Source organism: Platalea leucorodia, assembly GCF_965183815.1.
Source record: "Platalea leucorodia genome assembly, chromosome: 4".
In the NCBI taxonomy this organism is placed as follows: Eukaryota; Metazoa; Chordata; class Aves; order Pelecaniformes; family Threskiornithidae; genus Platalea; species Platalea leucorodia.
The window spans coordinates 28,968,986-29,041,074 of record NC_138826.1 but is presented as its reverse complement, the minus strand read 5'-3'; the positions used below and the strand labels follow the sequence as shown (position 1 = coordinate 29,041,074).

At 40.2% G+C, this 72,089-nt stretch overlaps 2 protein-coding genes across 3 annotated transcripts in view; one reads left to right on the top strand and one right to left on the bottom strand.

Annotated features, from left to right (window-relative positions):
• Positions 1 to 24,835, top strand: part of RASGEF1A (RasGEF domain family member 1A) — a 28,019-nt gene extending 3,184 nt beyond the window's left edge. The window contains exons 3-13 of the mRNA XM_082309714.1: positions 6,322 to 6,450; positions 11,730 to 11,867; positions 15,332 to 15,553; positions 15,839 to 15,913; positions 16,150 to 16,242; positions 18,028 to 18,130; positions 18,432 to 18,511; positions 19,164 to 19,355; positions 20,883 to 21,006; positions 21,256 to 21,328; positions 22,388 to 24,835. Coding sequence (XP_082165840.1) covers positions 6,322 to 6,450; positions 11,730 to 11,867; positions 15,332 to 15,553; positions 15,839 to 15,913; positions 16,150 to 16,242; positions 18,028 to 18,130; positions 18,432 to 18,511; positions 19,164 to 19,355; positions 20,883 to 21,006; positions 21,256 to 21,328; positions 22,388 to 22,412 — 1,254 coding nt within the window. The 3' untranslated portion in view covers positions 22,413 to 24,835. The remainder of the gene's footprint in view (positions 1 to 6,321; positions 6,451 to 11,729; positions 11,868 to 15,331; positions 15,554 to 15,838; positions 15,914 to 16,149; positions 16,243 to 18,027; positions 18,131 to 18,431; positions 18,512 to 19,163; positions 19,356 to 20,882; positions 21,007 to 21,255; positions 21,329 to 22,387) is intronic.
• An 11,496-nt stretch (positions 24,836 to 36,331) lies between these two features.
• Positions 36,332 to 71,543, bottom strand: CSGALNACT2 (chondroitin sulfate N-acetylgalactosaminyltransferase 2). 2 transcript variants are annotated; one of them, XM_082311060.1, is made up of 8 exons: positions 71,457 to 71,543; positions 53,000 to 54,239; positions 45,073 to 45,289; positions 44,432 to 44,533; positions 42,533 to 42,711; positions 40,854 to 40,948; positions 39,317 to 39,398; positions 36,332 to 38,208 (listed from the first exon to the last, which is right to left on the bottom strand). In XM_082311060.1, exons 2-8 carry the CDS (start codon positions 53,661 to 53,663, stop codon positions 37,916 to 37,918), a joined length of 1,632 nt encoding a protein of 543 aa, XP_082167186.1. In that variant the 5' UTR covers positions 53,664 to 54,239; positions 71,457 to 71,543; the 3' UTR covers positions 36,332 to 37,915. The 2 variants fall into 2 exon arrangements, with proteins under 2 accessions (XP_082167186.1, XP_082167187.1); XM_082311061.1 differs by lacking the exon at positions 71,457 to 71,543 and adding an exon at positions 62,688 to 62,715.
• Positions 71,544 to 72,089: the final 546 nt, after the last annotated feature.

Genomic DNA, 72,089 nt, shown 5'->3' with positions numbered 1-72,089 from the left:
TCTGTTTTTAAATGAGAACACTTGTTAGAATGATAAAGCCATGTTGAACCCAAATGGGTGCCTTAAGAACCAATTAAAAGCAGCATTAGCTACACAATTTTCAATCCCTCTAAGCTGCTTTAGCTCTAATACAGCCAAGATTAACTACTAACCAGCTCCTACCTAGGGAAGCAGACCTGAAATCAGCTCTAGTATTTTTTTTTTTTCTTTTTTTCCTAATTTTCTACGCATCTCCTAGTTAGGCCATTGGAATAAAAACAAAAATAGATTTTAATTAAAATGCTCTCTTTCTCAAGACATTTTAATGGGCCATCACTGTAATAACATATGTTCCAGAGCCTGAAAATGATTTTGCAACTGATTAAACACCCTCAGTGCAGTCCCCTGAAGTAAATACTACTTATAACTCCAGGGCACGCAATAAGATTCTGAACCTAGGATATTGTGAAGAGATCACTTTATCACTTAAAATGACCCCTTGTACTCATTAATGAAAGATATTATTTAAACAAGTTGCTAAAGATCAGAGAGGCGATGTAGCATATATTCCATCTGAGGTCTGAAAAAGTGGCAGCTATGGCAGAAGCATCACAGCTCTTTGTAAAAATTAACAAGGGGGCGGGAAATTGCAATCACTATTAACTTGTATGTTGAACTTAATGCTTGCGGTAATGGGCCGTGCTGTATCTTGTTGTATGCTTCTCAGTCTAATTTGTGTAGAACTTTTTACTGTGGTTTCACATTAGTCACAGTGAAGTCCCTCCAGGCTCCCACATACACACCACCCATCTTCACAATCACCATGCACAAAAACAGGACACCCCGTCTGAGACTTCAGTGGGTACAAGCAACAGAATTGCCAGCAATCACCATTAGAAGATTAAAAAAAGCAAAACCAGGATGTTTTAATATGCCCGTTCAAAAGTAATCCTAAACCTTGCATTTGAATATGGCTAACGTACAATTGGACTACCTTTGACAGATGCTGACTTAGTACCAAGTCCTTTATAAGACACAGAGGAACAACCATTGTTAGACATTAAATTTCTGCTCCCTGCCCCCAAATACATATTGTAGAACAGATGCAGAAGAAAGCAGCAGGTAGAGCTGGTATAGTATATCAGCTCTGTATAGCTTTAGGCTGCTGTAGTTAAGCCTTCCAAGGAGTCGATTCCTTGTCTTTTGTGTAATACTAGAATATAGTTACTTGCTGCTCGGATTTCTGGAATATAGCTAAGTTTTTTAAGTAGCTGCTAATGCACATCCTTTATTGTAACTTGTAACATAGGATCTATTTATAACACCGCTACTCTGAAAAGGGTTCCATAAAGCGAGCAGTACTGATGGGGTCTGCAGCTTATTTTGGAATGATGCTAGTTTCCATGGTGCTGTCCCATACCTTGTGCGAGGGAGCATTGCAAACCAAGCAGTCACGGACCCCTCCCTGGGAGGCTGCAGTTTAAATAGACAGCAAGCTGACAGCTGAGAGAGATACAACAGAAGCAATCAAGGGAACTCCAGGGAGAGAGAGATGGAAAGCAGCACTAAACCAAATTCATCTCCTCTACAGCAGGACACATTCTTTTAGTTAAATCAGATCACCCAATTTAGCTGAAAGGATTAATTATAAAATGAGTAGATAAATAAGCCTTGAACAACATAAAGAAGGAGCTGTATTTGAGTCATCTTCAAATCCAAGTTTTCTATTTCAGTTCAGTTGCATGTTTATATTTAATTTCATGCTCATTTCTATTTTTAGGGAAGTTGCCACAGAGGGTTAGAGTGATAGCCATTTACACTGATATCCTGTCAGAAGAATAGCCAGTACTGCATGTTCAAGAGAAAGGTATAAACACCTCTCAGTATCATGTCTCTGGCTACACATGCTAAGAAGGGCAGCAAGACATCACTAATTAATTCACACCAAGAGAAGCCATTGGTAACATTAGCAGAGATTACCTTAGTTTCAGAGTGACAAGTCTGCAAAAATTTGGGTGAGTACCTCTGAGCACAATGCTTAGAAGGCATCCCCGCCTCTGTGGACATTAAGCTAAAGATCACAGTAACCTTCCAGACAGAAAAAAAAAAAGAGGGGGTGGGGGAGAAAGCAAACAGTATCTTTCTGTGCTGGTTACAGAGGCAAAACAAAAATGTATTTGCCATGTTGGCAGAACACGAGACAGGCAAGGGAGGATGGGAAAGATAAGGGCCTACATTTGTGTACTGCTCTTTTGAGGCTTGTTTGTGTGCAGGGACTTGTTCAGCACATAGAAAAAAAAATTAAAAAAAATCTATGCTCATGAGGCAGAGGAGTTCGGGAGGTTAGGAATGGAATGTACCAGTCCGTAACCCTTGTGCCCAAGCAAGAAAATGTTTCAAGAAAATATTTCACAAACAAGAAGTTCCAGAATGAGCAGTGAGTGCACAAAGAAAATATTTTTCTTTTTTTCCCTCCTCGAGAAGACATCAGTGCGTTCTTCAGTCAGAGTGTAACAATTCCTTCTTTAGTCTTGTGCGCTTGCGCTCTTTTTTTTTTTTAATATAATTCAGCTCATCTCTTAGCAACAAGTTTAGGCACTAAAGGAATCTGGCTTCTTATTCTCTTGTAAAGCACAAGCCCCTTCTGTGTCAGCTTACGTTGTTCCAAGTGCAGAAAGGATTTTTTTTTTTTTTTTTTTCCCCCTCTCCTCCCAAATACCTGTCACTTTTGTAGGATAAATGGAGCTTAACTTTCAATCTCATAGCTTATGGAAGCATTTTTTAATCACTTTGTCAAACCAGCTAGCTTCATAGCTAAATTTCTTTCTCCAAACCATCTTCTTCATGATTAGGGGACTGCCTATGAAAGAGAGTAGGATTTTACACTGTTTAACATTTAGCCTATATGTGTATAGTAGTACAGGTGCAACAAATTACAGAAATCCTTGATCTAGATAAGGCACATGACATTAGTATGAAATATTTCCTATCCAAAACAACTGTGTTCCTAACCCCTGAGACCTAGTGCTAAGCTGAAATGTATGGCTTAGTTCAGCCTGAATTTTCTTTATTGGATAGGGAGTGGCTATTAGCAGAGAGGCAAGGAGATAGGAGTCAATACTGCTGTCAGACCTATCATTTTTAATTTGGGTCTTAATTACAGTTACTCCTTGTGTATGCCAGCAAAAGCAATAAAAGTATCAACCCCACGCAATTAGATACCAGCATATTGTAAACCAGTGTGTCTTGATTGACCATAATGGAACAATTTTATTTTCCAAAGTACTGAACCTAGTTTCAGTTAAGTGACTTAAAAAACAGAATAGAAATACAGCAGATGGGTTCCAGCAGTAGTAATAATTTGTTTCTAAAACCTAGTAGTCCAGTGTAGTCTGGGAAAGCATTGCATGGGTCCAGTACAGGTATTACTGATTACAGAGAGACATCAGCAAGCCTAAAATGGAAAGTATGCACTTTTATGGCCATGTATCTTCCTGCATCTTGCCAGTTCGGCACTTTTTGGAACATCATATAAAACATTATCAAAGAGACCAAATAAAAGCACAGGTCATCTGGGTCACACTTTTCTTGCAGTATAACAATAGGGAAATGATACTCTGAGTGGGCCTTTCTCAGAGTCACTCTGGATAAACACTGTCCCACATCACACAAAGTTCCACTAAGGAGACCAACGCTAGAATTAGTACGAGAAGCAAAATTATATCTTTCCTTAAAAGAATGTGTTCCAGCTTATCAGAGCGAAGGTCATTGGCAGGGCAGCATGGCTTAAGTTGTGGTTCCCTGCTACTTACATGTACAGGCATCTTTTCAGACAGGCTTCTAAACTGCCAAAACAAGAATGTGGGGAAGGGATGAAAGTATCAAAGTCCGTAATTTTTTTTTTTTTTTAATTCCCCATCTCTCTTAAATGCAAAATAGGGTAAAAGTGAGGGCTGCTTCATGTTTCCAGAACAAAAATTTTCACACAACTCAGTGACAGTTGACACACCCAACAGCTAAATTCCTTTCCCAGACAGTCCAGACTCACAGTTTTATGTTCAGGGACGACGCTGATAGAAATGAACACAGAAGTTGGCTACAAAAAATAACAGAGGATAACCAGGCATAGTTTAAAACACAAACAAACGAAAAAAAAAAAAACCCAACCCCAAACTCCCCAAAAAATCTCACAACCCAACACTATTCTTTCTCATGCTTTCATTCTGAATGGGGAGTGTATCAGTTTAGGGATCTTTCTCACATACACAAGAATAAAAGATCTGATATGTTGTCCCATAACATAACCAAGTCCCCTTTTGTGAATCAGGTTAGCTCTTCAGCCTAGTTTTAGGGCCCATAATACACCACGTACACTACTATAGATTTTTATAAAGCTTCTCCAAAGCTGACACAATATCATCAACTGTTCACAGATGCAGGTGTAAGACCTACACTGAATTTCTTTTACAAATTAATGAACTTCAATTTTTTGTCATGGCAAATGTAAAATTAAATTCTGAAATTCTGGAGAGAGACATAAACAAAATACCAAACAGAAGCCCAGTTTCTTAAATTTTCCCAATGTACACTCGTGTGGGATGTTTGCAACCACACCATCGAGAAGGGATGTCCTTGCTGTTAAGTGTCCTGTCACTGCCCTGGCTACCTGCTCAAAGTCACTGAGGGCCCAATTGTTAGGTGACCCCAGCTGTCCATCTTCTGTAGGCATCAGTGGAAGCACTAAACAAGCACCTGACCCAAGCTGTCCATCCAGTTAACCCTTCTCTTCCTCTCTTCCTCTATCCATAAACAATAGACAAGACAAAGACTACAGATTAACTCCATTTTGATTGTACAGAATTAATGCTATTTCTAATTTAATGCATGAACCCCAGTGCTAACAAGATCTTCAAATCAGAAAGAGCATTTTAAATGCCTCTGCCGTATCACAGTCCACTCTGTTCTTTCATTAGTTTCCTCCACTGGCTCAGGACAGAGTTGGATGTTTAATAGATGTGCTTAATCTATTATACTGTTCGTTCACTCCCAGAACACTGTGACATTTAGTTAATTTTGTTTTGTTAAAAAAAGCTTCCTTTTCCCCCTTCTGATATTTGGAGGGTTTTAGTGCTAAATTTATATTATAGGGCACACTGAGTACTAAAGAAGTGGAAACATCTTTCATTAACAGCACATTTTATTGTGATTAAAGAGATAAACCCCATAACCTTTTTGGAGTCCTAAAGATACCATTATGGTTTAACTACAAGCGTGTTTTAGAGACTGCAAGCAGCAGAATTTGGTAGCTAATAGTAGAAATACCATATTTTAGACAACTGATCTTAAATTTTTAGATGTCTCCGTTTACTTGCCCAGTCCAAGGTGGTATATGCACACATTGACTATTTATATGAACATCTGGCTGTGGCCTGCCAAATCACATTTCTAAAAACATGGTACAAAGTAACAGTACATATTGCAAACAAAGGTTACTTGAAATCCATTGTCAAGGAGATCCCCTACAATTTCCCAACTACAAATTTTGTCAAAAAGCCTAAAGGAAAAACAGAAGTGCTTATGGGATGCTACTGTCATTACTGAGGCAATTACATTCAAATACAGAAGCCAAGTTTCAAACACTGAAGCAAGACTAGGGCACGAAGGCATTCTCGCTTCAACTAAACTGTCCAGAGTATGATTCGGAATACAAATGTATCACAGCTTTTAAAATACAAATGGAGAGGCTATTTCTAATGAGAAATAATAATTGTTGGCTTTTATTAGCAGTGTTCATATTCAAAAGACACTGAAACAGGCCCCAAATAAGTCAAGTCAAGCTTAAAAGTAAATTATTGTCATATGGCCACAATCTAAGCTAAAGCTTGTGTCAGTGATTGTGGGGAAAAAAGAATAGAAAAAACCCATACATGAAGAAATTACAGCTGTGGTTTGGAATACACTTGAAGCAGTTTTCTGCAGCTCAGTGAAAAACAATCACTCTTAAAGAAACAAAGCAGCAGAAATAGTGGTGTTCAAGAGGCATAACACCCTACATTGGACATATTTCATTTGTCTTTTTGGTGAGCGATGACTAGTGAGGCATTTTAAAGGGAAATAATTGGGGAATCTGAAAAAAACACATTTAACAGCCATAAAGCCTACAGCATTTCCTTTTAACAGAGCTAGAAAAGACCACCATGTCTCTAGAGAAAGGAAAAATTATAAAAAGTTTAAATGAAGAAGAGTTACATTTGTGGTTTATGGAGTAGTTTTTCCAAGGAAGACAGATTCTTGTTGCTAAAGTTATTCAACTTTTTTTTTTTTTCCTCTCTGCTTCCACAGAGGACTTACATCTTCACTTTCCTATTGAGCTCACGAGTCTTCATTCACCCACATGAGCTCCTGGCTAAAGTGGGGCAGATCTGCATTAAACAGAAGCAGCAACTAGAAACGGGGACCGAGGCAGAAAAGGTAAATGAACCATTATGTCCTTCAGTTGGCTGTGCTACTGTCATTTAAATATTTCCCACTCTCTCCTTCTCATTATAAAACTAATTAGATTGATAAAGAATAAATTGAAATTGTAATTTCCACATGTTACAGGATGCACTTTTATTTCAGTCTTTTTCCTTGGAACACTGTTGCTTCTTTGCTAGCCACAAACATAGGTTACATACTACTTTACGAGTCAGATACAGTGGCTGGAAATATAACTTTGCTCATGAGCTACAGGTTGGTGCCGTGTGCTGAAGCAACATGTATTTGCCATGAAACCTGCCCAGCCAGTTGCTTTGTGCTTTTGGGCTTTCACCAAGTTAGGTCTTTCTTGAATCTGATTCCCCTTTCTCCAGTCACCCTCACCATCCTATTAGAGTTGAGTGCTCTGCTGTAGGTTATTGGTGTGGTGTTTTAAGTTGGTGTAACAGTAAATCAGAAAGGTAGCTCTTGCAAAAATTAAGGGATGCACTACTTAAAATGGTAGCCTGTGCTGACACAGGTGACTATGCAGTTTTACTACAACCAATTAAACCAAATTGGGTCAGTTTGCTGGCTGGGGTTAAACCATGGCAGGTATGCACTTAAATCCATGTAAGTCTCACCATTATGGAAAGTGGGTATTGAAGGGCTTTTAACTGGAACTGAAGTACCAGAATAGTCCAAGCTAGGATGCAAATAAGAGCGAAAGAAACAAGGATGAAATCAGCAAGTATTTAAAGACCTGAATTGTTCAAATCCTGGGCATGTTTTGGATCCGTTCGTCTACAGTGAGAAATTACATGCTCACATTCCTAATCTTCAGCATGTTGATAGTCCCATTTTGTTTTCTTCTTGTTGTGTCAGGACTCTGAACACAAAAGGCAACACAGTTTTTGACAGCAATGCTGACCTAAGAGCTTCTTTCTCCCTTACTGTTCCTGGGTGCAGTCTCACATTATGCCAAAAAATTACTCCACAGGAAAAACTAACCTCTTGGTGCAAAATGACTTTCATCCAGGTCAGTTCCCTGATCTACTCGCCAAATAGCTATGTAACTCATCACATAGGTGCTGGAGAATTCAAGGGGTTGGGGAAAGAAGGTCAAGAACCACTGCATCCAGCTTCGTACACAGGGGTGATAACCGTTCCCATTGCTGCTGCCAAACTAGGTCATGACTGAGCGCCCTCAAACCGATGCTCTGTAAATTGTAGTGGTTCCTCAGCAGCATGTAACTAAACAATAGAGGTAGGAACTTTTAAGAGGTGCTGGGACCGTCTGAAACATGAAACAGCTAGAGCTGATCTGTAGACACATGAAGACTGCTGTCAGTAGCTAGCATCAACATACCTATGTGAAATATCTGGATTTAAAAATAATGGGATATAAGATTAAACTATTTTGAATAATACAATTAAGAGATTTTTAAAATGAAAACAGTATTTGGAGACTAAGTCACCTGGCTGTTTGAAGATATTAGTTATAAAGTAGTATTATTGTGGCTTTTCAGCAGATGTGTTAGAAAATCATGGCTTTCACATTGAAATGAAATAGCATTACATACTAACAACAGGATGTAAAATAGAACAGCTCATATTCGAAACACCCACACTCTTACACCTTCTGCTGACAATTTGGAAATGGGCCTACAGGAAAACCACTAAACAACAGGGTGACAATAAAACATGAGTGTTTGGGAGACTGCTTTAATTTACATGCTTTGCTGGTTGCTTTTCCTACTATGCCCTTGATCCCTTCCTACCCCCTTCTTTATATAAAACTAATTTTTTCCTGCCCACGAAACAAAAAATTCTTGGAAAGCACGACAAATTTCTGACATCTCTCTCAAATGACTGCTTTACTGTCCTCTACTGCAAGCACCTATATGTTTTACAGATTAATTTGGCCACTAGCATTTGCAAACATTTGTTTTTCTGTCTGGCAACAAGTAAAGCTCATTTCACACGCAGCATAGAAATTCTCGACTCAAGCCAGTCTATGTGTTCACAGTCATAACCTGTCAAGGTATCACCAGCCACCAGCACCTTCTATTTAAGTGGCTCCTTAGCAGGAAATAGCTGGCAAAAGTAGTTAAAGCAGCTCTGATCATTTCTGGTAGGAGATTTGCATAAGCAAAGGAGAAGCTGGCTGACTTGTTGCCTGGATAGCGTGTAAGCTGAAAAAGTGGCAAAGAGCCGGGTTTTGAGGTTACGCACCACAATACTTATCATTCCTTTGTTTTTGACATCACTGGCTAGCCAAAGAATCCTATAGAAAACAATGCAGAGAAAAGTGGATTAAAAAGGAAAACACTCCGCAATGTCTTGGAGCATGCTTAGAGTCCTTTTAGTCATTCATAAAAAGGAAGGGTTTCACAGTTTAAGACATGAATTACAATATACAAGTCAGTAGCTAAGCTTGACCGTAAAGGATAAAATTTAACTCTCCCTAAGCGCATTAGAGATTGGAAAGACCCAAACAAGATTGTCACAGAAGAAAGCACTTCTATAGTATTATTCAGTGGAAAAACCTGTTGTTAAAACTGTGGTGCATTATTTCTGCAGCTTGAGGGTTTGGTTGTTTTTTTTTTTTTAAATAAAAAGAAAGTAGTAAGACATAAACAGAGAAAGTAGAAGTTAGTTTCCATTAAGCTTGTATTGCCTGTCTTGGAATACATAAGTCCCTTCAAAAATTATGATTTCCCTTGGGTTTTGTTGCCAGCAAGTTTTCATTTCTAAAACTAAAAATCAAAACAATACTCGTAAGCAGTTCATTGTCATTAAACCTCCCTTTCCAACAGGCACAGTACTGCTATTGCCCTCCTTTCTAATTGCTAGTTGTTTCTCAGTACTGTCTTGTCTCATGTAGAACAGGGCTGATGCACAGTACTTAAATTAATAGAAGTTTTTTTTTTCTTCTCAGAGAAATATTTATGGGAGACATATTCCCATAGACTCCAGAGAACTCTGTGTCAGGCCTCACTAGGGGAGGCTCACACCTGGAGTAGGACTACAGAAAAAGTAGGCTGGTAGGTTTATTGCAACCATGACAAAAAGGAAAACGCGTGCTGCTACCCACATATCTGTGTGATTTCTATCTAGGTTATCACACATTATGTGCATCAAGCCTGTCACGCTACTTTGGGTTTCATCAGAGTGCACATGAAACAGGAATCTCATGTTTTGCTATATTGATGGTTTTTAGCGTTGCTTTGAGAAAGCATACCTTATTTTCATAAGCATTAAAAGCATCTGATAATCATAAAGCTTTTTTACACCTGAAAAGTAAGTACATGAAGAGTAATAGGGTTTACAGTTTGTCTTGCAATAGATGCCTAGCCTTCCATCATGAAGGAAGCAAACCGTAGCAACTCATGAGTAGGTAGATGAGATGGGAAGTCAGTGTTCATATGGAGATCCTTGCCATGGCCTAAAGGAAGGATTTTAGAACCTTCCTGCCCCCATCCCTCCTTTTTCAGTTTCAAAAGTTAAAAAGAAAGGATAGTCAGGATAATTAATACCAAAAACAGTTCTGTAGCAGGTTTTGGTAAACAAAAGCGGAGTAGGCACGTACCTGTTAACTTTAATTGAATGGAAGCACACTGGCTGGCTAATTAATTCTCTTATCACCACCTACAAATTATTCTTTTAATAATTTCAGGCTCCATGCATTTCCTAGCAAAGAAGTATAAATTGTCTTTTCCCCAAGGCAGACGACAATGGGAGTTTGGAGGACAGACAACTATAATCTGGAACCCTGTCCCACACTGTTTAGAAATACCTTGAAGCTGGACTCCACAGGAGTGGCATTGGCAGAGACTGCTTTGCAGGATTGCTTACTACTGGCAAAGAGAATGGTTTTCTTTTTGCCCTCACTATCCAACTATTCTGCACTTCTCTTACTAGTAGGATCAATTAAATACCATCAATAAAAGACAGCTAGGAAAAGCATGCTAGCAGAATGCAATTTGCAGCTCTGGGAAAAAAAAAGCAGCAAGAAAATTCCCTTCAGACTTACAAAGAGCACTGGCTCATCTTTAGATTGAAGATTCAAGGGTGCATGGTTTAACTTCAAAGTTCTTCTTAAGCATCATTAATATTCCCACTGACTGTATACCAGGTAGGTATTAAAAAATGCAAAAAAATAGCTTAGTTTGGTTGACTTTTAGTTTTGATTAAATAAACTGGGACATACTATGATCAGATCATGTTTTAGCAGGACTTCCTACCAATTCTTGGAAGACATTCTCTATTTGTCTTAAAAGAAAATACACCGATTTCCTGTGGTGACAGTCACATGCTAAGTCACCTTCTGTAACCCCTAAGAGGCTGATGGAGAGTGCAATGAGGAAGTCGCACTGTGCATGGGGAGAAGGAACTGCTGCGTAGTGGGACTTCTGTAGCTTACACAAGTGGGGAGCTAACCACAAATGAAAACTTCCTTTTTCCTCAGTGCATCACAAGTTGAGTGGGAGGATAAACATAACCTGAATTAAGTTTTGATTCTTCTTGTTCGTTAAGTGTTCTTAGCACTCACACTCCCAGTTTTACAGGAGTGGTCCCTTGGATTTACTGATGCTGCTCTCTATTACTATGATAGTGGAGCAATTGGAATCCAATTCAGGTCTAACTGGTGAAAAGCCTTAGAAGATTCACGGGTAACAGAAGAACTCAGAAAACAGCTCTCCCTCCCCTTTCTGTGGTTGATAGCTTTTTGAATAAGAGCCAATACTTTTTATTTTCAAAGTCCATTTCGATTTAGATGTCATGGAGCGAACACACATATCTTTCCTGTCATTCATTTATTTTAATATACAGCTCAATCTGGAGTGTCTGATAAATGCTGTAGAACAAAAATGTCTTTGTGAACGTTTCTCATGAAATATGCTTGGTAGAGTGCTGCCGTTTGTATGCATTTGAATTCAAATGCTAAGGTACTGCTGCCTCAGATGGCATAAATCAGCTTAAGTCCCATTGACTTCAATCAAATAAGTCACAAACTATTCTGTCATCTTCCTGCCTTTATATAACTAACCTTGAAAATATCTTCAGAGTGTTTGGTAAGAGACATTACCAAGCCATCATGAAAGGAGGCTAAATCATACTATTTAGGAATCTGGCTCACAGTTAAATATGTTCTTTTTTATCCCCTTCACCTACTACTAGTGCAAAGTATTTTCAAGGGTGTCTCTAGTTTTATGTCAGCCTTCATCAACTAATGTACTCTGCAGTCAGAAAGGTCTACCGTCAGTAATCAACTCATTGTTTCTTTTTAGGCAAAGCTAAAATCCTTCGCTGCCAAAATCATTCAGCTCCTGAAGGAATGGACTGAAACTTTCCCCTATGATTTCCAAGATGAAAAATCCATGAAAGAGTTGAAGGAGATTGCTCACAGGATCACACAATGTGATGAGGTAAGGGTGGGGGGAGAAAAAACATTAGGTGGGGAAGCAATATTTGTCAACCTTTATATGTAGTTTATCATATTATACACAAACCCTTGCTCCTGCTTGCAGTACTTTCTAAATGGACTATAGCAGCAGTTGCTAAGCTGTCAGTGTAACTGCAGGACATGGGCTGAGCGATGAACTTAATGGTCCGTTAGCAGAAACTGTCTATGTATAATCACCAAGTATAAGAGGAAGAGAGAAAATAGTCGTGATGATATGAAAAATGGATGTGGTGCAGAAGGAGAAAGGAAAGAACAGTGACTATAATGGCACAATATAGTTAACTTTCATAATGAATTATGTACCATGCTTTGTACTTTATTACTACTCTATATGTCTAAATTCCACAAGACATATCAACCAGTTGTATCAAATATACTCTTGCTCAAGGTGAAGATGCTTATTATCGAATAGTTCATTCCTAGCTCCTAGCAATAATCAGCAACTGTTTTGTTGCTATGTTTCAAGTGAGATGCACAGTATTTCCACTAAGGAAGTTACAGTTGAGCTCTGCTAGCTAGTCAATCACCACTCTTAACAGCTGTGAGTTTCTAGCTTATGAAGAAAACTAGACCTCACAGAATACTTCTCTAAAGCGAACAGATAAAGCAAATTCAAATAAAACAAGGGCTGTTAGTTTGCTGTTTGGGTTTTTTTGTTGTTTTGGGTTCCCCCCCCCAACACCCACAAAGCCTACACTTTTTTCTCATTGAGAAAGTTACTGTAACTACCAATAGAAAGAGGGAAGGATATAATGAAGAACTGCAAGGGAATTCAGTGTGAAGTGTTTGTATGAATGTGAAGGCTTACTCACATAGACGCAGAAGCTTCTTGTTTTTAAACCTACAACTTCAAGATATTTTTGAGAGCAATTAGCAGGAAATGGGAAGACAATTGTATTATGTGGTTTTGTTGATTCCAGTACAGAGAAAATGAAGAACAACAGGTTTGACAGCACTGCATGAATCAGTGATAGGACACAATACAATTAGGTGTTACCAAGTTGTCAGAAGGAAGTATGTCAGTTTTGTTGCATCAGCAAAGCTGTTTACCTGGATGCTACTATGAAAGTGTCAGTGCCTTAGTAGGAAGGGAAAAGGAAACAGGATTCTAATATATCTTCACCCTTGTCTACAAAGGGAATAGAAGAGATGTATGTTGGCAGAGATACTACTGTGAAAGGGGACTTGGCAGAGGTTTTATTTAGCATCTGTGTCTTAGTATTTAATTTGTCTATTATTTTGAACTAGAAAGAAGTTGTGGCCTTTCTTTCTCTTTCCCTTCTCTCCCACTCTGTTATATATGAATAAATTGTCATTTGAGAAAAAAACATCTTCATGGAGTGGCTCAGTGCTCTGGTGTCCGAGGCATCTGATGACATCCATTAATTACAGCATTGTTGTATTTATCCCCTTAACAAGGCTACAAGTCAAGTTTGATCAGTGAAGAGCTATGCCACATGTGACCCCTAGGAAACATAATTTGGCACTGACAAAAAGCAGCTCTTGCTCTCAGTATTTGTTACCACAAGAAATTACTCATACTGTGCTTCAGCAAGGGATTATGGTAATGGTTTGAGGTTTTATTTTGTATTTTAAAGCTTTTCCAAATCCCATTGGGCACTATTCTTCATAGGTAGGATAGAAGGTAAACTGAGAACTCACACAAAGCAGTCAGGTGCTTGTCCTAGTGATATTAGACAGCATACCAAATAGCTACAGCTACAGCCAGGGTTGCACCCCAAAATGGAGTACAAATGTCTTGTTTGAACTCAAACAAGGACAAATTATTGTACACTCATTGACTGATTTTCCAAAGTTGTAAGAAAATTTAGGGTAAGAAAGACTAGTAATGAAAGGAAACTGCTAAAACTCTAAGGGCATTTGTCTAAATATTAAGATGCTAATAAATTCACAATAGCTTAAGTAAGCCATAGTTTTTCATGGCACTGCAGTTTCTGTGTTCACTTTCACGTAATATCTGTGATACTCTCACCTGCCTGCAAGTTTGATTCTCTATGAGCCATATCTAGAAATACTGCCTCCTCCCAGACACATGGGTAAGTCAGGCATAGCGGCTGAAGTCAAATGATTTACAACAGAAAGCTCAGCATACCAGAGAGCAGAATTAGCGCTTTATTTTAGTCCCCCCACCATGGTCCCTTGGCATTTCTGAACACTTGCAGCACAATATCTGAAATGGCTCCAGCCAGCTGCTGTTCAGCGGTAATCCAGTTGCCTCATCAAGATGAGCTACGCTGCCTTCAGCTTTTCATTTGATTTCACTTGGGAGTCAGATTATTGCCTTGTAAAGCAACATTCTGACACTATTATTGCTTAATTATAGCATGCAATATACAAGTATTTGGTAGTCATCGTCTCTCACATCTGCTACATAATTTCAGTCATCACTGCACATTAGTGGCTTCTTTGAACTATCACAGATTCATTGCAGTTCTTTCTAGTGTATCCAGTTGACTGGCAGAAACCAACACAGCAGGTTGTAAACTAGCGGTTAACCTTGTGGCTAACTTCAAGAGAAATAATTTGCGTGAAAGCAAGAGAACAACTGTGTAGGAAGGAGAAGGAGGACTGTCTTTGGTAGAATTAGTTTTTCCAGCAGCAGGAAGAAGAGGGTCGGAGAACCAGGGTCATTTAAAGCAGTAACAGGAGGGATGGAGGAGTAGGAAAGTGATCAAGTTCGCTCTTCAGGGTTGACCTCATAGAGAAATGTCTATAGGACACAGTCAACGGCAGAAAGAATTCAGCTTGCCTCAGTTGTTAGAATGCTGAGTGGATGGATTATATTTTTGTGGCTTTACCAATATATATCCTTATAGATCCTATGTTTAAAATCTGCACCTGATGAACAGAAAGGCATTTTAGTTGTCCAAGACCATGAGGTATATTGTGCTCTTACCTAAATCTTTGGATGCTATAATTGTTCAAAGCCAAGCTGGGGTATTTTAGAGGTGTATTCCTGGACATAATGTGAATTCCCTGGATTCTGCCTGGGCTAGATAGACTTGATCATCAGTGAGTCTGATCAGAAGAAGAAAGAGCTTTTTGGCACTTGGTACATAGAGGTTCCAAGAAGCCTTGTGCAAGCAACTCAGCCACCTTTCACTATACCCACTTTTTAGCCGTTTACCCTGATGCCTTTGAAACAGGGTACTAGCCAAAAACTGCCGCAAGGAGCGGACCAGCCAAGCAAGTGAAACAGAGCTGGGAAGGCAGGCAGGCATAACAATGTCATTATGACGTTGAGTGGGCAGTTAGGCCAAGTTCATTTGTCACAGGATGATCAGCTCAGATAAGATGAAAGAAAATGGTAATAAGCATTTATTTTTCCCAGTCAGAAATTCCTTGGCTATCTGTGTCTGCAAGAGCTAAACGTTTTTAACAGTCATTGTTTCTGCCTTTGCTTAGGAAAATGGAACAGTGAAAAAGATCATTAGCCAGATGACACAGAATCTCCTGATGGCTCTCTCCGCACGGAGCCAGTACCAGGAAATCAGAGAGAAATTCCGGCAGCCTGTTACCGACAAAGGCACCATCCTCAAAACGAAGCCACAGTCAACTCAAAAGGACATCCTGAGTGTGTGCTGTGACCCTCTGATCTTGGCACAGCAGCTGACCTATATTGAACTGGTGAGACACTAATTTGTGTGTTCATTTTCTATTTACTAAATATTAATATACTCATCAATATGAATTTTGCTATGGCTTCACTGAAAGACTCCAATGTTTTAATCAAAAAATACCAAGTAATGAACAAGACCGAGTGGGTACACTGATAAAAACACCTCACGCATCTACGCAGTAGGAAGGTAAAAGTTACAAAAATGTTCTCCTAACTTTGGGTTTATTGATGCATTTTTCACTGAACTCCCTGTTTTTCTGTACAGTGACAATCTCTTATCTCTCCAAACACAGGAAAGGGTGAGCAACATTTACCCGGAGGATTTGATGCAGATTGTCAGCCACATGGACTCCCTGGATAATCACAAGGTACAAGAAGGGGTACAGAGGGAAAAAGAAACAAAAGAATAACCAGGGTAAAGAACCTCCATGATTTGAGTATACCCTGTGCAAGAAAGGCTGACATTTTCTAACCTTCTTTAAGCTCATGCCTTAAAAAATATCCAACAAGATTTTATCAAGACATGAAAAGGAAGTTTATCCTTTGGTATGTTGACTTTATCATGATGCAGGATAGGATTAACATGTGGCCTGTTCTTTTACAGTGCCGAGGCGATGTGACCAAAACCTATAATTTGGAGGCCTATGACAATTGGTTCAATTGTCTCAGCATGCTGGTGGCTACAGAGATTTGTCGGGTAGGTATTCATAGAAAACAAGATAGCAAAGTGATCCCAGCCTTAAGGACAAAAGGCAGGCAGTGGTCTAATAGGGATTTAAACATTAGCAGTGCAATTAAAGATAATGGCATTACTCAAGCATTAAATTATTTGCATGCTTATATGATTAAGAATTCATGGCTATGTTGGACTTTGCATATATTCTCTAGTTTTGTGTAGCTTTCATAGTAGCATTAGTCACACGGTGAAATGGAACTTGTATGGAGTTTGAGTTAGGAGCCCTTTTGGATTTTTTTTTTTTTTAATACATCCATAAATTCTCAAAGATACTAATCTTTAAATGCAGGTTTACCACTAAACAGCTGTCCTTCGCCTGCATTTAGAGATCATTAGCACTATCATATATTTATTTTTGTTGTAGAAAAATCAGGAACAAACTATCTTCAGAAGTCTGGAAAGAAAATGGACTACTGGAGAGGTTTAAAAAAAAAAAAAAGAGGGAGAGCAGCCTTATTAGAGGTTAAAGTAACTTCTATCATATAATAAGCAAAGAAATAGAAGGTATACTGGCCCAGAAACCCTTTTTTTTTTTTTTTGCATGCTTATTCTCTGTCTTTTTAGATTCCTATTAATATGCGCCAATTCTAGCAAGTGAGAAGTTTTCTCTCTATTCCTGCTTTGTCAGTAGCCCTTCTGTGGAAATCCAGATGCCTCCTGCAATTTCATGAAGTCTGATAGATTGATCTTGATCTCTTAAGATTTCCTGCTCTCACAGAAACTTATTACAAAAACACACCAAGATATCTTCCAGAGCTGGCTGGTATGGCTAATACATTTAGTAAACCAGTCAAACAAAAGGTTTTAGCATACCAAGGGCTAAGCCAAGCCATTGACTACTGAACCATTTTCTTTTGATATGACACAGAAACTGAAGTATTTAGGTAAGAGATTTTTTTTTTTTTTTTTTTTTTTTTTTTTAAAGAAAAAGGGCATTCCCTAGTGAAGTTGTCTGCAGTCACCACTCAGGAGCCATTTTTGTATAAGCCAGACTGAACTTCTAGATGTAAATATGGGAAAGATTTTGATGAATGAATGTAATCTAGGCAATAAAACTAGGTTTTAAAAAAAAGGCGCAAAAGATTGATGGCTTTTGGAAACAAAGTTTGGAGACAGCGCTATATATTAATTTTGTTTTGCCATTTATAAAAGACTCTGCAAAGCAGATGTTCAGCATCACTTGCTAGATCCTTTGCATGTTTGCATGAGTGGGAATTTGTATATTTGATCATCATCACTACCTGCTCTCAAGAGGTCATTTAAGAGTACGCACAGTAAAATGAGAAGATCAGGACATGACAATTGTTCTCTCTCACATTCAGGTTACATGCCTCTGGTCTTAAGTCTTTTCACTGCTTTCCTTTCTTCTTCAGAGGTTTAAATTTTTTGCATATATTCTTTCTAATAGGAGCTTCATGTCATCTCCCTTTTCCAGTAACAGGAAATTGCTTAAAGTGTCCAGCTTGTTTATACAAGATTCCCTAAGACATTGAACTTTATGTATAAACAAAAATTTACACTCTCCCACAACTAGACAAATAATTGATAGTAGCCCCAAATACTTCTACTATTTTATTAAAAATTAATCTTAACAAAATACCCTCAGGCCTATATCATCGTAAGATTTAGCTGGATAAAGTCTTGAAATGTCTATTCAATCAACCCGTTACAATGCCTTTGACTGAACATCCCATCCAAAATTCAGGCCATCCCTTCCCTCTTAACAGATCTTGGTTTTTTTTTCAGGTTGTAAAGAAAAAGCAGCGTACAAGAATGGTGGAGTTTTTCATTGATGTGGCAAGAGAATGCTTCAATATTGGAAACTTCAACTCAATGATGGCTATTATCTGTGAGTATCCTTAACACAGATGATAAAAGGCACTTCATTTTACAGCCTGACTGGCAAGACTATGCTCATGCTTGCCCTAAATTGGCTGACCACTTCAGCGTGCACACTTCTACAGGGGCAGTATGTACCAGTGACAGATTAATGTGTGGGTGGGTGAGTGTCAGCTACAACTTTTGTTTGTCAGGCTGAACTGCCTTCCAAAATAAATGTGTTGTGCTGATACATAAACACAGAGTTATGTTAGCCCTATATTTTTTTCAACTCAGTTGTTTCTTTCTTTATCTCTTCTCTCTCTATTCAGCTGGCATGAATTTGAGTCCCGTGGCACGGCTAAAGAAAACTTGGTCCAAGGTCAAAACAGCCAAATTTGATGTTTTAGAGGTATGTATAAAGTTTAGACTTTATATAGAAATCCACCAAATAGTTTTATCCAAACCTCTGCTGTGGAATTACTAAGTCAGAGATCACAGAGGCATTTCTGTCAGTGGTCACCAGCATATAAACATTAGGGAGAACACTTCCTGAATTTCAAACTCCCTGCTTGCCTGCAAAGAAAAGTGGATGCAAGTTTTCTTTAGGTTATTTCTTCCTAGCATGTTTCTTCCAATTTAACATCAGGGTAGTTTTCACTCAAGTGAATGCCATTTTGCTACCCTTAAAACTAATTAGAGTACTCCATCTAGTGGAGATCTGAATGAAAACAAAACTTAATTGAAAGTGTCATCAGAAAGATTGGTGACAGCAAGTTAGATTTTTTCCTGATAGTCATTTATCATTTCCTTTCAGTCCTCTGTTAACCACTGAAGCAAAGCATAGATGTAAAGCCAGTACAGAACCCTCCTTTCAAACAAGATAGAAATTAGAAAAACACAAATGCAGACCTGATCAGTATAAGGTACTCTATCTTGAAAGTTTAAAAAGGGGCCCAACAAATTCAGAAAGAATGAACTTTCTGATGGTTAGATCAAAGCTTTTTATATTTAGGAAACAGGTATTACTTGACTGCCTTTTTTTCCTCCCCCCATAAAAACAGCATCACATGGATCCATCCAGCAACTTTTGTAATTACCGCACAGCCCTTCAAGGAGCAGCACAGCGATCTCAGACTGCCAACAGCAATCGAGAGAAAATAGTCATCCCAGTTTTCAACCTGTTTATTAAAGATATCTACTTTCTGCACAAAATACATACGAACCGCTTGCCCAATGGGCAGATAAACTTCAAGGTAGGACTTCGTTATTATAGAAACTGTAATGCTAGTTAAACATTGTACATTACAAACATTTGCTAGTTTTGAATTTCTATTACCAATTCCTTCAGCATTGCTGTGATCTAGACATAAAGCGGTATCATTATTTAGGGGCAATGATTTCACCAAGTTTCTGTGAAAGCTAGCACTTGAAGTTGCCATGTTTATATCACTTATCCAGCAGATCCACAACTGCATATACAGAAGAGAATCCATAAAACTGCTGGAATATAATTGCCTTCAGTCAAAAGATTAGTTTTAAAATGTACTGAAATAGAGATTCCTTTTTGTTAGTTTTACATTAAATGGGACAGATGCACTTGAAAACATAAAATTCACATAAGCAGAACTGATTGGAATAACATTAGTTTGTGACCAAAACTGATGCATGAAAAGATTTGAGAAGAAAATAGGAATTTCAGAAGCCAAACCCCCAGCATTAAAACTTACGCAAGTAATACAGATATAGTCTAATGTTAGCTAATTGGAAAAGGAAATCTCTTCAAGGAACATTGTACTCATGCAACATTTAAAATAAAGGAAAGATCTCAAGATCAAGAAGTGTAAGAATTTTAGTCTATGATGGCAGACAAAAATTTGCCACTCCTCAACCCTGCACCTACCTTATGTTCAAAAGGGATTGGGGGAAGCAGAAGGCAGTGAAGAATAGGAAGTAAGCTTTTCTGTGGCAGTAAGCCATCATATCTGATCAAATTGTAATAGGTAACTTTACACTAAATCACCAGCGTTAGCTGATTTAACCTCATCAGGTTAATAGCTATAAATGCTACACATAACCAGCAAATGGTATTTAGCAGGTCTTGAAGGGAGTTTCTATAGGTTCTGGATTCTCTTTCCCTGACTAATAAACATATATGTCCAAAAGACCACAGCCTGTCAAAAGTACTTTTGAAGGTTTTTGCCATTATTAAGGCTGGAGGGGGAGCACACAGAATATACAAGACAAACCCTAAGTAATTATGCATTTCTTAAAATCCTAGGAAGGAAAGGATATCTATAGTTTCTATGTGTTATTTTTATTATTTCTTAAATTTAAAAAGTACTTTATGAAAAAATCATATATGTCACATTTCATTTAAGTTGAAGGCTGGAAAAATAAAAAAGTAAATAAAAACCATTTACTGACCAGTTCCACTCACAGGCTAATTTAGAGATAAGACACAGAGAACAGGCCTATAGCACTTCCATATATGAAGAAAAGACTGCTGATGAAAAGAATTTAATGCAAAAGACCAGGCAGTTAGCAGGGATACGCTATTCTAAACTTGAGAGGCTAACAACAGATGAGGAACTCGCAGCAAGAGGGGGAGATGAAGGGAGCACTAAGAAGAAAGGATAACAAGGAAGAAGACCGAGTAAGGGATAATAAGAGAAGCATGAATAAGACCAAGACTGAGAGGCTCCGAAATTGAAACAACAGAACTAATATTTGAAAGAAAACAAATATGATTTTAATAATATTCCTTTAATTACCTCATGCAGAAATTCTGGGAAATTTCAAGACAGATTCATGATTTCCTGACATGGAAGCAGGTTGAGTGCCCTTTTGAAAAAGACAAGAAGATCCAGAGCTATCTACTCACAGCACCGATTTATAGTGAAGAAGGTAAAATCCTTTATTGAACATCATAGCGAGTCTTCCTACTTGTTGAAATGCAGACAGAATATGCAGATGAAAAAAATTAACACGCAAAAAATATTTGATAAGTATGTATTATCACTTCTGTATTGGCTTCTGATGAGAATAAACTTCATAATGAAGTCTGCTAAATGAAACCTGCTATATTGTAACTTTTGATTTTTTTTTTTTAGTTAAAGAACCCATGTATCTGATTGTTCTTATTTTATTTACCAGCTCTGTTCATTGCATCCTTTGAAAGTGAAGGTCCAGAAAACCACATGGAAAAAGACAGCTGGAAAACACTCAGGTATGAAGCTTCCTCAGAACATGAGTCTTTTTGCAGACATAAACAGGCAGGTGATCATCAGCTTCCTCCCTCCTATTTGCTTGCCCAGCTTAAGATGATTTTGGCCCAAATATAAATATTTTTTCTTCAAAATTCAAATCTGAAAAAATTCAATAGGGCTTGGATTTTGATAGAGTTTTTCCAGCCAGATCAGTTCAAGCTGCCAGATTGCTGCTGGGACTACAGAAGAGAATATGCTTTGTTTAGGCTGTCAAATACAGTAAGAGAATTTACATTTGTAGCAGTTTTCAGACATGCTTTTCTCAGGGGAGCAAATATATAAGGATATTAAGAAGGTGCTATCATTTATCATACCTATGCAGTTACAAGTCTTATAAAAGGATGAAATTTTATATGAATACTTTAATTTTCAGCCTACTCTTAAGGGAGAAAGTCTCAAATGACTCCTCCCTCTGAGAGGGGGAAGCACCTCTTCCATGTACATGATGAGATCAGTTAATTTAGATGAGATTTCTTCTAATACTGAGGCCAAGGCAGAAGGAGAGATTTAGACCTTCGTGAATCATGTTAAACATTTAGATTTGACGTATCTGTACCAGATAAACAATGAATGAAGAAGTCAGTATGTCCCGAGCTGCAGTTGAGCTACACTATGACTGTATTGTCCTAGACAAGACACTGTTTGCCAGTGATCAGAGCATTTCTTAGGAAGTCCACCTAAGCTTTTCACTTATGACACCCGTGCAACGTACCTTGCATTAAATCCAATGCTGTTCAGCAAGCAATAGTTTAGGATGATAGAGGAACATATCTAATTTGCCTGAGCACATCTTAAGGGCCTGAAATAATGTTACGAAGGTTAAATTTTCATTTAAAGTCAGCATCTTTATTGGAATTCATAGATGTGTTCCAGTTTGTAGCAGTTGAAAATCTATCCCTTGAAGAAAGGCTTCCAGCTAATGACACAAGATAGATCTATTGCCAACCTTTACCAAAACTGTAAAACTTTTTGTCGTGATAGAAAAGATAATTTTATTTTTTTATTACTTCTTCTTCTAGGACAACTCTGCTTAACAGAGCCTGAGGTTTTTGGGTCTGATCTACAGACTTTGAAGCACATTGAATGAACGTGTTTTTACAACCTGAAAGACTTGGACTGAGCTAAAAAAGACCTCACTGGCTGAGGTCTCTTTTGTATATACAGTAACTTTTATGAAATAAGATGTGGTAAATATTTCACATGTCAACCTTAAGGCACTTAAGTGAAGGGTTTTGGTTTTTTATTTTAAATATAAGGGCAGGGCCCTGTTCTCAGAGATGAAATGTATCATGGGAGATGGTATCCCTGGGGAGATCTTATTCTATCAGCATCCAAATTTTTATTTTTTATTACTTCCACCAAAATTAATAAAAATTAAAACACACATCCCAACTAAAGCCAGTGTTCAGGTTAAATGCTCTATTGGACCAGTATCCTACAGAACACTCAACATGTCCCGCTAGCTTTGAAGTGAAGGGTCTCCTTCAAATCAGCGATACCATTCACATGTGTTAGTAAGTGTTTGTAGAGTCAAGGCCTTAGACATCTGCAGTAAGCGTGTTCCTCTCCTACATCAGAAAATAGTGCCTTACAAGGTACTGATATTGTTTAGTGTACCTTCTATTACGCTGGACTGGAAGTAAAGAAAATAAAAGTATGGATGTCTCGAAACCAGCTACAATGTACTTTTTAAATAAAATGGAGAATATGGCACATGAAGTAGAGTATACCTGCCTGTAACATTGATGGTGCAGCAAACATATTTTTGTTACGTGATTTAAAGAGATAAGATGGGGTAACTGCTGGGGGATGTGCGTTTGTGTGTGAGTATGTGTGCGTGCATGTGTGAAGATGCACACATGTCTTAAGTTTTAATACTTCTGGGAACTATCCTTTAAATTCTGGCTGTCAGAATAGTTTGTGTTTTCCTTTTTAAAAATCAGCAGGTTTTTTTGTTTTGTTTTAAAAGAATGATGTCTAACCTAGATTATCTCTGCAAAACAGGCTCAATATGATTTTTTGAGAACATTTTTTGGAAAATAAAAATCATATGTGAGCTAGGGAGAGGGAAGTAAACTCAGATGTCCAATTTGAAGTTAAGGCTAAAATTCCCAAAGAAGCTGAAGAAGAGTTCATCGCCACTGAACTGGGCATTTAATTCCCTTGTTTCCTTCAAAAATGCTAGTCTGCACTTACAGACAATTAAAGCAAAGACCAACTTATGATATTAGCTTTTTCTAGTATTTTGCAAGCCATGATTAACTGTCTGGGCCAGAACCCTTTGAAATCTAAGGGAAAACACCATAAGAAATTAGTCAAACCTTTGAACCCAGGTCAGTACCAAAATTAGAGATGATCTGTAAACCTGCTGATGCTTGCCATTTCTAATTTCTGCTTTTAGCCTTGAGTTTACACCTAACTCGGCTATCCAGACGAGCACCTGAGGAGCTTATTTTATGTTAGGATTCAAGGTATTCATTTCCAGGAAAAAAATACACAGTTCAGGACTTACTTTCTCACCTGATCTCTAAATTAACAAAGAAAAAAAAATAAGCTCAGATTAAAAACTGTTTTATTTAATGAACAAATTATTACCCGTGTCCTTTCCAGTAATTGTTCTCTTAAGGCCTGAGGGCTGGGTATTTGTAAAGATAATGACTTGAGCCAGACAATTAGATTTTTTTTTTTTTTTTAAAAGCCCCTCTAGAGTTCACAGTGGTTGCAGCCTCCCTCATAGAGCCTCGCAGGGGACCTCTGCACAAGCTGCTTTAAAAATTATCAACTCTAAGTAGACGGGTTTCATCTTATTTTGCCTTCTGTTGAAGAAGGGGCAAGACTTGCTGGACCAGGGGTATGGCTTATTCCAGTCCAGTAAACTCTTCTTGCTGAGTGCCTACAACCAAGAGCAGTGCCACTGTTTCACATAGCATCTGCAATCACTTAATAGAAATTATTTGCTGTATTGGCCCTGTAGTACAGTGAAAAAAAAGAGCCTTCCCTCTCTCCTTGTTCCACTCCACCCTTGACAAATACTTAAAATTAGAAGAGTAAGTTGGGTAAGGAAGGGAGATAAATCAACATTTTGCTATTCCCATAGCATTGACACCAGAGAGAAACAAAATTAAGTTATGCCATGAAGAAGGAAGAAGTCGAATACTAACTGTTAACAGGAACAGCCCAGAAAAGGGGAAGGGATAATTCTTATGATCTGCTGCTATTTTTCCTGTGCTGAAGTACTGCCCTTCAGCCCTGGATTAGAGTAAGAATATTTATACTGTATTATTACAGTGTTTTGCACTTTCAGAGATGTTCTAGCTAGTAACGTTGTTGGACACTATAAGAGGGATTGTATATCAGCTTTGTTTATGTAACTGAAATTTAAAAGGGATGCTTAAAATTTAAGAAAAAAAAATATATATTTGAAATGCGATTTTAGAACACTTTCTGTAAATGTATAAAAAAAGCTTTCACATGAATGTGCACTTCACTGGTCAATCAGTCCTAGTATATACTTGAAATCAATGCAGTATCCACATTGGTTCCCTTTTATTTTTCCTCCCTCAGTTTGATACATTCCTTAAATACTGTGTATCGCTATTCTGAGCTGAAATGCTAAATATAAAGCTGTACCATAAAGCAGGATATTCCGTGTTTGACTGGATGTGCTTGCATTAATAAAAAAAAAACTTGCTTCAACCAGGCTTAACTTTTTCCATGGTTATTTTTCACTTGCAAACTGATCAAGCCACAAACCAGCAGCGGAACCAGGTGAACCAACTGTGGAAGGCAATATAGTTGCAATGAACCAACTGGTTATTTAAATTTAAGTTCCGACTTATAAAGATACATTATGAAATATTTACATATCTTCCAACAAAGCCAAGAGCAACACTAAGCCAACAATATGCTGCCACTTCTAACGTGTTCTCTATAGTAGTATTTTATGGATTTGGTACAGTGTCTCTGCTATGGAATATTTTCATTCTCTCAATGAAAGTGATTAACAGTTCCACTATGTAAAAACATTTTGTGTGTCCTAAGAGATGAATTTCATTTTTTCCCTCCCACATATTTATACAGGAAAGCACAGAAACATTTGCCGGCTGCAGCACACTGCAGGGTTTCCTGTAGCAAGATTCTGTTGATATTTCAACACTCCAGGACCTTTGGTTGCAACCACTACCCTTTTTCATGCCCTGCTTTACAGAAGCAAAGCCACTTCTCCAACATCACACAGGGACTGGGCAAGCACAGAGCTGCGACGACAATCCGGCTTTCCTAACACACTGCCTCAGTGCTACCCATGCTACCTCCTTTCCCAGGGATATAAGCCTTAAAAAAAAATGTTAGATCTTGCAAGTGCAGGAGCTCTGGAGGTCCCATAAGCACTTTTAGTCTGTTTAAAACTCTCTGGGGAAAATTGTTTTGGGAACCAGGCATCTACAACAGACTCCCAGAGTAGAACAGTACTGCTTTCAGTCATCATGGCTCATTAGAAAAGATAATGATGTTTACCAGCATTAAGAGGATGAAGGAGACAAGAGTCTTCTTGATGGCCAGTTCACACTCATAATTAATATGCATATTACATCCTTGAATATTCACTCCCAATTATGTCCCATCCAGTCATTAGGATAAATTAGCTATTTACACAGCCATAAGAGTAAACAACAAAATTGCTTTCCAGGCACTTTACTGCCATTAGAATATGACAAGCAGTAACATAATGCCAGTAAGATATCTTTAGTTACATTAGCAGCAACTTGATTTATCAGTTCCCAAGAAACAGCTTTCTTTTAGCAAATAACTCGCATAGCAAAATTCAGCTGACAACTGATATTAGCACATCTTTTAGAGGGAAATCAGTAATTCTTCTGAGGACCTGCAGACAGATCTTCCCTCTTCAGTCTGCAGCATGTATAGTTTTATCAGAGCAGCCCCAGCTTCCCAACTAAGCAGAAAAGTCTGCAAATAGCATATGGAAGTACAGTTTTGTCTTATGGTTCTCTGCAGCTATTAAACAGGGCTGTGTGGACAGTAAGATACTTTTTAAAAGTTTTAAAAAAAAAAAAAAAATATATCAAATTGCAGAAAGACTTTGTCCTAAACCGTTAGTGCATGCTATTGAGGAAGCTTCCAGACCAGCGAGCATGCAAGTACTAGCAATAGTTGCTTTCAAATTCTTCCTTCCATGCTTGTTCCTGGAAAGGCAGAGATAACTGGGTATTCTTTGAGGTTTCGGCACACCTCTACGGGCCTCCGATATAGGTTCCCTGACACTGCAGAGGTTTGCCTTCCTCTGCCGCTCCCCAAGGTGGGCTTTGGAAGAGAGAGAAACAACATTTGGGGTGTGTTTCTGCAGTAATTTGGAGGCACAATCTAAAGCGTAACCATTTCTGTAACATTATTCCTAACGCTAAAGAATGTAAATGTTTCTAGTATTTCCAACATTGTAAGCAATTTCTAACATCAGCATTTTTGTGGCTTCTTGATACCACATTCAGCTTTTGCACAGAAAACGGATGCAGTTAATTGCTGCAAAATAACTTTGGGATATTAGTTCATTTTCATAATGAAATATTAAAACCCAATGAAGTTCTATGCCACGCAGGGAGTGCTGATGCAGTCTCAGATAGGTACTCTGCCCTTTCCTCAAGAAATGTGGTAAGGAAGAAATTCAAACCACCAGGAAATGCAACATTAATTTAAAAATACTAAGCCAATAAATATACTGTCTCTGATCTACTAGGATGCATACCTTATGATATTAAGAATGCTTTGGCTTCTAACAACTAATGATAATAAAAAGCACTTCTATAGAAAAAGCTCTGTAAGAAACAGTGTTTGGCAAAACCAGTACACAGTGACTTGAAACTATTAGTAACACCTACCAGAAGAAAACAAAACAAAACAAGCCCAACAACCAGCAACCCCCCACAAAACACAAACAAACAAAAAACCCAAAACCCAGGGCTGTTGCCATGCAGAGGTTTCCTGTTAACAACCCCATCTCAACACAAGGTGTGGAGACCATTTCACAGGATTGAAAGAAAGCTGAAAGCAAACACAAACCAAAGCACCAGATTCAAACATCCCTGCTTCACCTGGGTCAGGAAAGAAGAAACTTTTTAAGTTTAGTGGAAATTTGCCTCCAGTATTTTTAATCTTATCTAGCTTCTTCAGACTAAGTAGGTATCTTAAAATTAATATAATTCTGTTTGGAGGTAGAAGTCCAAGGAGACCCAACAGAATCTCATTACACAGATGGAAGAGCACTTAACACCTTTTTAGTCTCTATCACACGAGCACGCTAAGGCCTCTTCTGATTCTGGGGTGTATTAAATTCAAAGAATCTTGCTATCCATCAGCGTTGACATTGAAAGTTGCCTTTTAAATATTTAAACATCATCCAGTTGTTTACATTCAATTCAAAGAAGATACTACTAACAACACTCCACCTCCCCAAATACCTATTAAAACAGAGAAGTGCAGCACATCATCAATTGCAGCAACAGAGCACTCAGGGGCTCAGCAAGCACAGCCCTAAGTGATGTATCTGATTAAAGTCTGTAATACTTATGGCACTAGCAGAATTTAATGAAACGTTGAACTATTCATATCTGCGGACATTATAGCTCAGTGATGAAGAACTTGTCTCAATTTGAAAAAAAAAAAATCACTCCTAAAATGCTTCAAAAACATAAAATCCAAGCAAGTAATAAATAAATCCACAAATCCAAGCAAAACCATTTTTTTTTTTCCCTTTACGCCTCTTATCTCACTTTACTTCTCAGAAATTTCACAGTATCCAAGTAACCCAAGAAGAATTTTACAGGAACCCAGCAGCCAAAAAGTCACTTTGACAAGATCTTAAAAAGCAAACAACCACAAAAAAAACCTCGACTACTCCTCTACATGGACTGCATTTGCAGGCCAGAACACCATCCCAGCTGCTCCCCAATAACTGCACGGCCCAGAAGAGCGTGCAACTCACATGCTGAGAGAAGCCTGAGCTTTGATCTGCCTTTAAGTTCCTCTCCAGAGTATATCTCAGCACCGAGCAATCTCAAACGTATTTCTTTTTTTCTTCAAACTATCCCTTTACTATGATCATTTTCCCCACGGCTCGTAACAAAGTCGGAGAGAAGCCACTTAAGCTCGCGTAAGGCTGCAGGAAATCAATGCAAGTGCTCGGGCTCTCCTGGGGCCAAAGCCACCGCTGCGCCTGTTCGCTCGTGTTTCCACAGCTCTGCACAGCTTCGTCTCCTGTCTCCTCCACGTTCACCACACCGTGCAAACGCACACCACTGTTTCGCCTGGGAGAAACTCCCCGTTCGTTTCACAACCGTGTCTCTACTGCCCGGGCACGCTTGCCACTGCCTTCAGCAGGAGCCAGCCAGGTCGTACACCAGATCCGTGAAAGCTGTTTTATAGCCTCTACGTTAAATTTTATTTTACTCCAGAGATGTATTTTTTTGTTTTAAAAGGGCATTTTTAGCAGAAGGCTGAGAACACCTAGGTGCTAGCAAAGAGCATGCGCGCCCCCCAGGGACACGCAAATGCCAAAGCGATTGCAAAAAAAAAAAAAAAAAAAAAAAAAAAGTTGTGGAATTTTTAAAATTAGGCGCCATCGCAATTATAAACACAAGGACCATCTTGAAGAGAATTTGGTAAGTCACTGGCACTGCAAATAGCAGGAATGGATTAACATCCTCTTTTACACGCAATTTGGGTACCGACTGCAAAGCATTCTACCTATGAAAGAAAATGATAAATCCTTTAACTAAGTTAACTTGCAGTAGCAAAGGGGTTTTACAGCAGTTGGACTGAAAACGTAGAGGACATGGGTCAAGATACCTAAGTCATGTGAGACATACAAGTCCTATAGCTACCAGGCAACCTTGAAACCATTGGGGTTAAAAATACTCCTTTAGGAAAACTCACCAGAGTACATACAAACTCACAGCAGTTCAAATAAACCAGTTAAATGACCACAAACTCCTATCTAGGCACTTTATTTCAAGTCTAGAGGGACTAATTTCACTTATCCCAGAACAGCACTAAGCTAACCAAAACAGGGCTGTGTTTTAATACAACCTTATGCAAACATTTAGACTTGAATGCAAAAGGGTCTTATTTAATATTCTGCCTTCAGTTTAGAAGTACTTTCGCTGCACGGTACTGCCATACAGATCCCAGCTACACCACCTATTCTTCAAACCCAGCACAACATATCCTTTGCAGAAGCACACAAGGTCTCTGTTAACAAGACGGAAGCCATCCCCTTTTCAGTACAATCTCAGAGTAGTATATCCCAGAAAAACCAATAAAACATTTACCTTATTCTAATCCAGAAGAGAGACCACATTGCTTGGGAAAGAAGTGGAAGAACCTTTTTCTGCCAGCTTCAGGGACCAAATGAGAGAAGCTAATTATTCCACAAGGCCCTAATTAAGCACACAGCTGCCATCATTACTGCAAATGCAACAGCTGTGGCAAAGGCAGCCCCTCACCGCGGGGTCGGGGTGAGGCCCAAAGAGCTCTCTTCTAGCATCGCCTGGCGTTAAGGTATAGCACTGCTCTGCACGTTCCTAAAGGAGGTGTGGGGCCCGTCTCCCAGCTGATACAAATTCACAAGAGGTTGAAGGCAATCGTGATGCTAAAATTTAAAACAGTTGGAAGTCTGGATCCTGGAAAGTCAGCCAGTATAGGGGAATTTTGTTTGCAGGGGGGTGCTTGCACTAGCCTGCTCCCACGTGTGTCCTGCACAGCTGCCCTGCGGACTGCAACAGCCACACGGCCCAAACACACTTCTCACTGTGATGATTAAGGCAAATTGATACTACACCAATAACAGCAGAGGTCTGCAGAGCCAGTGCAACCACAGAAATGTAAAAAGCAGCATTTTATCCTAGTCTCCTTTTGCTGTAAAGCTTTTTCAGTGAAGAAAGAGGTGGAGCCCTTTAGTTTGCAAGCAGTCAGGCCTGACGAGGAGGAGATGAGCATTGTGGGGGCATGAACCAAACACTGCTTAACTTTAGCCATATCCCGATGTTCCTTGTCTTACTTCACAGCTGAGTACAATTTGAATGACTAATCTGTTTAAGATGTAGGGGGTCACACACACAGCGAGGGCACCTCAGGCAAATGAAAGCTAAACCCACCTTGGCTACACACAAAACTTTTATCATTATACCGATGTAGCAGTCGATGAATTACTACATTTATGCTGAATCATCATTTTAAAGGCTATTTGAAGTTCTTTTCCTTTCGTTTACTAATCTGACAAAGCAGAAAGCTGTTTAATTTTATTCTAAAGTCATGCACTAAAAACTGCACTTTAAATATACGTCTGTATTCAGATACAAGTAGTTAGGGCTTACCTACCACTTCTCTTTCCCACCTTATGCAATTCTCCAGTCTTAAATACAGTTTACAAAGAAGTTTTAAGTTTCATAGGTGTGTGTATCTCAAAGTCTGAAGGGTCATGGGCTTTTATGAAATTTAAAAAAAAAGCCACTAAGTATTTTCTTCTGGATGCAGCAGGCCTGTACTTTTCCTGTACTTTTTCTACTTTTTCATCTGTATTTTCTGATTCTCCAAACCAGTATCTACTAGTCCCACTGAATGGCATATTTTTAAACAAATTCAAGTTTGCAAATTCAAAAGCACAACCTGAATTCATTCCTGTAAAGGGTCTAACATAAAAGCGTGCCCTGAGCTAATCTCATTTTGACTTCCCTTAATCAAGAACACTTCCCTCAACAGATTGCAAGTTCCTTGGAAAAGGTTACAATTAATGTGGATAGCATACAACAGCTAAAAAAAAAAAAGAAAAAAAATTACTTCTCAATTCAGTGGAGCATGTTCCTATTTAAACAAATGTTACTATATTTATTACTCTAACACTAAAATGTAGTGACTCCTCCAGGAAAACACAGCTGGCTTTTTACACTTGGACCACAGCTTAAAAAAGGGAAATGATGCATTATATAAACAGCATCTGTCAAAACACGAGGACGTGGCCCAACACCCAGCCACGTAACCCGAGCGCTGACTGTGGGCAAACAATTGATTCTGACTCCAAAGCATAATATTTTCATTTATCTTTGCAATGCTCCAGCGGCGGGCAGCCCAAGCCGAGCAGCCTGGGTTTTATTCTCCCTCTGCAGGCAGAGCACGCCTTGGGAAAGCCAAGAGCAGGTCTCCTCCGCTGAGCCAGCAATGGGCCGTGCATGGCAAACACCCATTTTGACACCCTGGAGTCGTGCGGGTCGGAGCCATGACGACTGACAACGACCCAAGTGCCCCACTCAAAACTTTGCTGTTCCTCCTTTCTCCAGAAATTGCCTGTGGCTCCAACCAAAGGGCCTTGGCCCGTCGAGCTGATGGGTTTTGCATTTGCACTGGCTCCTGGGGCTGGAGGTGACCAGCAATAATGTGAACTCAGTATCAACGCTGAAGCATTAATAATTGTCACTGAACTTGTTCTGTGGACGGAGACACCCCTGGAGCTTAACTTCTCCCTCAATTAACTTGATTCCATGTTTGTTGCTAAAGTAGACAGCAAGCCCAGACTAAGGCTCCCAAGGAGAAGGCCGGGCAGCCAGCAGCTCCTGTAGCATGCACTGGCCGCCGGGAGCTGCTCACCAGCAGGGAGGACAGCGATGCCGAGTCTGAAGCCTTTAGCCGCCCCGTTCCCACAGTCTGACCCAGCAGCTGTGCTCTTTGCATGGGCTGCAGCCTGCGGTGCAGCACACGGCTGTGGATCCACACATCTGTATCTGTGCAGTCCCCTGCTGGCAGTTACAAGCCTGAGACCAGACACTTAGTTAATATTTTCCAGCCATTTAGCCAGAATTATGCCTAAAGCAACATGCAGAATAGAACTTATTTTTCAAGCGAGAGATTTTCATATTTGCAACATGATTAATTTCCTCCCTTTCTTGGATGAGGTTAGGAAGCTCCTTCAAGGAAGAGTTACGCAGTTTACTGGGAAGGAGCAAACCTGCCATGTATCACCACACACAGCAGTAATGGGAAAACAGCTACACAGCTGTATACAAACACATGTGCGTGACTATGCCAAAATGCAATCAGATGTTCAATACACTCAGGTAACTGGAATCACCTGTAAACTCACTTATAATAAGGCATATCCTACTATTTCTGTTCTAGTTCCATTACAGAGCAGTGCAATCAAACACTGGGTATGGGTAATGGTCTTAAATTACTGCTCTTTGCCATGAACTTCATGTTGCCATAACAGTTTACTGTATTTTAGCATGAAATATTATGACAAATACAGAAATGAGAAAAAAAGCCTAATGCGTAGCACAGATTCATAAATGGAGTCCTTTGTGGTTTCAAGCCAGATCTCAGCGCTGGTAAATGGCAGAGAGCAGTTCCTGCGCTGCCTGGCAGCTCCCGTCCCGCTCGCAGGGTCCGGCCGCCGGGCTGTCCCTTACCAGGCATCGCCGCTCACCCCCACCGAAGCGCCGCCAACTGAGACCCCCTATGGCTCCGGCGTTGGCTAAGAGCCAGGACTGGAGCATATAAAAGGCTGAAGGCTTTAAGGCACAGAGTTGGAGGAAATAAGAGAGGAGCCGTATCGAAGAAAAAAGAGACTGGGTTAATAAGGAAGGTAGCACACAGAGACAGACGAAGTGTAATACAAGAAGCCTGGTGAAGAAGGGCACCAGGGCAACATGATGTAAGATTTAAAGAGGTGATGAAAAGAAGAGCCATACAAGTTTTCAGTATGTAGTTCTACAGCATGTGTAATTTCTTGTAGGTATGCTAAGAACTTGGGGAGAACAAACTGCTCTCCAGATTCATACATTTTTCTGGCCAATGCTGGGCGGTGATCTAGCTTTGTGTTAATTCCTCGGGAGTGTAATTAAAGTGTCACTGTCATCCACAGCCACATAAAAGAGAAGACATTTGATCAGTTACCTTGGGGTAATGCAGCAGGAACTGGTAACAACTGCAAAATTGGCATCCTGAAATGGGCTCTACCCATGCCTTTCCCCGAAACTATGGTGGAAAAGCAAGAAAAAACGAAGTGCTTCCAGAGGACCTTTTGCCAGAAATACTCCCATACAAAGAATGATGAAAAGCAGGAGAACAGGACCAGGAAAGCAGCCACCATGTGGTGATCTTACGATGTATTCCTAGAAATTTGAATAACTTGTGGAGCAATACACTGAACAGATTCATTCTCTCTGCAATTCATAGATCTCAACCTTTTCTCTATTTTGGGATTACTAGGGATATATAAAGGATCCTGTCCTCTTCTGCAGAATCCCTGTTAAAACACAAAATAATCCATCCACGTAATAGTCATCAGTGAACTTAGCCCAGTGACTGCCTTTCTTACAGGAAAACATTGCATCTTACTTTGAAAAAATACCTATTAATTCCTTGAGGGACAATCATTATCTAAAGTAAAAATTTTAGATGTCTTTTTTTAACTAAATAGCCAAGGCCTGTAGCCTAGCCCGAGAGCAAAAGTTAAAATACTTGAGAATGATAATAAACTCCCCCCTATTTTAAGATTTAATTAAAAGCTGTAAAGTTAAGGTAGTTATTTATAATTTTTAATCTAATTTAAATAATAGAGACAAATGAGTAGGTAAAATGATAAGTCATTAGGGAACATGAACTGTACATGATTAGTAATAATTCCCTGGAAGTGTAAATTTTAAATCATAACAGCGTTTAATTTAAGTAATTGATTTAATTTCCGATGTCAAAGTTGCTAATAAGCTACCCCTCAACCTGTAAAGCACTATTAGAACCCACTATTTTCCTTCTGTAAATGTTCTACAGATTGATTGCTAGCAATAAAACCATCTTACCTGCAGATACACACGGTGAGGCATGGGTACCGAATCTAGTACCACGCAGCAGCAAAATGCATCCGAGAAGATCCCATGCTTAAAATTGTTCTTGTTACTGCCATGGGGCTGCAAGTACCTCGCAATGACTGAGCATAGCACATAGCCCATACCAGTATCGCTGGCATTCGTAACACAGCATGAACACAATGGGTCATAGTTGCCTATGCTCTTAATGAGCTGCCAACCTGATGTGTACCACAGAAACATGTTCTTATGCAGGCAGTTACTGCAGGGAGCTGAACCACGACAAGAGAAAGACCAGGCCTGAAAGGGCCTCTAAAAGTTCAGGAGTCCTCAAATAGCCATTTGGACTACTTGTGTCAATACCCAGCCCTGACATTAACTACTTCTGACTTCCTTTTAACTCCAATGCATTCACTTCCTCATTTTGGGATATGAATATGAAAAAAAGTTTTCAGAAGTGGCTCCCACTGACTGCATTCAGTTTCAGACTTCCCTAACTGCCTTCCAGCATCTACACCATAGCCCGTTTTTGATTGCACAGATGCCGCTGACAGGTGACACTGTTCTCCGTTGCTGACAAGCACAACCACCCAGTGGACAGCAGCAGAAGAGAAGAGATCTGGCTATCAGCATCAGCAGTCTGCTGTGTTTCCAAACCACGGAAACTAGGACAACCGGATCCTTCTGAAATAGTGATTGAGTGATAAGAGCTGAGCTGCAGCAATGCTTAACACCTCTGCACTACCTCAGTATCCATTCCAGTGCATGCCAAGCAGTGGTGGTGTCAGCAAGAGACATTTTTGATGCTCATTCTTGTGCAGCAGAGCCAGTACAGCAATAGCAGCTGAAGGTTTAAGGGCTGGAGGCTCAGTAGAAGGTCCCACTTATATCTTTACCCCAAATCATCATGCCTATGTATTTAATCTTTTTCTCACTGGTACCTTATAATTTTTATTCGGAACCACCATCCTAAAGTAAGAAAGATTTAAAGTAAGATACGATTCAACAAGGCTAAGCGCCAGGCCCTGCACTTGGGTCACAACAACCCCATGCAATGCTATAAGGCTTGGGGAGGAGCGGCTGGAGAGCTGCCCTGCAGAAAAGGACCTGGGGGTGTTGGTTGACAGCCAGCTGAATATGAGCCGGCAGTGGGCCCAGGTGGCCAATGGCATCCTGGCTTGTATCAGGAATAGCGTGGCCAGCAGAACTAGGGAAGTGACCGTCCCCCTGTACTCAGCACCAGTGAGGCCACACCTCAAATACTGTGTTCAGTTTTGGGCCACTCACTCCAAGAAGGACATTGAGGTGCTGGAGCGTGTCCAAAGAAGGGCAACGAAGCTGGCGAAGGGTCTGGAGCACAAGTCTTGTGAGGAGCGGCTGAGGGAGGTGGGGTTGTTTAGCCCGGACAAAAGGAGGCTGAGGGGAGACCTTATCACGCTCTACAACTACCTGAAAGGAGGTTGTAGCGAGGTGGGGGTCGGTCTCTTCTGCCAAGTAACAAGCCATAGGCCAAGTGGAAACAGCCTCAGTTGCGCCAGGGGAGGTTTAGATTGGATATTAGGAAAAACGTCTTCACTGACAGGGTAGTCAGGCACTGGAACAGGCTGCCCAGGGAAGTGGTTGAGTCCCCATCCCTGGAGGTATTTAAAAGACTGCTAGGTGTGGCGCTTAAGGCCATGGTTTAGTGGTGGGCTTGGCAGTGCTAGGTTAATGGTTGGACTTGATGATCTTAGAGGTCTTTTCCAAGCTAGACAATTCTATGATTCTAAGATAACATCTGGTATAAGTTTAAATTGTCTGGGGAACTAACTCCCCAGTTTTTTATCTGATCTGGGTAAATATTCACTTGAGATGCAAAAATGAGCTAGTTGAACTTCTCGCTCCAAATACTACTATTTGAATCTGCCATGTCATCTGCCTTGTAAATTATTATTGTAAAAACTTATTTCAAAGAAACAGCTTAAAACAATTTCTAAAATGCAGAAATTCCATTTATTATATTGAGAATATCAATTGCAAGAAGACTTGCAATGCATTCTCTTCACTCTAAGTACAATACAGTACACTGTTCTCCACAATAAGTTACATAAAGGCAAATTTTATGTACATATAAAAAGGATCAGTGCCCGGAACTATTTGCACAGCATACCTGCTATTCAGAAATCAACCATTTAAATCTTTAATTGCCTTCAGAATTCTTGAAGCAAACTGAATTCATAAACAGATCAATTACCTGGTTTTGAGAAGGGTTTTGAACTAATTTCTAAATTCAGTGGAGACCATGCAAATGGTTTAACCACTGAATTAGCATTCTCAGCATTCATTCTATAAACAAATGTATTAAAAATGAGGCATGCCATATGGTAGCATATAAGACAACATTAAGAAAAATGACCTGCCTGCATTTAAACTGTTTATGCATCCCAAAATACCCAAAAGGGAAGTAGGGAAGTAGTAGTGCCATTGTACAAGGCACTAATGAGACCACAGCATAATTTTGCTTATGCATGCTCAAAAAACCAAAAAAATAAAACAACAAAGAAAAAAAAACAAACAAAACTAAAACCCCCTCAAACTGAAAAAGTGATGAATAAGGCTACTAGGATAATCAGTGGAATGGAGAGCATCATATGAAGAAAGACTGTAATAGCACTTGCTTTTTCAGTCAGTGAAAAAGGTAAGAGTATGTGACTGCCTTCCAAAACCATGTAAGGAAAATGCCAGAAAAAGAAAGCAAAAGGATAATATTGGCATAGTAGCAAATGGGCCTCTAATAAATTTATGGGAATGAAAAGATAGTTCTTCAACTGAAAGGACAAGATGTACAAGCAGGGCATTTGAATAAGGAGGAGTGGGGCCAGAAAGCTTTAAACAAACGAGTTTAAGAGCATAGCTCAGTTTATAGAAGGGATTCTGCGATGCGGAGTCTACTGTGGGAAAAGACCAGGCCCAGAAACACCCAACTGGAACATTCCCAACTGGTCTGATCCATCGCTGAGATAAAAAGGTGGTGTCTCTTTTGCAGTGTGAAATTACATTATATGCTCCAAAATTCCACTTAAAAAGATTATCATTTCCCCCTCTTTAACATGAATTATTCTATATTCAACCATGTGAATGTCTGTTCATGCAGCAAATGCAGCACCAAGCCCTTGCTGTGAAATCAGCAACCTGAACAGTTGGCGTACCAGTCAGCGCGTCCCATATACCTTTCACGGCGGGATTCTTTTTCACACCTTTCTCTTGTTTCTACAATGGAGTGTAAGTATAGTATCCTTCTAAAGTCACAGTGCAGTGAGCCATACAGACTGAAAATAATCAAGACAACACAAAACATTATTTAATTTAATTATTAAAATAATGCAAATATAAGAATTGAAATGTACCGTGTGGAAAAGTGTTGAGTTGTACGTTCCACTGATTTTTCCAATTGATACCAAAAGACACTTTCCTTGAACTACAGACACTTTCCAATTTGTTTGAGGTGCTTGAACTTGCAAGATATGTAGATAACAGCATATCAGTCAAAGAATTACTCGGAAAACAAATACAAGAACCAAAAACCCCTAAACTCTTCTTCACTGAAAAAGAGAGGCACTGCATTTTTAAGCTGAATTAAGGCTGTAAAATGATGCTGGTTCACTGTGAATTTGAAGTCATCAAATGTCATGGGGGTGACATTTAACCCACTGCTTCGCTGTTAGTCCTGTAAGCCTGCTTACGGAGGTGAGTCTCGATCTCCTCCCTGAAGACCAGCATCCCAAGGTGTGAGTGAGAGGCCTCGTTCATGGCTTTGGACTGTATACACATGCGATACTGCTCTGGAGTGAGTTCGTCTGCGCAATGTTTCTCGTGCCAGAGGTGAAAGAGACCGGGGACTGGTGTCCTGATCACAATAAGGTCACCGTGCAAGTACTTTCTGTAAAGATGAACATCCTCGCCGCCCCAGCCTTTCACTTCCAAGTCAAAACCCCCTATAAAAACAATATCAGAGAACGTTATTTTGGTACACCATACCAGAAATTCTGGAGTAATTAACTTTAAGTTCTCCATGTCAAAGCATGCCAAATTGAGGAGAGGAGCTTCAAGCATACCACATCCTTTGCGGTGGAAACTGCCCAGGACACAGATCATGCACTGCTGGCTTCAGAAAGTCTCTTAGAACACTGTCTCCAAATCACATTATGCATGACATGCCATGTGACAGCTGCAGAAAACTGTAGGCAAACCTCACTGGCTATGCTTTTGGGTTATTTTTAGCAATCATAACGGATTTTAGCAGCTGGAAAATGAAGCAGTCATGCACCATATTAAAAGCCCTCTCTAAAAATGCCAGCAATTACTCCATAGGTCACAACTCAAAAAGCTGGATTAAGGAAAGGAACCTGTTCCACCATTTTAAGTTCTCTTACCTTTCCAGGACGCTAGTGAAAATCAACCCAGACTCATGCACAATTTCAAAACTCTAAAATTATGAAGTCTTCGTTTACCCTATACCATACACATGGCAATATGACTGCTAATAGAAATCAGCCTGCATTCAAGCCATTATACAGCATACAGGCCTATATCATTACACCTTCTGGCAGACTATCTTCAAGACTGTCTTCCAAATTCAAGCACACCAAGCTGTTCTCAGTTTTAACAGCATGCCACAAGGGGGTGTCAAAGCCTATTTCTAAAGCCTCGAACAATTAAATTCAGCTACTCAAGGTGATTTAAAAGAAAGAATTTGAATGCTTCTTGTGTATGTTAGTGGTCTACTTGAGGGATGTGTTTCTTAAACTTAATTAATTTGCTTCAGACAGTCACAAAGAACAAAAAACAGGAATGATCTTTAAAAGTTCTAGAGTGAAATGTTGTTACTGAAAATACTGTGACTTTCAGCAAACGCTCATCAGGTGGGACATCAAAATCTAGAAAAACTAATTTATCTCATTGGTCAAACTTGTCAAGCAAGTCTGACTGCTGGGCTTAGGAGATTAATAAAATAAATAAATGCATTACTTTCCTGTCATTAGACAAGAACAGAGAATCAATTCTTAAACACATGAATTTTTTTTTTTTACGGTTTCATCTTACCAACAGTCAGAAAGTCTGTCCGATATTGACAAGTCATCCCGAAGCCAAAATCCCGCCAGAAACCAGAATCCTTCTTGTGTACCTGCAATTTTAAAACAATATAATTTTGAAATGCAAAATACATTGAAGGAGGTACATTGCACTTGGTTTTGTAGAAAGCTAAGCTCTTCCAATCATTTGCTCAGTGCAGGATACAGCATACAATGCTTCTAGTATTTCTGTGTCATGCACAGATGTGGGCTTCCTAATTACCTGCTGTTCACTTCACCCTTTGCCATCTGATTCCAAATACTTACATTGCAGTTTCCACATTTACCTTTCTGCCACACCACCTCTAATTTCTATATATCTGCTATATTTTTGGGAAGTCTATTGCCAAATCATCTGTTCCTGATACTCCAACTCCTACCCCGTTTCTAAGGCCACATTTGTCTCTTCTTGTTCTGATATGACAAGAAAAGTAAGTTTTGTGATTGAAATCAGCAACCATAAAGTTCTTGGATTCAAAAAAGTAAACAGCAGAGTTGTCAGGCAGGAGCTCACTCCTCTCTCAGCTGTGACTACCTGAGGCCATATGCAAAAGCTTCCCTCCTACTTTCAGTAGGATCTTTGCAAACAACATAAGGGGTGAGGGTTATTATGTTTTTCTTTTCTCTTAGTAAGGCTGTATTGCACTCTGCTTTCTCTCCTCCAAACCTGTCTACCTCAGAAGTCCGAGCTGTGAAACCCAATTGTCATTTATGAAATTTCTCTTGAAAGAGAGTCAGGCTGGATATCGACCATGGCCATTCCATCTTCAGGCCACAAAGACCCAGAAACACAGTACGTACCTTTTTCTGCTGAGCCTCAAATTATCCTTAAACCTATTCTCCTGAATTTTTGTGGGATTTATTTGTTTATTATTTTGACTATGAGCTTCTCTAGAAGCAGTGCTTCTCATTCCAAAAGCAAGATGAGATTAGCGGTGTAACAGCCCATAGTTCTGGCAGATGTTGGATGGCAAAGGTAAAGAAACAATCTGCACAGAGTACAGCTGTCCACAGCATGAAAAAAGCAACTGACTGAACATCTTAGGCCACCTTAAGTTACATGGCACACTTCCTGCAGCTACCATTTGGTAGTTAGCAAAGAGTTGATACTGAGGGAAGCTTATCAGGCACCATTCAGAGGTTTTGTCCTTTCACCACTTCTTTGTTTGCTGGAACATAAGATGAAAGTTGCTGCCATGTTATGGCACTATCCTCCTAACGTACTGGCTTTCCAAGCCAGTATTAAGCAAGAGATCAGAACTACCAACTTCATTTGATTAGTAGCATTTTTTTTTTTTTAAATCTATGTAGAACTCCAAGTTTATCTGAGTTTTGTACTGTTTGATAAGCTTTTCTTCCAAGTGCTTTGCCCATAACAGAAAAGTGTTACACACTGATACACACTGCCGAAGGTCATAAGATATCCCAAACAAACTATTAAGTTACACTCAATTTTCTTTTAATACAAAGCACAACCAATTCTATCCAGAATAAATCACGCTGCTTACCAGTTGTTGCTCCACAGGGGGTGGTATATCTTGGTTGGCATAGACAATAGCAGGATTATAAAGGCTGAATACCACAGGATAAAACACCTTTCTCCCTGGAAGTCAAAAGGTAATTGTTACTCACTGTGGGCATCCTTTCTGAAGGCAAGAGGAAACTAAAAATATTCTCTTTAAATGAAATATTAGCTACTAGCCATCTAATGAAAAATAAATATGGTCTAACTGCTAGGTAGCTCATAATATCTAGTGAGGCAGAGCTCACAGGATTAAAAAAAAAAAAATATGTACACATTTATATATACTCTATAGGTATACATTTATATATAGTTATACATACTTGTACACATATAAAATATTATATATATATCACAATATCACATTACATGGCAGTGAAAAATCCCTGCAATAATGGTATGCAGTAAAGCTAAAAAATAACCAAGTCCAAGTAACACCTTGCATAGCTTGAGTTTTATGAGCGTGCCTCTTTCCACAAGCATTAAAAGTGTGTACATCCAGGATGTCCTGCAAGGGCATTAAGCATCATGAGTATCCTGATGATGCTGTGACACCAGTTCTATGCCAGTTATGCCTATTACAGAAGCCAGATAAATATTTTTCAAGAATCTCTTGCATTGGCAGTGGTGCAAAGGTATCAATGACAGCCCACGAGAATACTCAGTACCCTGATTTGGGCATGAACTCTGAACATGTGAGAAGCATTTTCAGATCTTACTTGAAGCAAAGGTGACAAACTGTCAGGATGAATTGTGAAGCAGTCTCTCAAACTCCCTTCCTTGTGAAAGCTCACATGACACTCCTCTCCAAAGTTTTTCCAATTATTTATAAAATAAGTTTCATGAAGTGCAGAGACAGGCAGAAATGAAAGAAAAAGCAAGAAACAGAATCCAAATATCTGGCTTATAGCAAACCTTCTTGCCTGTTTATTATGTGAAGAAAAAGTATCTATTCATTCAAAATTGACATTTGGAGAAAATGGTTTCTGGCTGCAACAAATCTGGAATAAGAGTAAGCATTAAAAAAACCCCAAATGTTTCACAGGAGAAGGTCTTAACTACCACACTTGTTAACTCAAGAAAACTTTATCCTTCTTGGCAGAAGCTTGTAGAACACACAAGCTTCATACAAACTTGTGAAAAATGGTCAGAAAATTTCAGAGCTTGGGATGTAAATGCGGAACATTAGCTCAGTCTCTGTAAGGAGCACATCGTGTAGCTCTACTGAAAACCATTCGCATGTGATGTGTCTTGGCCATTCAAGTGTGAGAAGACAACCCAAACTTGTTAAAGATTTCAGTATAAAAAAAAAAAATCATCTTCCACCGTAAAGTGCTGCACTGAGTTTTGTTATACAAATTTACATGCAGTCTAATTGTTAAAGCAATTAAACTGTCCAGCTTTCTTTGACAGCCAAATCTTAAGAAAATGTGAAAATTGTACTTATTGTACAAAAAAGACAACATGTTCTGAAAACAAGCTACACTAATGGAAAAGTTATTTCTCAGTCTAAATACTATTGTCTTTTGTGCTTATTCATTTTCCTAGGCGCATCGTATTGAATAAGCTTCACCATTCAAGTTAGTTTTCTATAAGCTCAGCACAGGTCAGTTTAAGGCAAACAAGATGACAAGACTCAGTTACAGCAACTGTAAAGGAACATACCAGGCTCAGCATTTAAGCGACAACTGTTGAGGAACTCGGCTGTGAAATAAACATCAACATCACAGAAGAACATCAGGACCTCGCCCTTTTCCCAGGCTCTGGCACCCATGTCAAGTCCCCGGCCTCGGTTAAATTCCTCATTCAGAGAGACGAGCGTGTAATTGTGGAAGTTAGTTTCTCTAGAAGAAAAACAGAGCCAAACCCAAAATAAATCCGTGTGGGGGGCGGAAGGGACCGTTTATACTTTTTCAGCATTTTACAGTAATTTCATTCCGGAAATTTAAAAAAAAAAAAAAAAACAGTTATATCATCAGGATGAGAAAAAATATCTGTTCCACTTAGTTGTCTATTTTAAGTGTCAGAGTTTAGACGTTGTAAAAAGATGGACCTCAGTCTTACTTCATAACTTCACTTCGCATTTAATCATTCAGACAGATTTAAAAGGCCTTTTAGCAACTGACATGAATTAAAGTGTTCTCTGAAATTACAATGCCATCTAGAATTTGTCCCCACAAGCTAAGAAGTCCTGACTAATAGAGCAATATCTCTGTCTTCACTGCGTCGGAGAGGAGGGCAAATGGAAAGCCAGAGTCCCGGCACCACCAAACTCATGAGGCAAAAGGCCACCTGCCTGGTGATGCCACCATAACCCAGTCAGTTTGCTGCTTCTCTCTATTTTGTACCAGTAGCACACATGCCTCTACTCATCACAGAAGAGGGAAGGATCAGCAAAGGGAGACTGGAAATACACCCAGGGAATATCTTCAAGCGAAGTTAAGCGTCTACTTCGGAGACACTTCAGAGGTCAATGCTTGCAGAAAACAGAGTGAAGATACTCAACAGTAGCACCACTAAGAAGATAAAGAACCAGATAAATGCCCAGTGAGTTTGCAGCACTGAACCTGACTCAATGCTGTGAGAAGAGGACTTCTCACAGGGAGCACGGCAGGCAGCAGAGAGGCCTTAGAAACAGAAGTGGCCGACACCAGGCAAGCTAGATGTCAGGGAGGCTCTGCGGGAAGAAGGCAGAAGCACTCCTCCCTTCCTAGAAGATGTCTGTGCATGCCAGGCCAACTCGCTGTCACATTTTAAGCCAGCAACACAATAGCCTGTGCCTAATACATTTCACTGAGCAGAGCCTTGGCCTGTGTTGTGAGATGGGGATACTTGGTAGCCCAGCTCATCCTTGGCTAACAAGGGTAACAGGCTCCCAGCTCAGGGACAAGCACAAAAGCTCAGGCACAGAAAAAGCCCCTTAGCTACAGGCTTATGAATGCTATTACCTGTCCCATCCCTCTTAAGCAAAAAAAAATGCAAATTTGGGGAATTTTAAATCCATACTACTGTAATGCTATTTGCTGAGACAGCCACAATGAAACAGTGTTTACAGTTGTTTTATAGCAGAGGGCAAGTATGGGCCCAGTTACCTAGTACCTAGAGGATGGAGAGCAAAGCTTAACTTCTCACAGTCAGCAGTCCACCCTACTTTGACTACATTTCTCTTCCTTATCATTAAACAGAATTGACTCTCCAGTGAAAGAACTATCAAAATGTACATTGCCATTCCAAAAGAACTTTAATTCTGATCAATCTGTTAGAATGACTGAATATGCACTGCAAAACTCACCCCTGTTATTTTTTTGGACTGTCAGATAGAAACCTCAAAACCACTGCTGTTAGTCTTTTTTTGGCCTATAACTTGATTTTTAGTAGTCTTCAGGAGACTTTTGCAACTTAATCTGTAACCAAAAAATAGTGTACTGTAAATAAAGATTACTTTCCTATTAACCTGTAACGGACTATAAAATTATTCTTTTTATTATTTCATCCTTTTTAAAAAACATTTTAAATGCCAACCAATACAGTTTTTATTGACTGACATTGGATCAACACACTTACCTGGCTACGGAATCTAGGATGCTTTTTACTTCTGATAGACCATCTTGTCCAAAATACACCACTGTGAGGTGAACGCGCTTATCCTGATGAATACACACATCCCTATAAGCACAAAGATAAGCTGATATTAATAATTACTTGCAACACAACAGAAGCTTCAGGTACTTAAAAGCTATTGCATTTAAAAGTATTAGCACATTTAAGTATTCTGGTCAGACTTCAACTAGCTTCTAATGAAAACAAGGAAAGATATTTTCCCTCTTCTTTCCCCATCTTTCCCATTTGAATCAGAAAGTTCCAATACTGTGTGTCTCATTCCAACACCTTATTTTATAAACAGGAGCTCAAAAACTGTTGTAAATACAGAAACAATGTTTAAGATCATCTGTGTCCAGGTTCACAGTGGCCCTGGTACTTGGTCTAAAAGGGGTTTTGGTGCAGTTTGAGAATCTCTTGAATCCTTTTAGAAGGAATATTTTCTCCATACAATAGGTTCAATTACAAACATCCCAAGGCAGTTGCACACAATGTTGGAATCATTAATTCTGTTGCAAATCCACACGAACAGAAATTCATTTTGAAAATGGAACAAAATACTGAAAATCAGCAATATAGCTCACTATAGAATCTCATGCACCTACCTAAAGTTTTGCATAAATTGTGCAAATGCCTCAGTTCTTCCAGCAAGAGGAACAATAATGTTAATGATTGATCTAGAAATATCAACCGTTTCACTCTTCACTTTCATGAGGGGTCCAAAAGGTCGGAACAAGGTGACATGCCTGTATTCCATGCCATCCATCTTCTTATAAAACAGCTCATACTGTGTCCCCTTATCTCTTTCTGTACGATAGTAACCTGAAGAATAAGTCACACAAGTAATTTGTAAAGTCAAAGATCCCAGCAATTGTATTTCAGAAACACTATTTTTCACTTTTTCTCAGGAAAAAAAAAAGCTTTTGGGGAAAAGCTTCTGGGGTTTTCCTAAAAACAAACAAAAAATCCACAAACCACCAATTATCACAATCACCCTCCTACCTTCTTAGACCAGATCTGAAAAACAATCTCAAACAACCTCCAGCTTCCCTTGTTTCTTAGACAGGTTTTATGGTCCTACGTCAACTTCTCAGGCAGAATTAGAGTTGGGTCTTCCCAACAAAAAGGGAATTCAACTATTTGCTATGGAAAAGGATGGCTGAAACCTAATATTGCCTGTTCTTAAGCCCTTCAGTAAGGATCTTCCTCTGAGCTAGCCCACAGTAAAAGCTGAGATCATCTGGCCAGCAATCAACACAACACAAGCTGTGGGCAGAACAAATGACAGTAACTTGCTTGACAAAGCCTGTAAAATCTGAAATGTGATATCAAAAAAAAAAATCCATGCAATAAACGCTGGAATGCTTTAAAACTGTTTTTACTGCTGACCACTAGCTACAGTGTGTTCTATCCCATAAATAAGGATAGGGGCATTTTACTGTAGCTATGGTCCTCTAAGGATGTAAGCAGAAGTTTTCTACATAGCTGTAACACTTTGAGGAAACAATACCAGTTCTCCATAAACAGGATTACCTATTTAGAAACATTTTACTCCTAATGGGTAGGGAAATCTATTCCCTTCAGAACAAATATTTAGGTTAGCTGGTTGTTTTCATTTAAGGACCATCAAGGAAGCAACTCAAGCCAACAGTCTCTCTAATTTTACACCACAAAGGAAAAGACCAAGATTCATCTGTGGCTTTGACTGAACTGATCTCTGTGTTGGTAATCCTGTATCTATATTAACCTGAGAGGATGAAACAATGACAGGAAAAATCCTCCAACAGAATTGCCCTATGTTCACCCCATCTCAGCTCTCCTCTCTTCCCCACAAGGAAAAGGTATATTATAGAGGAGAAACATAAGCTACACTATGAACCAAACAACTTTCAGTTGCGCTGGCCACACATACCATTGAGAAAGTTATGAATAGCTGCAGATCCCCAAGCGTGATGAACACACCATGCAACCAGTGTATTTCCATTCACTTGGCAGGCCTGAACTGCCTCTTCTCCTGCAAGCCAGCCTCCAGAGCAGCTGAAATCCTCTCCCAGCCTCCCACCCAGAAAGAAGGTGGCAGGGCACAGGATAGATGAACTGTTCTGGTGACAAAGGGTTGTCTTTTGTGCTCAGTATTGATACTGTCCTTTTTGTTGTTTTTTTTAACAGCTGAAATCAAGAGGGGTCAAGTTACATAAAGGGAGCAGACCTCAAACTTAGAGCAGCTTGGTTTTCTTTGTCTGTCTCAGGAGCTAGAAAGAAGTGGTCTTACAGCTTTGCTTCTCTCTCTATCCCCAGGCCAATATTCCTGCATGTTCCCTTCCTCCCATTACCTTCTCATTCAATACAAGAAGCAAAGGAATGTGTACACATTCCCCAACTTGCCCCAACTTTTTCCCCACTATACCCCAGGCTCCCTTACAAAGAGTTCTTTCCCTAAATCTACCTAACTCCCTCCATGTTCCTCTGCTCCAGCCTCCCTCCCCAAACCAAATCCAGTTTCATTCACTGATGTTCCCTCCTTCTGCTCCTGTCCTGTATCTGCCCGACAGCCTCTTTTACAGCAAGCTTCCTATTCCCCTCCGATATTCAGCTCTGTAATGCACTTTCTTGTGGGCGAGCGTGTGAACTGGCAGACCCGATGGGAAATGTGGACGACCACCACACAGGGTCTGCGGGAGACAGGCTGTAGCAGAACAAGCTGGTGCCGTCACACTGGAAGTTAATGCTGACTGAATCTAACCTTTCGACTTAAATGCTTTTTACCCTTTGAACAAAGCTTTGCAATGCACTCCTTTAAGAGTCAGAAATCCACATTTATTCCTTTGTGAACACAGCACTGCATAATATATGCACCACATTTTAATGCTTAGGAAAAGCATGACCCTTTCAAATCAGTATTAATTACAAGTACTGAAAAGGGCGTTTCAAACAATGGAAGTCCACAGTGTTGACTGTTAGAAGGAGAAAAAGATCTTAAATCCCTCTCAGCCTTTTTCCACTCCAACCCTTTGTGCTGCATAGTCCAGCGCTGTAGCTTGAAAACGGCTTCTTGGTTATCGGAGCAGCTGATGCACCACGGCGTGTGCACACCCTGCTCTCATGCAACATGCAGCAAATACTTTGTACCAGCACTCCTGCATAAATTAACATTCAGTATTGTATACTATATTCCTTCCTCTAGTATCCAATAGCTGTTTACAGATTAAAATACCATTTATAATGTAAGGGAAGTTTTTAAAAGGCATGTCACAGTTGCCAATAGCTCATCTTTAATCAGAGGATAAGCTTTGATGTCAGTCTACTACCAAAGGCTGTAGTACAGAATAAAAATTTCTAATTAAAGTAACTTTAAAAAAAAAGGCTGCTGTAACTTCATAAAGACCTTAATATGCAAGTCCAAATTTGAGTAGTCCCTTGTCAACTTTCAATTGCTGGAATATAAGATTCCAAACTTGGGAATCTCAACATCCTACCAGCGCCACACTTCTTTTAAATAGTAAGTATGTGCTCCTTGAGTTACTCTCCTTGCTATGAGCTAACCTCCATAGGTAATCTACTAACTTGAATACTTTTATGGAATTAAAGCTTCTATACACAGAAGCCAGAATTGAGAACAGCCAGAAAAAGAACCCACATCTGTTTCACTTCTTAGTGTATTCAGGTTTTTAACACTCGGGACTGACTCATGTAATAAAACCTGCTATCTCACCTTCCAACTAGCATACACTGGCTGCCGTCCAAAGTAGAGCTCTATAAGCAAAGAGGTAAAAAGCAGCAGACATAATTTAACAGCTGTTATTCCTGATCCCTGAAGCTTTACTCCCTTTGCAGAAGTTCAGTTTCTCACCAAACAAATTAAATCTTAGGAATACTGGGGATCAATTACTATCAAAGCTAAAAAGCTGTTCTTCTATTGCACTGAACACTATTACTTGTTTTACAACTACCAAGAAAGCTACCAAGAAAGTGTTTGGTCTATGGAATTTAAGACATATGTCCTTTTTTTTTTTTCTGTATTAAAATTCCCTCTTGAAATTCCCAGGACACTGGCCAGTTTCTGGTCTTATGCAGAACCCATTAAACAGGGTGTCTCCATGACAAACAGCCCACACTGTTCTACAGATAGCAAGGACTCTGGAAGAGTTTTGACTCTGAGCTTGCAGCACTGGGATAAACAGTTTTTACATGCCAAGGAAGTATTTCAGGTGGGGAGTCTTCCCTTGATATTCAGACCTAAAGATAGTTTCTGGACATTGCCCAATTCCGACTGGAAACACAGAAGCAAGACAAGTGCACCCACACAGCGGCACTCAAATTCTGGTAGACGTTCAATAACCAGACCTTTATTAGAGATTAACTAATTGCTAATTAGCTTCTGAAAATACGCTAATGCCTCTGTTTTCCACAGGTTAGTTTGAAATGTCTATCCAATGGAAAAGCTTTTAATCTCTTGATAAAATAAACCTGTTACAGTGATAAACGTAACCCAAATAAACCAGTTACACTGATAGTAAAGTACAGATATCCATGAAGGGCCCTCACTGAGTTTTGCATCACTATTCAAGATGTAATGTCACAGGCTTCTGAAGAAAGGGGATGGACAGAGGGAATATAATTATGCTCTTCCCATCTTACTTATCCTCTGTTTCTCAATATTATCAAACACTGATCTCAAAGAAACCTATTTTTAATCCAGAACTATCTTAGAATACCCAATTCAGCAATTAGGTTCATTGTTTGTAGTCCTAGACCCCTTGATTTGCAAAAGTATGTAATATTGCAACTTCTATTCTCTCTAGGGATATTCTTCACCCAAGGGGAACAGCGTAATCCTGTTTCTCATACACTTAAATCTAACGAAAATAAGAAAAAAAAAAAAAAACTTCAAAGCATTTCTCAAACAGCAACTGCAGAACAAGAGTTTTTTTTAAGGTCAAGTTTTTGTTCTGTTAATATTAGAACTCTGGAAGTTTCATTCTGGGTTGTAGCAAAGCAAAAAAGGCAAAAATGCTGCAAACTGAGCCCTGCAGAGCTGAGAAACTTGCTGGTTTTCTCTTAATCAGCGCAGCAAGTCAATTGAGCCTTGTGAAAAATAATTTGGAGCTTTCAGAAAGTATCTTTATAGTTGCAATGCATACTTGCAAATCCTTTTTTTTTTTAATTGGTGTTGTTGCTCAAAGCCTGCCCATAGCCATGATGTGGCTGTGGCAGCTCTGCATAATCACAACTCCAAAACACATTTGGCCATTACTTTGTTTTGCAATGCTAAGGGAAAAAAAAAAAAAAAAAAAAGAACATCAGTTTGGATAACACTTGAACAGATTGCTCCCTATCATGGATACAGCTTCCTTGCACCACTGGTAGAAGGCAGAATATTTTCATGTAGATACCACAGAGGCTGAGCACGTAGCAAAAAAAGCTGCGTGAACACTTAAATCAAGGGCACACAGCAAAAACCAGAGCAGCGACAAGGAAGTTACCATCCATCAGCATGTAGTGTGAAGTTTTTTGGCCCACACGGTATTAGAGTAATAAAATCAGTTGATTCAGACTACCATGGATTATTGAGTAATTAAGTGTACTTTTTCAGAAAAGTTTATTTAGGAAATGTCTATTTATAAAATAGAAAAGGCAGATTAAGTTTATAATCATGTCATTAGTCTGTGTTGTCACAAGTGACTCCAATATAGGTAAATCCTAAAACACCATAAGAAAAAAAATTCTTGATGCTTTTACAAATCAAGACAGTGATATTCCACTGGGTGGGCAAAGACAATGTAAATGCTGGGGAAGACCTTCAGAAATTCAGTGGTGATGAAGAAATACCATTAGGTAAAATTGTCTATAAGATAAAAGATTCTAAACTTATTTATACAGCCACCAAATTCTCAAAGGATTTACTAATACAACTTAAAGTACATACCACAAAAGATTATATAGCTCAAGGTTTAGTCTAGTATCTCACAAGTCCAGGAAAAAAGCTGAAATAATTCCCAGAACCAAACATTTACCTACATGAAAAGTTAGCCTGTTGAGGTAGGAAGGTAGAACACTTTTAGAATAAAAATGTCTGTTTCTAGTTTAGCTTATGCTTGTGGCACAGTTTTCTGTATAAGTTTTTATAGATAAATATGCATTAGTTTTGAGAAAAAAATCCTGTAAGTCAGAACAAAGGCAAAATCAGTTTATCTGTATAAAGCATAAAATATGATGGCTATGTATTAACTAATGCAGTATCAGTTTTCTCTTTTGCCTGCCCACCAAGTAATCCGTGGACCACGTTTCTCAGCCTCTTGTTTCAAATTGCATAAAACTATAGCCTTAGTCCTCAATCGCTTACTACAAAATAATCTTTAGTAATTGAAGAGGATAAAGAACTTCAAACTATTTGTTTTCACTCAAGCCAGCTTTAACAAAGTGTTTCTCTAAATGAGCAATGCTAATCCAGCAACAATTCAGTTGTGCTCTTCAGACATTTACAGTAACTGTTGTGACTTCAGTAGATACATCAAGTCTGCTATGAAACTGGAACCCACCAGTTTATGATAGCTTAAGGGGCAGTATTTTCTAAATGGAGAGACATCAACTTTCCAACTGCACTTCCATCAAACGAGGATGCCCAAAGTGACAACTGAGGCATCGCACTAGAGCCCAGTCCCAGGGCTGCGGGGCGAGGGACCTGCAGGTACCACTACTGGCTGGCTCCACTTCTCACCTCTAAGTTTTGGAACAATAGAATTAAAAAAAAAAAGTGTTAATATTCAGAAGCAGCTTTTTTTGCTAGCCCAGTGTCTAAATTAGCCAGTAGTATTCTCACGTACACAAACACAGAATACCCACACAACCCACAACTTCTCTCTGAAACAAGACACTGATATGTAACACCATGGCTAGTTCCTAACACACCCATATAAGCTATGGCATAAAAATACCTTCTTTTAAGTGCTGAGTATTTTTTCTACAGTTCTTGTAACCTATGCTTGAAGAAACTGCCTTTACAACAAAAGGAAACTAGTTCAACTTCCAAAACCAATTATCAATATACTGGTGTGAACAGAGGCAGAGGTCTAAGTACAGTTCTAAGGTCCTACATCTCCTTGTTTTCTTGGAGGTCTGCAGTCATGAAAGGCAGCACACTAAGAAAAAATTAACAACTATTTCAGTACTGGTAAAAAAAAAATCCAGTATAGTATAAGCAGTATCTAAAACAGTAAAGGAAAAGCAGCTGCACACTTAATATAAAAAGAAAACAATTAAAAGACTGAAAGAATGACTAGTTCCAGACAAAATAATATGGTTTTAAGTGAAAACTGTACTAAGAGCCTAACACTGCACTGGCTGTGTTACACTGAGGCTGCCGAGGTGGATTCTACGCCCTGCCCCACCTTCTGGAACGAAGAGTACTTGCATTAAACTTTAAACACAGTAGCTGTTAAAAGCAGAGACTTTTTGCGCTACAGGCCCATTACATCATCTTAGACTGAAAGAACAGATTATTTCAAGGCCAACGGTACCTTTCTCCAGCATGTGTTTGCTTAATAGCGCAGACATCAGTACTGCTGAGATCCAGAATCCCTTCTACAGTAATGCTCTTATAACATGGTCCAACTTTTGGGTTTGGGTTGTGGTTTTTTTTTTTTTTTTTTTTTTTTTTTTTTTTTTTTTTTATGGCAGCATGAACTGTATTTAATACTGTAAATACAAAAAAGAGGTACTAGGGCAGTTTTTGATAATACCTATCTCCATCAGCATTACACTGGACCTTGAAAGCCAACTTCTATAGGAATTACCACTAATGCATCTTTTAAGGGTGTAACTAAATGTTGAAAGCATAACTGCTATTTTTGTTTTTATAGTAATGTGTTCTGTAACTGAATTTACAAGCACTGAAAGAGAATTGAATAGCGAACAAGAGAACAGTTCAAAGTTGCATAGCTCAGCAAACCCTGTAACTAGTATACCATGAAGGGTCTATTCAGCACACCAGGTTCTTGAGCTGCCATGACCAGAACATGTTAGCCTACCAATGCTCTCCCTCCAATATGAGTATGCCAGCTCTATGAGAGTCAAAAGCCTGAATAGTAACTAAAAGTGGCATAGAGATGAGTGAGGAAAAAACCCTGTAGCTTCATACTGAATAGCTTAACTATGCTGGAACAAGAGAGATGAATCAATTTCTCCCTCCCACTGCCACCAGTTTCACTGGAAGTCTTTCAGTTATTCAGTACCATAAGCAGTTGTGTCACACTGACTTCAGCTAAAATCAATTATGAATGCCTCAGTAGTTTAAGCGGTTACAACTTCCCCTGTACACTTCTTGTGGTGAGCCTTTCTGAAATGGATTTCTTGCTCCCTCCCCAAAACACAACATAATGAAGCAGTAATATTCTCATTAGAAACAACGGTTCTTACTATGTCATTACTGTTCAAGACTATATTCAAGTAGATAAAACCCCTAAAAATACAAACACTATTAAACACCTGTTGTGACATTCTGTTAACTGGCTGGAAAGCGTGTCATAAACATACCTTCTATGAAATCATTTTCACTATACAGCTGCCTCTCTCCTACTCCATCATCTTCATCTTGTCCATCTTCTTCATCTGGATTATTGATAACTTCTAGGCCAGCCTCAATAACTTCCACCAATTCGTCTCGTTTATCCTTTCTAACAGGTTTCTCTTCTGGATGCCGAGTAAGCCCCATCTCCAACTGGAATACTTTCATGGATGTAAAGCTTTCAAAAGGAATGACGCCATATTCACTAGGCAGTTTGGCCCCCACGCTCACCTCAGCTTTGTCAATCTGGGAATGAAGAAACTCTAGAAGATCATTGGATGCTTGTTCTTTGGTGCTCTGGTAGTTCACACCATTGACCTTGGGGGTCTTTTTTTCCTGTAGGGATTTCAATTTATCACTCATTTCCTGAAGCTCTTGCTTTAACTGGGCAATCTGACGTTTCAGACTGGTAGCTCGGTTTTGATAGTGCTCTTCTTGTTCCTGCAAGAGAGCTTGATAGTATTCTTTACCCATATTTTCGCCTACAACACCAGGTAGAGATCCATTAACATCCGTTTGTGGAGCACACTCCAGCAAGTACATGAGCAAGACTAAACTGAATAGTAAAGCAAGGCCCACTAATAGCCAACGAGTCCTGGCTTGAATTATTAAGCCTCTTCTGGGCATTCTCATATTATTTCTGTTTCCAATCCAAAAAGATGACTTATTTGCTCATGCCTTCGAGGGAACATCACCCCAGAGTTCAAATCTTAGAAAGAGTGAGAAAGCATGACTGTAATAGTTACTACAAGTGAGCAGTTTTCAACCTTTGCCTTAATCAGGTGTCATTGGAGAGACATAAATCTGAAGTTCCTATGTCATCCATAACCATCAACTGTAAGTTTGGTTGGCGCCATACAGTTTGTTCAGGATTTCCTACCCCAAACAAAAAACCCTGCAGAGGGGGAGGAAGATGGAAGACACCAGCAAGGAATCATATTTCCATTTCCTAGTTCAACCCTAGTTGAAGGGTTTTAGCCTATTTGAAGTTCAGTGAGGGAAGTCTGCAAAAGTCTTTTTATAAGCTTTGAATCAACAGTAATTCCCCCCCCCCCCCCCCCACTATGTGTAAGTGAGAACAGTCTATAGTTTAGTAACAGTAATTTTCATTGGCTAGTTTGGCTTTTCCTTTGGCACTTGAGTGTTTTATTCCACTTCTCCTCCTTCCCTTGGAATCTGCGGTTTGAGTCAGCAAAATGAGGACAGAACCTAAAATTAAAAGAAAGGTGCATATTAGAACTACAAAGTAGCTGGTCATTTGGAAAACACATGAACAAAGTTGTAACACATGGATGCAAAGGATCACTGCGGGTAGGGGTGGGAAAAGGAGAAAGAAAACATTATTTCTTTCCACTGCATTACCCATCACTGATTCCCTTTGACACAGTGTCTGGAAAATAGCAATATGGACAGTCTAATGAAATACATTTTTCACATAGCTAGCTAAAGCAGTAAGGGTTCCTCTAGTCTCATCAAGTTTTATTTAACTCCCCCATTCCTTCTTGGTTTTTTTGTTTTGTTTTGTTTTCCTCTGTGGGAGGAAAAAAAAAACACCAACAAAACCCATGCCCTTCCTACTCCTCTAAACTAAAAAAAATTCCAAAAACTATTTTGAAGCAGCAGCAGCAGAAGCTTGCATTTCCATTTGCTTTTACTTGAAGCAAATATATTTTAGGGAATAATCATTCACCCGTGAATAAAGTATTGCAGATTTGAATATCAAAGTTCACAGAAACAGCATCTCAGAATAGGTCAGATTCAACAGAAATTCAAATTCAAACCCCAATTCCTGATTGATGAAAGAGAGCCTCAGACTATCCATTCACTAACATTTCCACCTTTCGATCTGGGTAGGCCAGCATGAAGAGGCATTGACTGTTTGCATGGGTCACCCTCTTACACTGCTGACCAAACTGGCTTGGAGGAAAAGACCAAGGAAAAAGACCACAGTTAGGCAAGAGAGGGATACCAAAAATCCTACTCAGCAACAATAGTCAACAAAACAGTTTACAGGCCTCTTCAACGACAGCATAAAGAGCTGAGAAGTAAGCTCAATGCATGTTAGTCTACTTTCTAACATATTAATAAAACTTTCGTGTAAAACTTGGTTGTAGAAAGTAAGTGAAGCTCATTAAAATTTATCCAGGGATCTATTAGCTCTACATCCATTTCAACTGTGTTGGGTAATTATTGTTTGGGGGAAGTTCTGGGACTTGAGTAACTTCAGTTTAGTTTCAGTATGCTTATGAGATTAGAAAAAAAATTGCCCACTCTAATACTCCTTATATATCAGTTGGACAGACTGTTATCTAACACCACCAGCAGCCACAAACCCCATCTTACTCCGTCCTTGCAAATAAGTGATGGTGCCACGATGCACTCCACGTGTTTACAACAAACACCTTGCAACATTTCTCCCCGATTATGTCCTTGCGACATTCTTCCCTTCCCATTCAGCTTCCAGCATCAGGATATTGCTTTAGTGAGAACCAGGTACCACGTATCAGTGGTAGCATGATATTCAGCATGCTCATTTGCAAGAAAGCTCCAATAACAAGGCCTAGAAGATTAAGTAATTTATTCATACCACCAACACCAATGCCTGCAATGGCTGATCCTAAGTTTGCAAGCATGTCATGCACACTAAGTTTTGCAAGAGCTACACACCTTGGAGTTGTCCGGCTGAAGTCTACAGGAGCGCTTGAAGAAATTATTAGTATTTCTAGTGCTAAAGGCCCTGCCTATGACCCTGTTCACGAATAAATTAGATCCATTATTTAGAACTTCTTAATACAGCAGCTTAAAGGCAGTAGTTATCTGAAACTGAAGCTTTATGAACTCATGTAAAGCTACCGGACACCGGTAAAAATAAGTAACAGTTTTATCAACAGAATTCTAGATGACATCCTTTTAAGTCCAAATAAGACAGAAGTTAGTCACTCTTCACTGCACAAACACAACTTTATATAAATGCAAGTTAAATGCCTATAAAGAGTGATCAACACCAGATGTATCCTCAGACCAGGGTCCAGATGTGGTGAATCAAGGGAGACAGAAGAAAAAACAATCTAAAGGATAAAACCAGTTCACAGAAATGATGCAATATCATCCCAAGCTTTCTTTAGTAAAAAGTTGCCTATATGATGGTTTTTTTCACATTTCTTCCTGAATTCTTGTTCTGTTAGACCACAAGAGGTGAAGCCACGATTAATAACATGAAGAACCATGTTTCTTTAAACCTAGATAAATACTAGACTGTACTAAAGCCACTCCATGCAGAAGCTGGCACATCTTAGATCAGTCAAGGCATATTGAAAAAGGATCAAACTACCTGACTTGTGTAAAATATTGACAAATCCAGTCCCAACTATTTTTCACTGCACAGCCTTATTACTGCTGTCAAGAACAACAGCATTTTTGCATCGCTGTATACACAAACACAGCTACCATACCACTACAGAAATTAGCTGTTCAAGTTATGAAGAGATGCTTTTGGTACTGGGGACAGGGCGGGAAACAAGACTGAGTGTTACAGCTCAGCAGGACACAAAGAAGAGAGCTTTGTGTTTTTCCTTTACCTTTCTCCTCACTTTTACAGGATAATTAAAGAAAATGAAAGCATGTTCTAGAAAGCAGGAGCTAATATTTCTAGTTAAGACTGTCTTAAGAGATTATTTGGGCTACCATGGTACAGTTTGATAATGGGCAGAGCAGGCAGCTGCAAATCACGGCCAGATTTGGTTCATCACTGTACCGCTAACTTAAAGCCACCTAAGTCACACAACCTCCTATCACCATGGGCTTTAAACAACCAGTAACTGTTGTTAAGTGATAAATAGACACCCCTGAAGCTAGGACATTAGCCTAGTAGGCCTTTATTCAATTCTTGCTCTACCAATAAATTGCCCTGTGTTCAACTTTGATGAGTCACTAAGTTTCTTTAGGTCTCATTCATGTCTTAGAAGCAAGTGACAACAGATTTCCTGATGTGGTGTCAAGTGGACACAATGTACCGGGAGATTAAGATTCCCTCAGACAATAGCAGGGGGCAATGAAAGAACAATTCTGTTCTTAATAACTTTCTTAACTGTGGCCAAATGTACATCGGTATGGTAAGCATGGATTAAGAAAGTCAACACGCCTCCACAGGGACTCGCCGCTTGCATTGCGTCACCAACACAAGAACAAATGATTATGAACAACTGCAGGTTTCTGAGCCTTCCTACTGGCACTTTATCTTTTTTACACTGGAGGGCTGTTTTGTGGAGCACTGCCTTAAGGGGTGCTTAGGGAAGGGAAACAATAAGCCATTTCTGAAGCAATGGAAATTACACGTGGTGGGCTGTATAGAGCTCGCTGGTTCTTTTCCTTCTAGGCTCTAATTATTCCCTCATTAGTTGAAACCCTTTTCTGGTGAGCTAGTGACAATCTTATTAACAAGACAGCCTTTTTGCACAGAGATAGGCCTTGCCTGTTTATCTTTGACAGTTTTCCTGCAACACCATAAAGACAAGACATTTTTCCCACTAGTTTCCCTGTGGCCTTTAAAGGCAAGGAATGTTTGTGCAACCAGTTATGTTAAACAACATTAAAATTTTAAATTGCACATGGAGAGCTGAAGGGATAAAGTTAGTTTGCTAAAGCAGTAGGGACTGAGCCAATTTGGACATCTCTTTTTTTCCTCCCAGTATTACTTCTACTGATAAGAGTCATCATAAAGGAGATGGACACAGATTTCATCTTGCATCCTTCAAGGAGGGAAGCCAGGAATAATCTTAATTCTCATCCCATCGCAAAAGGAGGGTTTACAAGCCCTCTACTTCACCACCTTCTCTTCAGAAAAGCACTAGTTTCACATATTCACAACTCAAATTTGATATGAATTAGGCCTGGCACAGCACTATTTTAGGAATTCCAGTAACTACTCCCAGGCTGTAGAAGATGATTACAAGAGAAGGCACGTGGTGAAACCCCAGAATTAGCAAAAGTACACAGGATCCCAAGAATCACAATAGGAAAATTAATTCAGTGTCACATAGTACATTCTGAAGTTTATAAGAACGAACAACAGATTACCTGGAAATAAGTAATCACGCAGAAGTCCCTAGGATCAGGATTTCAGTGTTTAAAGATTAAGTTACAAAGCTTTAAATTGCACGTGCTGATATTTCACTTCATTTTAATTCTTTGAAACAAGTCTATCTGCAATACTCCCCACGCTCTCCAAAGAACAAGACATCTGAGGCTTATACAATGCTTAAAGTTTTGCAAGTTTTCCAGAAGCAACTCGTTGTTATTCTTTCTGCATTTCCAGGGCCTTATGTATATTCAACTATGGAAATGTTTCTGTTCCTTACAAAAGAGCTCACTGATTCTCTAAGCACCAGGGAATAGACCAGCATGCTAATTGAAAATGCTTTTAAATTTGTTTTTATTATATTAGCATTCTGTTTTGGTTCCTTGTTGCAAAGGATGAGTACCTCTTTCTAAAGAGGGGAAACATTCACACTTAAAGCAGTGACCTAATTCAGTATGCTCTTGCTTCATGCCAGACTGTACAGACATTCCTCATTTTAGCATGTTCTACTGTAGACAAGTCCTTTTCATTCAGCATGCCCTAGATGATCATAGTTTAGCTGCTTATGAAATTCCAGCTGATTTTCATAGTTATTTTATTATTCATAATTTCACCCAGATGCCACAGATATTCACTGTCTTAAACCCCCTCCACACACACATACTTCTCTCCTTGGCAAGTTATTCAATGAAACCATAAGGTCCAACATCATCCCTTGAATATTCCATCTTATTCTGAAGAAGAGTGCCACTGAAAACAAAATTGCTTGTGAACATTAGAGAAACACTGCACGCACAGTTATTCTCTCACTTACTGAAACCAACACAAAGCAAGTTGACCGTCTTCGCTGTCATGGACAATCTTTGCATAAACACTAGAGTGAGAAACCTCAAACCATATCTTAAGTATGCAGAAACACATCATCTCTGCTTAGACAGTCTGCTGAGGTATAGCCTCAGAAAAGACACAAAGAAATTTGTTCAGGGGTTTATTATACAGTTCTAGTCAAATGAGTACCAAAGTCAGATTTTTCTGCTGTCGGGAAGGTTAATAGAAAGGGAAGAGCAAAGAAAAGAAAAAAAATATCCAAGAGAACAGCTAAGCACCATAGTTCCCCCTTTCCACAGAAAACTAATCTTTAGTCTAGTATCTCACCCTCACTGGATTGATTGTAAATAACATCTTATCATCACAATTCCACCATCTGATTTGCTTTCAGCTACAGCTCTGCCTCCCGAACACACAAGCACACACACGCACTGCTGGACAAAAGAGAAGTTGAAAGCCACTATCAATTTAAGGAAAGAAGAGCTACATTCAAGAAAACCAGCAGGAAAGTGAAAATAATCACAAAATATTTTAGGCCTTACCAGTTTAGTAAGTCCTGAAGAATTCGAATGTTGTGCTTATACACATCGCAACTACTACCCACGGTAAATCAATCACATCAGGCACAAGCAGCAGCTTATTTTCAACCTTTTGAAAATTTAGAGCATAATATACTGTTCCAGTTCATCACAACATGCAGAACTGCAGCTTTACTACTCACATTATCTGACTGACACTAAAATGAATTTTTTTTCCAGCTACCTCTTATGATTTTCATCAAAATTTCCTCATGTCCTCCTCTGTACCTTCCCACCATTCCCATCATATGGCATGCTACCTTGGCATGCTCACATGGACAATACTGTACAGGACCAAACCTGTAAGAGCACACACCAGCACTCCTCAACAGGACAGAGCAGTCTCTGCCGAAGGTTATTTTTCCAAACACTGCAGATCTAAAACAGAAGTTCAAGAGTTAAAAAAAATCCAAAAGAACCAGACATCTGCCTTGGGAGACTAGGTGACAGAATCAGCTCTCCATCAGATCTAACTCAACCCCACATTATCTCTGACCCTTAATTCTTATAAGCTTATCAGCTCAGCCTGGTTGATAAATATGAAAAACAGTTGCATTCGGCTCCTGTCCACCAGTAATGCACCAGACTTCAAGCAGTAACAGAGATGCAATCATCCATGTTACTGCAGCCAGCCTCACCTGGCTGCTCATCAGCTGGCAACCCAGGATAATGCTGAGCTATCAGTTTAGCGCTACTCCTGTCCACTCACAGGTTTGGGGGTTTTTTGTCTCCCTCTGCTTTCTTTGTTATAAACTCCCACCGGTAAACACTGCCAAAGCCAGAGTCCCACGAGGGGGGTGAGGCAGGGGGACGATGATGACTGCACACTGATCGCTGAGCATCTTAGCTCATTTTTAAAGACATGGAAAAAAAGCCACCACACAGTCAACACAAGAACTACTGTATACATTATGAACAGTCTGCAATGAATTATCAAGTGCTCAAGCATATCTGCAATATGTAACTTCAGACATTTGTTTAGTTCCTAAATGGGAAGGAAAAAAATTCATGCCTTTGGCACAAGGATCATAGTAGTACTCGTAGTACACCAGGGACTAGTAGTTCAGGCATGGGAACGTGTAGGAAAAAGTTACTTCAGTGATGGGTGACAACAATCACAGGATTTATTACTCAAAAAAAAGAATATCCCCTATGCAAATGGTTTCTTTTACAAAAGCAACATCGTGTTTTTGCCAGCAGAAATGCTGTGCTCCAAAATAAAATTAAGACTAACCCTCCACAAGTTTCCACTGTCACATCAGAGACTCCAGTACATGGGGAAGATACATGGGGCTTCTTATCTCCCTTGTTTCATGCAATAGATCAACTTGCTCTCAACACTAGAGAGAGCCTTTATTGATAAGAAACTCTGCCTTTTTCCACTTCTAAACAAGGCTCCGATGCTATTTATCAATTGCATCTTTTCAGAAGACGCAACCGAAGCAAGACACTTCATACTAACCAGAAGACATCTTTAAAGAAGAAAACATAGAAAAGAATATGGTTTCATTTTAGCAGTGGAGCTTGATCATTGCAGGATCGAGTCTACCTAGGTTTAGCCTATGAAGGACAATCAAGCAGGTCTTGCTCTTTACACAGTTCCCAAACCCTCTCTTCAATTTGTGCTTCAGTTTCAACAAGTTCACTGGCATGTGTTTTTACAATAGCAACACAGACCACCAGGGCTGTGCAAAGGACCTGTCCTGCCCCTGCACCACATACCCCTTCCCCACCCTGAACACGTAACCAAAAGATAAATCAGCATGCCAACCCCACAGAACAGGAAATAATACGGGGTTTATTATCTCCACGCTCAGTGCTACAGCTAACGCAGCAGAGAAAGCAAGCAGAAGGTGATGTCCAACAACCTAGAAATGGTGATATTTTTGCCACAACAGTCCCTGGAAAAAGCAGTCATGCTGTCACCCTCAAATGAAGGAAACATTACCTGTACAGAAATGGTTTAAATGCAATTCTTACATAATCTACTGTGACAAAACAAGGAAAAAGGCCTTTTGCTGAAGCAGTTTTATCTCCCGTAAGTTGGAGAAGCAAGCAAGTTATCGTATGTCCCAGCATTTGCTGTTCCTACACAAAACCAAATCCATTACATAGTTAAGTGGACAAATGAAAGAACAACGTTATTCACATTATTTACCTTATACCTAATCCAAAGTAAGCACTGAGCTTATGAATAGGAGCCCTGCTTTGGCTTCAGTGAAGCCACAGCAAGCCCATTTGTCTGGAAACTGATGAACTGAAATTGGAACTTGAAACCCAACCAGATACACCTTAATGACGCTGATCAGTATTATCCCATTTCAGATAAGGCCAGGAAATAAGTTGACTCATAGTCACTTTACTGTTTTTATGAAGAGAGACATCTGCTTGGCAAGAAGCTAGGTAAAATGTCCTAGGTAAGACTAGATGAAGGAGTTTTTCTTGTTTGCTTGCTTGTTTTAAAATTATTTTTATTGAATAGCTATCCTAAAACTCACTACCTTCAGCTTCCATAAGATAAATAACTTCTATTTTACACGCCTTTTCCTATAGTTTATACTATTTAGCTTGTGGGTTTTTGCACTGCTCTAGGCACAATTCCCCTTTTTAAATTTGGCAAAAAACCCACAACGTCCAAACTTAGAGAAGCAAGTCTTCTTCCCCTTATTGTGAGGGAATGAAAGGAACAGCAGTATTATATGACTACACTTACTTTTGCCTACCCTACTGGTTGCTAAAGTTCAACCTAGAAATGGGAACAAAAGTACACGTAGCTACCCTAGTATAATTATCAGGGAAGCACTTTCTACTGGTATTCCTAGTATCTCCTAAGCAATGTTATTTTTCACATGAGAATTAGGCAAGAATCTGACCTACTTTTACCATGTGCTTTGCAACACCCGTGTTAACAACCTACTCTCTGTGAGGAACTGCATAAGTTACATGGGCAACTGTAACATGGCAGCGAGGTGGGTTCCCGATCCAGGGCACACCACCCGAGCAACCTTACCCAGCTGACGACAGGACTCAGGGCTGTTCACTGAAGGCTGGCAGAACCTCGAAACAGCACGTGTAACACTGCACAGTGGATCAAGTGCAACAGGACAGCTGCATTGCTGGGGAGGATAGCCTAAGCAAAACTAAACCACAGTTCTTACAGCAACTTTAGCTTACCTTCAAGGATGCATAGTAGTCTCTGTTAGAGTACATGCAGCGAAATCTTTATACTCCTTTCAGTATGATAGAGCAACAGCTGCAGTGAGAAGCAGAAATAAAACTTATGATACCCAGTACTCTTCAAAAAGGTAATGCTGTAGGTGTTTTGTTTTGTTTTTTTATTTTTCACAGGAAAAGTCTGTTTTAGAAGGACACAAAAAGCAGTTACACTTAAAGTGCATCACCTCACAGTGACTGAGGAATGGTAAAATGCTCTTTAGACACCCAAAGTGTCTAAACATCTTAAAAGGCCCCAGTTAAATATTTCCCCCATACAAGATGAACATGCTCCAGCAAACGCAATAGAACAGTAAAAGGTAACTAGTAATCCTAGCTCGGGTGCGTAGCATTTGCACAGCATACCTACATTTTCACTGATGCCATTTTCTATTTCTTAAAAAAACAAACACTGAGAATGACTGAAATTGTCCATTGTGAGAATGGTAGCAGGCAAAAACAAAGAGCTGAAAATGATGTGGTTTTCTTGGAATTGCTTCACCTAAGTACCACATCTAACTACATTCTCAGAATCAAGTCGTCTTCTGTTTTCTCACATCTCTCTAATTATCATCTAGTTCTCTATGTATGGAGATCAACACAACGTAGTTACTGTACCCTGACCGTAGTGAAAAATATATATTCCAATATATGTAATCTATTGTGCTATTTTTAAAGTGTAGTTGCCATCCAAGTTCATACAGACAGCTAGATAGAAGATTACCCACTGTGGGAGGTAAGGACAGAGGTCATGCATCCAGTTTCCTTAGGCTTATAAAGCAAATCTGAAAATGCTGTAAAGCAAATTCCCTTTGAAGCTCTCAAAGGTACCTAACAGGTGGTTATCACATATAGATTTCTTCTTTTACCCTATGAAAAGAAGAGATGGAGAAGGGCAGTCCTTAGCTAGGGTGTTGTAAGAGTTGCACAGCTAATTAGCCAGCATTTTTAAAAAGTTAGAGACTTAATCCTTTGGAGAAGTGTGGGTTTGTTTCTTTTTTTTAATTTTCTGTAATTTTTCTATGGTAAGAGCTATACTGTTTTCAAGGAGGTACAAATTCAGGTTATGAGGAAGCTGTAGCAGTTGAAGTGAAAATAGTGAGAAGTTAAATTCTCAAGTGCACCTGAATCTTTCTTAAAAAGACTTTCAGACTTCTACTAATATCAGGCTTAAAAGCAGAAACATATAAAGGCAATTGATTTAAATTTCATAAAAAGTTGGACAACTATGCACCAATTAGTACCACAGCAACATTCTCATTAAAGTGATGATTTATTGCCAAATTTTTAGGGGGGGGTACCCTCAACCAAGTAATATTTGCATAGGAATCTCTTCACTGCAAGTTGGAAGAGCAATAAAACTCCTGAAGTGACCATTGGAAGACATTTCTGTGCATTTTGTCCAACTGGTAGTTTGGCTTGAGCACTTTAAAATGTCTAAAACCAGTTTAAAATACAATTTGATACAGAAACTCTGAGAAAAATGCTGCCTTGAAGATCAATCGCCCTGAAGTTTTTCTTAAATAAACTGAATCAGCCAGCTTAAATTCACATGTGGTATTCAAAACTGGGCTCACTTTGCTATTCCTCAGTCCATGAGCCTAAGAAGGCAGAAGGAACACAGCCTACAAATATGTTTAGAATGGCTAAAAATCAGCGTAGTAGTTTACGTTCTGCTTTCAGCACAACAAATCAGCCATGAATACATCACCAGAAGTGAAAGCTGGATGCCAAATGACTGAGAAACATCTGGTGCATTCTAGAAGCACAGCTAGATGCACTTGTGTCATCTGTAATTTTTCAATTTGACATTATAACTAAGTATTAACTTACTCTTAAAGGACTAGCAATACCAGGCTTCATTGGAAGCAGAGAAGCTAGCAGCTTGTCAGAACTGTCTGTCTTGATTTTTTTTTTTTCCCCAAAGTTGCCTTGCAATGAAAAAAACACCACTGTGAAAAATAGAAACACCAAAACACTTGACACTTTGCATTTCCCTGCTCCATCTCTCTTTGTTTTGTTTTTCAAGCCCCTGGGGTCAGTTTTGGGACCACTGGGACCATCTTTCCTCCTCTTCTCTTCAGGAAGAGATGATGATGATGATTTGGAGAGGAGAGAAGCCAGGAGTTTCTATAAACCTGTGTCGAGTTTTTGCACGTTCCTTGTGCCACTCTTTCGTTGTGCTCATATTCCACAATTTTTTTTTCCTAGTTTTACTTCACATCAGGGAAATATAAGTTGTTACCACAAACACTTGTTGCAAACTATTTGTTCAAATTGCCACATTTGACACATGATCCTACTGGCAGCAACTTCTGCTACATTATTTTAACACTGGTCTAAAATGTGGTTACTTTCTCCTCTTGCCCCTTCAGACAGTTGACTTAAATCCCTATCACACTTCCACCTCTCCACCTAGCTAGATAAAACTCTACTAGAACTAAGGAGCAACTCTGAAGGGTCAAATGCAAAAAATTCAAAGTCACTGGATTATGTCTGAAATCTGGAAAAAAAACCCACATCTTAAAGAAACAGGGCTTAGTAGCACTTAATAGCAGAATCTAATACTGCATTTTGGATGTTAAAACTCTGTCCTGTTCCAAACACTGGGAGTGGTGGGGCAGAGTTTGCCCTGTACAGACATCTTACTGGAGCACTGCTTCCAGCCTGTGGTGGGAAGAGGCAGGCACACCAGTCATGCCAGCCTCTGTCCAGCTGGCACCAACCGCAACCGATACTCATCCTCCTACTTCGCAAATTGTACGTCCGCTTCAGAAGACTCCTATCCATATCAGAAGCTCCCAGATCACATAAAAAATGGCCTAAAGTACTATCACTCAGCAGTCTTAATTTCCACTCTACTAGAGCGCTAAGACGACATGCAAGCCATCTGCTGCCCCTGGGGCTATGCATAGTATCAACAGTGCTGACAATGTCTTACAATTTTTGACACCACTGCTTGGGGAAACCTTTAAGGGACAGCAGAAGTGCTACCACAAGTCATCTGAAAGCTATCACCCAAAGCACTCTTTGAGGACAGATATTATTTCACAGAAACTAATGACTTAGCCCTCCATATAATTCCAGAGACTCTAAGCTGTGCTCAAGACTAGCATTTTGTATTTTCAGAGTGTGCTTCAAAATGCAAGCTCATTTACCTCATTTCCCCTGCTTTAATGTAGCTGTGTTCCCAACCAGCTTCAGTTGCTTCCTGTGCATCGCTGCTCAACAGAAGAGTTGTTTAAGTATTATTTCTACTGTTTCTATAGAGAAGATACACATATGCAAAAACCAGACACGGACACTGGAGTAGCAGAAAAATCTGCCTGGTTAGCTACGTTGCTATAATCAACTACCACATGTTAAATGTCATAGGATATACCCACAACATCTACAAACAGCATTATTTGCAGCACCTCTGCCATCAGCTTTAAACTCTCACAGCTTCCTGCAACTACACACCTGCAAGCCAGAAACTATCCTGCCATGTCTTTCTCTTGCAACTGGCATCTGAGGAATTATTAGGGCCCTTTTCCTTACAAGATTATTTGAGACTAGTCACCCTGATTTCCAAATCCTAATATGTTAATACAAAACTACCCTACCTTTGTATACAACTGTTTGGAGAACTTGGGTGTCCTACAATTTTGATCTTTTATGAAAGTGCTGATCTACTGTCTTGACCAAAAGCACAATTAACAGTGCAGACACATTAACCTCCTTTTGCTATTGATGTTCATTTGTCAAAGTTAAACACAAGGAGCAGATATCTATATAGAGATAAAAAAACCTAAGCTGTTTAGCAATTTTACTTGGAAATATTTAATGTGTACAAGTATTGTATTTCTAAGTCTACCTTTAATTCCTAGCTGTTCTACATTGTGCTGTTTTACCTTTGAACATGTAAGAATCTCATGTTCAGGTCAGTGGAAGGACTCTGTTGCCTGTGACAGCCATTAAATATGTGGCAGGACCCATCTCCAGAGGATTCATTAGCCATGAAAGAATTTTACGTCTGTTCTACAACTGGAATATCAGTTTCCTTTATCAGAAATTCCCTGCAATATGCCAGAGAGTAGCAAAATTAGCTCCCTTAGTTTTTGGGAAAACAAGTGCCAAATGTTTCTGCCTGCCCAACCCTCTCCCAGCGTCAGCCCAGCCATCCCTCCACTACTTCAGTTCTGCGTTTTTCTTTAGTCGCCTATTGTGGACTTGCACTCAAACTCCCACGCGTAAACGTTCTTACCCCTCCATCTATTGAAGTAATGAATTAATTGAGAAGAGAGAAGGTGATGGGAAGACTCACTTTTGACACCAGAAGGACACATATGCTAGCCATCAGGTGCTGATCCAGGCTTTCCAGGCAGCTGCCCTCAGTGACATCTCTGCCAGAAAGCCCAGTGCCATAAAGGAGGTGAATCCTCTTCCAAAAGCTGCTTCACTGGTGAAGCATTTAGTATGAGGGAGGAACAAAGGGCAAGAAAAACAGTGAGACAGACCTGCCCTTTATCACCCACCCACTGCACCAGTGAAAGATTTGTTTAATACAAAGGAGGAAGAAGGTGAAAGAAAAACACAGGCAGACCTGCCCTTTCCGTCACCCACTAACACTGCTGCCAACAAGAAGCTCCTCAAACGCACCTATTGAGGAGATGTGCCCAGCCGGCACCGCAGACTGGGCGGCAGACGGGGCCCAGAGCAACAACTCCCCAGGACCACGGCGGGGGCTAAAGGAAGCGATTAGACCCACGAGCAGCACAGAGCTGGAAGGCACGTGTACTGCAGGCAGACGCTCATGAGTAAACAGGCCAACCACTATAGTTATTTTTGATTACAGTTGGAGATGATTGAGAATGGCAGGAAACGGTTAGATTAAAAAAAAATACATGCAAGATTTCCTCACACAATAGCTTCCTCGCCTCAAGTTATATTTGGATAATCTGAACTTTGCTTTCAAACACTGATGCTCCATTGATGCTCTTTCCAACGCTCACATTTGCACTTACAGCACAGGCAACGGCTTGCCAGATTTATCAGCTCCCTAATAAGAGTTTTAGAGCATTTGGCTTGTGAATGGGAAAAGCCTTTAAAAACAGGTATGCTAAAGCGGAGATCATTCAAAGATATTCTTCCCACCATACTCCACTCTGAAATAATTGTGGAGCAAGTGCGTCCTGCCAGCCTTACCGTACACAAGAGAAGCAGTATGGCCAGCCTAGTGCCCGCACAGAAAGAGTACTAGTATTCTCACAGGTATTTTAGTGTGCCATATTTTCACATGCAGTAAAATCTTCCAGGATTAGGAAAAAAGTTTATTTTCCTTTCCCCTTGAACCTGTGATGTTTAGTTATTACATATAGCTTGCAATGATTACCTAGTTACTCTTACTTTTTAAAAGGAAATTTCTCAGCTAGCAGTGACCATCAGAATCACCAACTTAGATTAGACACACAACAAGGTATAAGTTACCCAAGAACTATTAAGCTGTCTAACCCGCCTGTCAACATTTTTAGGTATATGCAAGATACCCGCAGCCTCACTATAAAGATTTTTAAACAGGCTTAGATGAAAGCAGCAGCTAGCTGCACCTAAAAAAGGCCTCAGACAGTATTCTGTCCCACTGCTTTTGCATCAGAAGACTCTCCTGACAAGGAGGGCTGCAACTTGCAGTACTGTCCGTGCCTTCAGAAATGTGGTGTGTTTTTTTTTTTTTTCCTTCTCCAAAAGAGTTTCATAAAAAAGAAACTAAGAGTATTAAAGTCATTGTACACTTACAGATTTTTCTTATAAACAACAATATTAATGGAAGCGTTGGGCTTTTCTAATCATCATTCAAAATGAAACTGTTCTGGCAGACAGTGAGAAATGCCCTTCTGCAAATTCTTCTTACAAGCTGTGGCTATAACGCAGAAGTAAAACCATATTCCCATTCCCTTAAAAAAGCATTATATTTCTTTATGAACATCTTGTGAGTCATGATCTCATTTTCCCATTTCCAGCACTAAGCTTGCAAGAACATAACTAGTTGCACAGATAAAGCACAGTATTTTTTTCTTTTTTGTAAAAGCTATTACGCTCCTGAAACATCTTCTTTCCATTGTGCCCTTTGAGAACTCTTTTTTAAAGACCTTTTTTTAAATAAAGTCTTGTGCTTGAAATCCCTGTCTATTTGCTATTTTATTTTTCCAGAAGCAAGATTTTTATGGTCTCTTCCCATACTTTTATTCTGGAGGGCTGGTCCCCCAAGAGCTATGAGAGACAAATGAGCTAACTGAAAGACAAGCACATTGTCAGTTCCAGTGCTACCCAAGTCCTTATTGAAAGCCTGAGTTTCATCCCACCTCCATGATTCTGCATCAGCATTATTGGAAGATAAAATATTGCAAGTCATGAAGCTTGCTTCATAACGACAGATTGTTTCAGAGTTGAGAAGTATTGTGCAATTTTTTTTCTGCAATAAAAAAACCTGGCCTCATATTCCTCATACCCTCCCCTCCCCCAAGTTGAGTTTTCTCTCTTTTAAAAGTTCAGGTCATTCTGGTGATCCTTTTTACAAAGAGGTCCAAAGAACACTTCTGGCAAGCGTGAAAGTAGCAAACCGTGGAGCAGGGGTAGAAATTGTTGTGCCAGATATGCTTGTGGGTTTTCTTGGCAACAGACCACAGCTACTTATCATTTAACTATGCCCTCAGATGATGTTTCTCACTGACTTGGGAAGACCCATATCCCGGGGCTGGAACTTAAAAGCAAAGAAAGAATTCAAATTAAAGAATAACTTGGTGCAACTTCTGCCATGATGCAGTAGCCTTAATGATAGGTTTGGGGTTTTTGGTTTCTTTTTTTTTTTTTTTCCTCCCCTTCCCCCTTTAAGCCTAAGGATGACACCGAAACAAAGTCATGGGATCAAGAATGGAAAGAACTATTCACAATCAACTGACGTTAATCACACTGAACTTTTCATGGGTTTCCCCCAGGAACAGACAAGCTAAACAATTTCTATTTGTGCCGTACAGTCCTGTACTTCAAAATCATTTTTCTTCCTTCCATTCTCAGCTTACCGATGTTTTAGGACAGTGGTGCTGTAGCAACACTCAGTGTGGGTCTCCTGATGCTTACGATAAGGCCTTTCTGGCAAGAGTCTCCCATAAAAGCCTCAGGGTATAACTGAGGCCCATAGCTAACACCCCGTCCGCAAAACACATCTGCCTCCACTGACAGCTACTGGGAATACTTCCAAGCTGCTGTCTTTGATGGTGTTTAGGGACTCACTATCTAGCTAATAAACAAAGGGAAGCCAGAAGTTTCCTTCAAACACACTGAAGTAGGATACGAACTTTCAGCTAGTGCAAGCTGGCACAGAAGAAACCATCTTATTCACGGGCCTGGCACTTACAGTTTCCAAGACAAAAAAAAAAAAAAAAAAAAAAAAGAGTTTTTACTACATGACCTTAGCTTGAGGGGTAGTCACTCCGTGCTAAGACAACCTCACACTTTTTTGCAGCTCTTCCGAGTTACCCATCAGAGCAATAGAATATGCTTAGGCCTTATCCATCATCTACAAACTTAGCAGAAAAGATCAGTGTCTCAATTTCCACCTGATAGAGGGACTTGAAGAAAAAAAACAAAACACTAGAAAACCACAGAACAAAGTAAATGTTAATTAAGCAGATCTGGATTATACTTCACTGAAAACATCTAGTACCAAGTTTATACTCAGCTTTAAAAACTGTCCTGCAAATCGCAACCCCTCCGTTTCTGCTTTAGTATTCCTCCTATAAATGAATCAGTTTCAAGATTAATACACTGGTAACAACAATACAATTTTATTTTTGATGTTCAACACCAAAGCGTTCCAACTTTCACAGTTTACAAGAGCACAGAATTTACTGAGCTGGCTGACAAAAAGCAGGAGATGTAAACCATCAGTTAAACAAGTCTAAATATCCCACTGAAAATAATTAAGTGCTCTCCTGTCATCATTTCCTCTAGTTTTGGGGGGCTGGGAGGGGTGCTGGTGGAAGGAATTGGGGTTTCTAGCGGTTTGAGCAAGTTAAAAACCCCGTCCCCAAGCAGCCCATGCAGTGAGAGAGGGCGAGGGCATTCTGACCATGCAGCTTTGCACTACGGCCGACTACGCCCGGCCGCAGGGAGACGGGGGAGGTGAGCAACGATGCTTTCTCCGGAGGTGTTAGACCTCACTGCATCTCCAGCGCTGGCTCCCGATACGCGCGCCTCCGCAGCCGCGCTCCCCGGCACGTCCAAGGCTGCTCGATACAGCGGCCCCGCAGCTGGGGGGAGGAGGAGCGGTGCGCTCCACCGCGGAGGCAGCGCCAAGACGCGCGGCGAACCCCCGCCCCGCGGAGCGCTCCCCGCCCGCGACCCCATCCGCGCACCCCGCCGCCGAGCGGGCACCGCCGGCCGGCCCGAGGGCGGGCACCGCCTCTCCCCTCCGCCCGCCCGCCCGCCCAGCTCGGGCTGCCCTCAGCCCCGCCACACGCCCGGCGCTGCCCAGCGCGGCCCGACCCGCTCCCGGCCGGGGGACGGCGACGGACCCGCCGCGATGCCGCTACCCGCCGGGCGGGCGGCTCCCGGGGCGCTGCTCGGCACCTTCTCCCGGCGGCGGTGAGGCGGCCGCGGGCCAGCCCCCTCGGCGGGCGGGTGAGGGAACGAGGAGCCGGCGAGGGGAGCGGGGGGGGAGGCGGCGGAGGGGCGCGGGGCGGCCGTACTCACCGCGCGGGCCCCGCCGCGGAGCCGCGGCCCCACTTCCTGTGCGCTAGGAAATGAGCGGGCGGGGCGCCTCCGCCGCGGCCCTTAAAGGGGACGGCACCCACCGCCCCCCACCGCCTCCGGGGCGGGACCGCGCCGTGCCGCACCGCGCCGCGCCGGGCGCCGCCGGCGGCGGCCGCCGCGCTGTGGGAGCGCCCCCTCCCCGCGGGTGGCGGCGGCCCGCGGGCTGAGGGGGAGCGGGGGGAGGCCCGGCGGGGCCGCCGCCGAGCGGCCGTTAGCGCGGCGGCAGGGAGGGGCCGTCCTCCGCACATCCCGGGGCTGAGCGCGCGCTGCGCTCTGGTGCGCCCCGGCCGGGCGAGGGGGCCGTGGCTGCGCGCGGGCGCTAGGCGTGTCAGGAATGCCCCCGCGTGCGGCCGGCAGCCAGCCGCGCGCGGACCTGCCGGGGAGCGCCCCGCCGGGCAGGTTCGTTCCTCACGGCAGCGCCGAGGCCGCGCGTAACGCGCGCAGAGCGGGGCCCGTCTCCGCGGGCGCGGGGGGAGGAAGGGCGCACCCGACCCCAGGCCCACGGGCGAGCGCTGCCTGGCCGGCGCGGGGCCTCTCCCCGCTGGCGCTGGCCCGCAGGGCCCTCGGCATCCC

Excerpts from the sequence above, each read along its gene's own strand:
- CSGALNACT2 (XM_082311060.1), bottom strand. The coding sequence starts at position 53,663 with ATGAGAATGCCCAGAAGAGGCTTAATAATTCAAGCCAGGACTCGTTGG. Across the intron at positions 45,290-52,999 it reads TGAAAATGATTTCATAGAAG|GTTACTATCGTACAGAAAGA; the intron begins GTATGTTTATGA and ends CTTATTCTTCAG. Across the intron at positions 44,534-45,072 it reads CAATTTATGCAAAACTTTAG|GGATGTGTGTATTCATCAGG; the intron begins GTAGGTGCATGA and ends TTGTGCTTATAG.